Source organism: Mizuhopecten yessoensis, unplaced genomic scaffold, assembly GCF_002113885.1.
Source record: "Mizuhopecten yessoensis strain PY_sf001 unplaced genomic scaffold, ASM211388v2 scaffold11173, whole genome shotgun sequence".
NCBI classification, from domain to species: Eukaryota; Metazoa; Mollusca; class Bivalvia; order Pectinida; family Pectinidae; genus Mizuhopecten; species Mizuhopecten yessoensis.
The window spans coordinates 968743-1040831 of NW_018408916.1; the positions used below are offsets into that span (position 1 = coordinate 968743).

General features: G+C 34.8%; 4 protein-coding genes across 7 annotated transcripts in view; 2 read left to right on the forward strand and 2 right to left on the reverse strand.

Annotated features, from left to right (window-relative positions):
* Positions 1–8325: 8325 nt before the first annotated feature.
* LOC110467399 lies at positions 8326–10472 on the reverse strand. Its single transcript, XM_021524538.1, has 2 exons — positions 9065–10472; positions 8326–8932 (listed from the first exon to the last, which is right to left on the reverse strand). The coding sequence occupies exons 1-2, from the start codon at positions 10223–10225 to the stop codon at positions 8870–8872; spliced, it is 1224 nt and encodes a 407-aa protein (XP_021380213.1). The 5' UTR covers positions 10226–10472; the 3' UTR covers positions 8326–8869.
* A 2090-nt stretch (positions 10473–12562) lies between these two features.
* Positions 12563–17944, forward strand: LOC110467396 (tripartite motif-containing protein 45-like). Its single transcript, XM_021524533.1, has 2 exons — positions 12563–12651; positions 15561–17944. Exon 2 carries the CDS (start codon positions 15591–15593, stop codon positions 17568–17570), a length of 1980 nt encoding a protein of 659 aa, XP_021380208.1. The 5' UTR covers positions 12563–12651; positions 15561–15590; the 3' UTR covers positions 17571–17944.
* A 10923-nt stretch (positions 17945–28867) lies between these two features.
* LOC110467482 lies at positions 28868–49468 on the reverse strand. Its single transcript, XM_021524687.1, has 11 exons — positions 49405–49468; positions 41695–42036; positions 38775–39238; positions 37497–37681; positions 37112–37251; positions 36686–36900; positions 36248–36383; positions 35187–35408; positions 34551–34799; positions 32830–32961; positions 28868–31649 (listed from the first exon to the last, which is right to left on the reverse strand). Exons 2-11 carry the CDS (start codon positions 42031–42033, stop codon positions 31605–31607), a joined length of 2127 nt encoding a protein of 708 aa, XP_021380362.1. The 5' UTR covers positions 42034–42036; positions 49405–49468; the 3' UTR covers positions 28868–31604.
* A 12455-nt stretch (positions 49469–61923) lies between these two features.
* LOC110467415 overlaps positions 61924–72089 on the forward strand; it is a 21805-nt gene continuing 11639 nt past the window's right edge. For 2 of the 4 annotated variants that reach the window (XM_021524571.1, XM_021524572.1), the window contains exons 1-6: positions 61924–62043; positions 65454–65489; positions 66196–66342; positions 67428–67513; positions 68937–69048; positions 69402–69521. In XM_021524571.1, the coding sequence (XP_021380246.1) occupies positions 65471–65489; positions 66196–66342; positions 67428–67513; positions 68937–69048; positions 69402–69521 (484 nt within the window). In that variant the 5' untranslated portion in view covers positions 61924–62043; positions 65454–65470. Of the gene's footprint in view, positions 62044–62119; positions 62257–65453; positions 65490–66195; positions 66343–67427; positions 67514–68936; positions 69049–69401; positions 69522–71498; positions 71532–72089 lie in introns of those variants that run through there. The other 2 variants (XM_021524569.1, XM_021524570.1) reach the window with 2 other exon arrangements.

Consider the following 72089-nt stretch of genomic DNA (forward strand, 5'->3'; position numbering starts at 1 on the left):
TTTATAGGAACTTAAATTATACTCTATCTAGTTTAATGGAGTATTTATATATTTCCAATTCATATTTATAACCTTCGGTGAACCGTGAAGTCGGGCTCGGAGGAAAATAAGTTACAAATACTAATTTAAGGGGTATTTGAATACATTTCGATAACTTGTGTGAGCCACGTAATGCGGAGTCACAAGAAAGTAATTGTGTTTAAGGTTTAGATAACTCTATATGTTATAACCTGTGTTGAACCGTGAAGTCGGTCTCACGGGAAACTAAAGAAACTTGTAAGGCATAGATAAATCTATCAATCATAACCTGTGGTGAGTCGTGAATTCGAACTCACAGGAAAACAATGGACATGTAAGGCTTATTTTAACTAACCGTTAAGCTCCCCGAGCGTATATTTCTTGATTGATAAGTAATTCCTAGTGTTTATGATAGCTATATTGTTCAAGTAGGATTTTTCATGATAGCATAGTACGACTCGACTCATATGCTTTGGTGACGGGATTATGTAAATGTATTTTGTATACGAAGATGTAAATTGTATGTAATGGAATTCTGTATACTGATATGTATATGGTAGTAACTGAATAAACACCATCCTCGTACTTGATATCAACTATCGAACTCTTAATTTCTGGTACCGAATAACGGCTTTCCATACAAGAAGGCACAATTTTATTACAACAGTCATATACAATACAAAGACATTACTCTACATGTAGCAATGCCCTTCATTGCTTTTATGTTGCAATCCTCGATTTTGACACGACATACAATATATTTTTGTAGAAAGTGCACATGCTATTAGTGCACTGACATTGTCTTTTCGCGCCTCCTTCTGGGTATTCTGAATATATCAGTCTTCACGCATATCAACGTTCCCGTGCTTCTTTCCTTGATTTTTTTCTCTTGTGCCTGTCACTTGCTCTCGTCTGCATCAGTAGAACATGAGGTTTTCCCTCTTTAACAACTCGCTTCCTTTCAGACATTGTTCTATGCAACAACGCTACCATGGATGAAACTTGACCAATTGTTCTGTCTTCGGTATACTGGCCGTTATCAACGTCTGGTTAGTCACGTAGTATACTGACTATGTATTGTTTATGTTTGGATCTTATAGGTCCACATAAATGAACAAAGATTCCACTGTGTCATAACAGAAACTTTTTGTCTGGCCTATACTTACTTATCACGACGGATACAAGAAACTTCATTGAATAGATGTACATGCAGTTTCTTGAAATTTTGTTCTTCTTGTATATGATATATTAAGCGGTTTTCATTACGTCTGCTGGAACAAAATGTATTGTAAACAGTGTCTTACCGCATGAGTAAGCACACCACTGTGTACACTTTTGTCTGTGTGTACAAATGAGATAAATAGCATAACGTACGATGTATTTAAGTATAATGTCACGACTACACGGGTACCTAGTGACATTGCCCGTACTAAGACAAAATAACGTTTAAATAGCAATACAGGATTTAAAAAGATCCATCTCAAACCCTTACAGATGATGTTGACACAGAAAGATCATATAGCATTGACACAAAAAGATCATATAGCGTTGACACAGAAAGATCATATAGCGTTGACACAGAAAGATCATATAGCGTTGACACAGAAAGATCATATAGCGTTGACACAGAAAGATCATATAGCGTTGACACAGAAAGATCATATAGCGTTGACACAGAAAGATCATATAGCGTTGACACAGAAAGATCATATAGCGTTGACACAGAAAGATCATATAGCGTTGACACAGAAAGATCATATAGCGTTGACACAGAAAGATCATATAGCGTTGACACAGAAAGATCATATAGCGTTGACACAAAAGGATCATATAGCGTTGACACAGAAAGATCATATAGCGTTGACACAGAAAGATCATATAGCGTTGACACAGAAAGATCTTGTAGCGTTGACACAGAAAGATCATATAGCGTTGACACAGAAAGATCATATAGCGTTGACACAGAAAGATCATATAGCGTTGACACAGAAAGATCATATAGCGTTGACACAGAAAGATCATATAGCGTTGACACAGAAAGATCATATAGCGTTGACACAGAAAGATCATATAGCGTTGACACAGAAAGATCATATAGCGTTGACACAGAAAGATCATATAGCGTTGACACAGAAAGATCATATAGCGTTGACACAGAAAGATCATATAGCGTTGACACAAAAGGATCATATAGCGTTGACACAGAAAGATCATATAGCGTTGACACAGAAAGATCATATAGCGTTGACACAGAAAGATCTTGTAGCGTTGACACAAAAAGATCATATAGCGTTGACACAAAAAGATCATATAGCGTTGACACAAAAGGATCATTAATTAATATTTTATTTCAATAGCTATTTTCACCTGCAACAAAGGGTTTACCAACCTTTACACTACACATAATACCTAGTGTTATAATTGACCTTTAATAATCACATACCATGCAATATGATTGGCATAATTATCAATAAACAAATCATTGTAATGTCTTTGATTGATTATCATTATGAACACACTAGTCTATTAACCCTCGAAAAATCCCTCCTTAATCCATTATGGCGGATTACAAAGATATAGAAGGTAAACAGTGGTCTATAGATACTGCGTCCTATACTACTTCTATAAATTTACCAAATAATTTGCCATTATTGATATAGGAGGAGTTATGTCGTAATAATATCTGTCGATACCAGCGGTATGTGTATGTATTGTAGGCCGCAGCTATAATTAAAATAGCAATGTTTGTAAAATTATAAACTTATAAATTAAACTATGATCGTAAAAGTTGGTACGTTTATCCCAAAATTGCTCCATTCGACTTCTGGTAAAAATCCAACCATCATATTTGATTCATTACATCACTTATAACAATTAAATGATACCAATGCTCGTTCATGTTTATAGATTTTCGGCATTGTCTTTCATTTTCTTGTTACCTCAAAATGTATCTGTCAACCTTTCAAACATGAATATTTTATATTAAATTTTCGATTTAAGAGACGTTTATCATCGCCTTCATCTGACTAAACTCTGGTCTCTTTCCAATAATATATCAAAAGAAATTCAGAACTTTATCGATTGCTATTATGACTATTTCCGTTAGATCCTAGTACATTGGCATACTGAGAAAACGTAACATGTAAGCATTGAGTAAATAAACGGTTTTGGATTACCTAGTCTAAAGTAAGACGGATATCCATTTCATAAAAATCAATGCGATGTTGTGACAGTGATAATAGCTCTACAAAATGTCATTGTACCGAAGGGTGTGTGACTTCTTTAACGTAAATCGTCAATTTTACAAACATGTAAGGATGATGTATTTTGTTTTTAGTATAAATCTTAAACGAAACAACACATCTTGATTTTTTTCCCGGACACACCGCACCCGTCACTACGGTCTTCTAATTAGTGTATTGGTTCACATTCCAACGGTAGCCGTGACAACAACAGGCTGTGGAGAGGTGTAAACACACCTTGTTACGTCACAGAGCACAACTATATTCATACATTGATGGAACGTTAAGTACAATTAAATATCTTCCGTACTGACATTTTATAACGTAACACTAATTACACCAAATTAACATTTAAATAGAGTGTATTCACTAAGAAAACATTCATTTTAATCGTAGAATATGTTGTAGCGTCTGTGGTAATGTTAGATTTAAGGAAACCGAAAGAGGATGTACAGGACGTCAACAGTTTAGTCTTTATGCAAAATAAAGATCGAATCATAACGGCGTCATTTTCCAATGGATACGCATAGCGGAAGTTATAGGAAAATTGGGCAAACCCTCGTTCTATAAATAAATCGCTATGTTATACATGTAGTTGACCAAGAAAGGTATGTGTACATGTAGGTGATGAACATGAAACGCCACGACTGTCTTATCTTCATTGTCTCTATTATGTTCGGTTAACAAATCATGATGTTGTGTTGACATGTCATTATTTTGGGTTGGCATGTCATAATGTTGAGTTAACAAAGGATTATTTTGCTTTGATAAATCTAGTGACTCAACAAGTTTGGTTTATTATGTTTGATCCGCATAGTTGAAACTGTAAATAATGTCACATGTTTTTCTATGTGTCGGGTGTATCCGTTGTAAAATACAGAAATCAACCTGTTTCGTGGTGGACGTACACTAGCACAACGACATAATATATGCTATAATTATAACGAGATATGACTAGTATCATTTAATCTGTTATAAATAATATTATATTCAATTGGAAATAATTAGTTGACTTGATATTGACGAGTCCTATGCCACCTGGCGAATATCTCCCTATGTGTGTATGCTTGCGTGTGTGCTGGAATTAGTGCCACCTCACTTGAATGCTACAGCACAGATACCGCAACATCCACCCCAGACCAATTTATACTCCACCTGGGTTGTACGAGTTGTGTGGGCAGGAAAAACAATACTTTCTCTGAATATCCATGCGTACGACGACTTATAGGGGATCGAACCCCGGCCGCCTGCGTGGAAGGCCGGGGTGTTCACCACTCGACCAATCCGCCCATAGTCATTCATACGTTTTTCTATCATTTGCGTCGGTCGTTATTTTCGTGCACTGATAGACTGCTATGATAGTGACTCATTGAATGTTCCAGAAAGATGCTGCTATTGAGTAATGCAAGTAAAAGAGAAAAATCATTACCTAAATTGCATCAGTTAATCTCTTTTATTTAACTATTGTTAACAATACTTTTATTTATTCTTTTTCGTATTTTTCTGGACCTTGTGTTTCGTGAGTAGCTGTGAAGACATGAATACATATTACATGTACGCAAATGTGATGATGAAATTTTGCCGAACCGTAAAGAAAACAGATTCTAAACTTTTCTTTGTTAATGAGGTAATAAATCAAGTCGAGCACGCTGTAAATTAATATTTACCGCGTGCTCGACTTGGTTTATTACCTCATCAACAAAGAAAAGTTAAAAGATAATCCTCAAGTGCGTACAGTCCGGACATCATGCATGTCCATACAGTTAGAACATCATACATGTACCTACAGTCCGGACATCATACATGTACATACAGTTAGGACATCATACATGTACAAAAAGTCTGAACATCATACATGTACACACAGTTACGACATCATACATGTACATACAGTTCGAACATCATACATGTACATACAGTTAGGCCATCATACATGTACAGACAATCCGAACATTATACAGGTACATACAGTTAGGACATCCTACATGTACATACAGTCCTAAGATCATACATGTCCATACAGCCCGAACATCATACATATTGAATGACAAAAACTGATAATTATTGTCCAACAAGTCCTTAACTGTCTTCACCCCATTCCGTTCATATTCCATATATTGTTTGTAACTAGGAACTGGTATGTAATTCAAAAGATCATCACCAAGAAAACTTGATACTTCATTATTGTCATCTTTATATTCCATCCATGCTAAAATAACATCTTTCCAGAAAACATTAGTTACATTTTTCGATATTTCCTCCAGTTTTGATTTTTTCAGATTCCATAATCTCTCCCCTCCAAATTTACTAAAATTAGATTTTGCTAAACTTTGCCAGTCCCCATTTCCATCATATATCCGGATAACTTACGGTTTGTTTATTACAAGTGGCTTGTTTCGTTTAAGAAAATTTATTAAAAAAAAAAGAAAAAAAAAAAAAAAAAAAAAATAATGCCCAGACTTTTTGTACATATATGATGTCCTAACTGTTTGTACATGTATGACGTCCTAACTGTATGTACCTGTATAATGTTCGGACTGTATGTACAAGTATGGTGTCCTAACTGTATGCACATGTATGATGTTCGGATTGTATGTACATTTATGATGTCCTAACTGTATTTACATGTATGATGTCCTCACTGTATGTACATGTTTGATATTCGGACTGTATGTTTCTGTATGATGTTCGGACTTTATGTACATGTATAATGTTCTGATTGTATGTACATGTATCAGGTCGTACCTGTGTGTACATGTATGATTGGACAATAATTATCAGTTTTTGTCATTCAATATGTATGATGTTCGGACTTTATGTACATGTATAATGTTCGGATTGTCTGTACATGTATGATGCTCAGACTTTTTGTACATGTATGATGGCCTAACTGTATGTACATGGATGATGTCGTAACTGTGTGTACTTGTATGATGTCCAGACAAAATTAGTATATGATATAATGCATGAATTAGAAGAAAAAAATATGTCTGGTTTGTTGCTACTTGTTGATTTTGAAAAAGCCTTTGACTCGATAGAATGGAGTTTTATTCATAGGTCTTTAAAATCTTTCAATTTTGGTGAATCTTTGCTTAAATGGATACATATTTTCTATCATAATGCAAAAAGCAGAATAATTAATAATGGGTATTTTTCATCATTTTTGGACGTAAAACGTGGATGTAGACAAGGGGATCCCATCTCCCCATATCTATTCCTGATAGGTGTTGAAATGTTGGCTATACAATGGAAAAAAAATAAAAGTATCAAAGGTGTACAAACATACATGTACATACAATCAGAACATTATACATGTACATACAGTCCTAACGTCATACATGTCCATAGAGTCCGAACATCATACAGAAACATACAGTCCGAATATCAAACATGTACATACATGTACAACATACAGCCGAATATCATACAATTACATACAATCCGACCATCATACATGTACACACAGGTACGACATCATACATCTACATACAGTTCGAACATCCTACATGTACATACAGTCCTAACGTCATACATGTCCATACAGTCCGAACGTCATACATGTACAAAAAGTCTGAAAATCATACATGTACACACAGGTACGACATCATACATGGACATACAGTTCGAACATCCTACATGTACATACAGTCCTAGCATCATACATGTCCATACAGCCCGAACATCATACATATTGAATGACAAAAACTGATAATTATTGTCCAACAAGTCCTTAACTGTCTTCACCCCATTCCGTTCATATTCCATATATTGTTTGTAACTAGGAACTGGTATGTAATTCAAAAGATCATCACCAAGAAAACTTGATACTTCATTATTGTCATCTTTATATTATTTCCATGCTAAAATAACATCTTTCCAGAAAACATTAGTTACATTTTTCGATATTTCCTCCATTACCGCGTGCTCGACTTGGTTTAATACCTCATCAACAAAGAAAAGTTACAAGATAATCCTCAAGTGCGTACAGTCCGGACATCATACATTATAAACACATCCCATACATACATACAACGACCAGAAAATAAACATCCTACAACAACATATACAGTTAGGACATCATAAATGTACAAAAAGTCTGAGCATCATACATGTACACACAGGTACGACATCATACATGTACCTACAGTCCGGACCTCATACATGTACATAAAGTCCGAACATCATATATGTGCGTACTGTCCGAACATCACACATGTACATACAGTCCTAAGATCATACATGTCCATACAGTCCGAACATCATACATGTACATACAATCCGAACATTATACATGTACATACAGTCCGAACATCATATATGTGCATACTGTCCGAACATCATACATGTACATACAGTTAGGACATCATACATGTACAAAAAGTCTGGATATCATACATGTACATACAGTTAGGACACCATACTTGTACATACAGTCCGAACATCATACAGAAACATACAGTCCGAATATCAAACATGTACATACATGTACAACATACAGCCGAATATCATACAATTACATACAATCCGAACATCATACATGTACATTCAGTCCGAACATCATACATGTACATACAATCCGAACATCATACATGTACATACAGTTAGGACATCATACATGTACAAAAAGTCTGGACATCATTTTTTTAATTTTTTTTTTTTTTTACGTTCAAATTGTTTTATTCCCCCAGCATTTTTGGGAGGGATGCCAGGGTTGGGGTGCCCCGGAATCATCCCTCTTACATAATATAGCCTCATGCAAAAGGCCTCTTTCTCTTCATTCTCTCTTTCTTTTTCATTCATTCTTTCATACTCAAATTCAAAATCATTCATTCTTTCATACGTATATTTTATTCATTACAATAACGATAATATTTATTTTGATTAAATTGATATATTAAATTACATCAACCATTCCTTCTTTATATATTCAAATATTGAACGTATTTTTATATTTATAAATTCATTTACATGCCAAACATTCTGCTTTATTGATTTGGGATTGCCATATTGTCCTAAAATTTAAACAAGATAAAACCGAATTCATGTACTTTAAATGGTGTTGTTTTTCATGTGTAATTTGGATTAGTTTAAGAAGGAATGTCTGGGGAAATAAAAAAGAGTACAAATACTAATGTACCTAGCAATTTAGACCTATATACATAAACACAAAAACATAAACAGTGTACAATTATGTGAAATTTAACTACAAATTATGTATTCATAAATACATCATACACACACTCGAAATGACAAATATATTACTTGAGTCATACATATATACCACACATAATTGTACACACATACACTCGTACCCATACACACACATCTTCGCATGCCTGATAGCATATAGATATTGCAAACATTCTTTATATTAAGACATTAATATATGGATACATCCATCCTTTCTATTACAGTAAATAATTATATATTTACCATCTACACATACACATAAACCAATAATCATACTTATCAACATCAAACATACACAAGACAGATATAATACATACATGTACGCCTGTTATTTACTTAAATACCAAAAATCTTCCTTCATGCTTTAATTAATTCTTTAAGTTTACCCGGATATGCAATTGATATTAAAAGCTTTTTTCTTAGATATTAAGGGGAGACCACTTTTGGTTAAACTTGTTCATTGTGTTATTCAAAGAAGACATCTTTTTTTCAATCTGTTGTTGTTGAATAATGCGTCTTTTTCCACCATTGAAAGACGGTTCAATATTTTTGAATCGACATGTATAGATATAATATTTAATAATCAGTATGAGATAGTTTATGATAGGTGGACCCTTTTCACAAAAAAATAACACATCCTTGATATTCATATGATCAATAATGATAATATTGTTATTCAAGTCATTCACCCAAGCCATTAAATCATTCCATATATTATTTATTTTCACACAGTTAAAAAATAAGTGTTCAATTGATTCTGGTGCATCTCTACAAAAAGTACATAGATCCTCATCCTTAACATTAATTTGGTAAAGAAAACTGTTTGTTGTTAATATTCTATGAAGAATCTTAAATTGTAGATTTTGAAGTTTTGTGTCAATTGTCACCAGAAAGCTTGTTAAATAAATTTTCTCCCAACCTATATCATCATTTAAATTTGTATTTAACTTTCTATTCCATTTTTCCTGCCTTTCAACTGGATAATGTTTGTAGTTAGCAACAATCGCTTTATAAACATATCTAAGATCTTTTGCTTGAAGAAGTCTTCTTAAAAGATTACTGTTTTCTGATTGATTGTTGATCAATGGTTGTTGTCGTATTATGTTTAAGTTTTCCCTTGGAATGTGGTCTATTACTGCGAAATATTGTAAAAAATTCATTTTCTCACATTTAGTCTTAATATCATTGAATGACAAAAACTGATAATTATTGTCCAACAAGTCCTTAACTGTCTTCACCCCATTCCGTTCATATTCAATAAATTGTTTGTAACTAGGAACTGGTATGTAATTCAAAAGATCATCACCAAGAAAACTTGATACTTCATTATTATCATCTTTATATTCTTTCCATGCTAAAATAACATCTTTCCAGAAAACATTAGTTACATTTTTCGATATTTCCTCCAGTTTTGATTTTTTCAGATTCCATAATCTCTCCCCTCCAAATTTACTAAAATTAGATTTTGCTAAACTTTGCCAGTCCCCATTTCCATCATATAGCCTTTTCACCCACTTAATTTTCAGGTATTTCATAAAACTTTCAATGTGTATCATCTTTAAACCTCCTTCTCCATATTCAAGAATCATTGTATCCCGTTTGATTTTGTCAGGTTTGTACCCCCATATAAATCTATAAAAAACTGTGTTAATTTCGCTTATCCATTTTTTACCTGGATTTGGCAGTGAATACAGTAGATGTGTTATAAGTGGTAGTGCCAGTGTTTTAACAACTGTGATCTTTCCTAAAAGAGTAAGATTTCTTTTAGACCACATTCCAAGCAATTTTCTTATTTTTGATAGCTTTTCTTTAAAATTCAATTCAATGATTTCAGATAACTCCAAAGAAAAATTAATTCCAAGAAGTTTGAAGTTTTTTGAAGACCAATCAAATTTATGTTCAGGGCATAAAATCTCTTCTGAGTATTTCTTGTTTCCGATCCATATCAATCGACACTTATCTATGTTAAGTTTAAGTCCAGATACTGAAGAAAATATACTGAAGTCATTTATAGTACTTGACAATGACTTTGAAGACCCATCTAGGAATAAAAAGGCATCATCTGCATATTGACCAAGCAAATATTCTCTATTGTTTATTTGTACACCTTTGATACTTTTATTTTTTTTCCATTGTATAGCCAACATTTCAACACCTATCAGGAATAGATATGGGGAGATGGGATCCCCTTGTCTACATCCACGTTTTACGTCCAAAAATGATGAAAAATACCCATTATTAATTATTCTGCTTTTTGCATTATGATAGAAAATATGTATCCATTTAATCAAAGATTCACCAAAATTGAAAGATTTTAAAGACCTATGAATAAAACTCCATTCTATCGAGTCAAAGGCTTTTTCAAAATCAACAAGTAGCAACAAACCAGACATATTTTTTTCTTTTAATTCATGCATTATATCATATACTAATTTTGTCTGGACATCATACATGTACATACAGTTAGGACATCATACATGTACAAAAAGTCTGGACATCATACATGTACACACAGTTAGGACATCATACATGTACATACAGTCCGAACATCATACATGTTCATACAATCCGAACATCATACATGTACATTCAATCCGAACATCATACATGTACATACAGTCAGAACATCATACATGTACATACAGTCCGAACATCATACATGTGCATACTGTCCGAACATCATACATGTACATACAGTTAGGACATCATACATGTACAAAAAGTCTGGATATCATAAATGTACATACAGCCGAACATCATACAATTACATACAATCCGAACATCATACATGTACATACAGTCCGAACATCATATATGTACAACATACAGGTCGAACATCATACATGAACAAAAAGTCTGGATATCATAAATGTACATACAGTCCTAACATCATACATGTCCATACAGTCCGAACATTATACATGTACATACAGTTAGGACATCATACATGAACATTCAGTCATAACATCAGGCATGTACCTTCAGTCATAACAGCATGCATGTGCATACTGCCCTAACATCATACATTTGTACATGTACATACAGTTAGGACCTCATACATGTACAAAACGTCTGGATATCATAAATGTACATACAGTCCTAACGTCATATATGTCCATAAAGTCCGAACATCATATATCTACAACATACAGTTCGAACATCATACATGTACATACAGTCCGAACATCATATCTTATGTATTACATCTCTGATAATGACTATTAGCTGCCACTAGATAAATAACGACATAACACATTTTTATGATATGTATACGATTTTCTACTCCATATTTGATAAAGTTTGATTTCGTAATACACGCTAATGTTTGAAAAACTTATAATAGATACTGTACACTAAAAAGAATTAACTCCAGTTGAAAGATAACATGATTTTCACACTGTGAACCATATAATTTGTGTTATCTTTCTTTTTGTTACAATTGTTCTTTTTTTTTAATACTAGTTCATGTTCACATGTTTCAAGCAATATCATGGTGGGCGATATTTCAGAACTACAAAAAAAGCTCTGCCATTTATCCTTATAAAAATACATTTCTTGATCATCTTCATTTTCTTATTGCCGCTCTATCTTAAAAAACAAAACAAACAAAAATGATCAAATATCAGCTTTTGAAACGTTGATATTTTGTATGAATTTATTAATTTGAGACGTTGGAATTGTCCGTCTGATTTTACTCTGGTTTAGTATCACATTGATATACCAAAAGAAATTGTGTTATCGGTTTATATCATACATGTAGTGATTTCCGTTATATCTCAGTACCTGTACTTACTGATAAACTGTAAAGCATAGAGTAAATGAACAGTTTTGGATTACCTAGTCTGAAGTTAAACGGATATCAGTTTCATTCAGTTCAATGCGATGATGTGTAGTTGATAAAAGCTCTGAAAATGTCATTGTACGGAGGGGATGTGTCTTTAAACGTAAATTGTCAATAAAATACATCTGTAAGGATGATGTGTTAATTTGTTCTCTAGTAAATATCTTAAACGAAACAAGCCACTTGTAATAAACAAACCGTAAGTTATCCGGATATATCGTACCCGGCATTACAATGTACGGACGTGTTATTAGTGAATTGAGTCATATTCCAAAGGGCGCCGCCATAACGACGGAGAGGTGTCCCACATACACACCTCGTCAATCGTCATTACAACCATATCTATTCATTGATGCAGCGGTAAGTACAGTCATGCATACTCCGTACTTATATTTGAATAATAGTAACACCATTTACACCAAATGAACATATAAATAGAGTGTGTTTACTCAGATTACGATCATTGTAATCGTAGAATATGCTGTAACGGCTGTAGTAATGTTAGACGGACGGAAACCGAAAGAGGAAGTACATCACGTCATCAGTTTATTAGAGTAGGAATGGCATTCTCTGTACAGTTATATCACCGTCGGATACCATAATATGATGGTTTTACGTATCCAACGGCGTCATTTTCTGATTACATGTAGAGCGGAAGTAATAGGAAAGTTTGGGCAAACCCTCGTTCTATAAATAAACTGCTATATGGTATACGTGTGTGTATATATAGGTATGCATGTGTCTGCGTGGATACACGCGTGAGTATGAAGGGTCGTCAGGGCTTGAACTCTTCCATTTGAAACGCATTGTCACAGGATATCACTGAAATCGTTGTTAAATGATATGAACTTATCGGAACTCAATTGTTCCAACACAATCATGTTTATTTTGAATATATTTGTATTATACTATGTGATATACAGCTATATATAGTTTACAAAGCTAAAAAAGCAAATATAACATATATATATATGTCGTCATAAGTTGAATTCGCGTTGAAATTTACAAGTCTTCACATATTCGTAATAAACGGTTTGTCGGGCGGTAAATATAAAGATTTTAAGAAGCAATTTAGACACACAAAAAGTTTGAAACATACATTTTAAGAAATTTAAAGGAAAATAAAAACCAAGACAGCATTTTCCTTAACAAGACTGAAGGAGGACAGGAATCCTTGTAAAATACTCTGAGTAATATTCTCAGGATTTCTTAAAATGATTACTTTGATGATCCATGAATTTCCGTGACTTTTTATAACATCACACACACACATATATATACTGACCGGCAAAATCAAGTATACACTTTATAAAAGGCACCAGATAATTTTATTTCATCATGATAAAGTCGATTTTAAATCGTATATGTAAAATTTAATTATTTTTGACACCTTTTACACCGAATCAGGACTGCCGTCAACTACCAAAAAGGCAAACGGTCTTACAGAACGACGTAGGGGTCATTTCAATTTTTTACGTGGTTTTGACGTCACAACTGTATACTGTCAAAATACCCTTGTGACCTCAATATTTTGTGTGTCCGCCATTGACTGCCACACAGCGTTTTCTCATGGTCAACACTAAATGTCGTTTTGATTCGACGCTATTCATCGATTACAGATGCAACGATCCTGGCGTGGCGCCGTTTCACGTCGCCGTTCTACTCCAAGGGGTTGGTTGATATGTCCTACTTGTCAACAACACTTCAAAATGCACTTAATCGTCAATCTCGTACAATTCATCACACGCGTCACATGACGTTTTGATGCCCCGGCTTGTAGTACCCCAATCGCACGATTTCTATCCGTTATTGAAAGTCTTGCCATATTGCCGACACACTCAAACATGACGGCCTTTACCAGGGAAGCTTACGGAGGGCACGGTGCACAATTTGCATGCGCATAACTTCAGTGTGTCGCGCTCAGGGTATAAAATGTATGGAAGCCAATAACTTAACATCAAACACATTTAATGCGATTTGTGGATTTTTTTTAACCTTGCAATGATACGATTTCACAAATATAGCAATGATTTTCCAATCAACGTTATATTTGGCAACAATATATTTATTTTAAAAGTGTATACTTAATTTTGCCGTTCAGTATAAATACCTTGTACGTAAGATTTCTCGACTAAGTACAAATTTCATGATAATCTAAAAATGCTATCCACTCCTTCTATTGGTGAATATGTCAGTTTGCACAGATTTGTTTGAGGGATATATAATTAAACGAAGATTATCTCGGAAATATGTCCGAATACTGATGGAAAATATTAGAAATAACAAGACATGTATGCCTTTTTTAAGTCTGAACAGTTAGGTTCATGTATATCGTACAACGGGAGGTAACTCGTAACACCTTGCACTTCCATGTTTCGATATGTAGCATTCGTGTGCATATGTGTTCACAATGATTACGCCATCTACACAAATATCGGGTGGAATATTGGATACATATTTGATATTGTTGTTATTCTTATGACAGCTACCGATCGGACACTCGCTCTGAGAAATAAAATGCATACGCTATTTTAACGTAGCTTGAGATGTACGTAAAAAATGTACGATCATAGTTCTTTCATATATAAAGTTTGTTTTTGTAGAACCAATCCAAATAGAGCCGAGCATTTCGTCTGCACTGTATAAGTCAAATTATACGATGAGTCACAAAACGTAATAGGTATAAACTGCAAATGAGTGCACTATATAAGGCGAATGTCTTGACTGTATTAATTATGCGTAATCGTTCGACGTATTCGAAGAGTTTGAGCCATTTTGATTCAGAAAGATGTTTTATACATCAGTTACATTTCGGCTGAAATTCACTATACCAGGCAAATGTAACGGATACACATTGAGTTTATAATAATATTCAAGATACGTGTAACCTACAAGCATTTCGCATCACTTAAAATTTGTTTTGAACGTATAACAATGCTCTTTTAAACTATTCACGGCCCTTTCCGTCTTTTGTTATCAGAAAAAATGGATTACATAACTACCTTTTGTTTCTCAGCATTTCTCTCACATCAGCAGAATACAGGATGTACAAAATGTAAACGCTTACGAGTCAAATTGTCAGTGTTTTATGCATAACATGTCGTTGCATCTCTACAGGTGTCTACAACCAAATGTGTGAATGTAATCACATGAACAATGTGTTATTTCTATCTAATTTATGAAAAACATTGAGTCGCAAGTACGTAAATAAGTTTTTTACGTACCAGAAAAGTCATGCTGATAATGTTTCGTTATTCTCATACTTGCAGATACGGAACTAGCGTTTGAGTACGTATAAAATGGCGGAAGGTGGTCCCCATCCAGACCCTCACTCTGAAGACCGCACACTACCAGACCTGTCGGACTCCCATCTTCTCGAATGTCCGATCTGTCTGGAGCAGTTACGTCAGCCGAAGTCTCTGCCGTGTCGTCATTCTCTTTGTGAGGAATGTTTGAGTAGCTACATCGTCAATGAGGTGTTAGGGACGAGTGATACGGCGACTTCCTTTATCTGTCCGGTATGTAGGCCCCTAACTCACCCCGTGGACAAAACAGAGGACAAAGAGAAATGGGCCAAGCAGTTCCCGACCGACAGTGTTGCCTTAGAGATGATACAACTGAGAAACAGGACGACAGAGCCACATTACTGCGTGCCTTGCCAAAGGAGGGAGGGAACCAAGATACCTGCACAATTCTGGTGTAAAACTAACGAGTCATTTTTCTGTGAGTCTTGTAAAGTAGATTTGCATGATAATATCCACGTTGGCTGTGATATCGTAGATATGACGGCTTTCGAGAATTTGCAACTGAGGCAAAATACGTCTTACAAAAGATGCGACAATCACAAGAAGAAGATCTCTTTTTATTGCGAGGATCATAAGTCCTTGGGTTGCAGTAAATGTATAATTGTTGATCACAGGAATTGTGACAACGTGTCAACAACAGAGGATTACTGTGAGAAACTGAATAGTAGCTCCCAACTAGAGGAAAGAAAGACATTTCTACAGCAAGGAGCAGACGACATGGAATCCATGATAAAGGACTTTTATCTACGACAACAGAACATTGCAGACGACAAAGATGCGGTACTGAAAAGCATCGACGACTTGCAGGAACGTATGGTAAAACGTATCAGAGAGATGAAGAAGGAAATCACAGATGACGTAATCACGGCGTACAAACAGGAAAGAGAAAATCTGAAGGTATCCACTCAGAAGTGTGAACGACTGCAGGTCGCTATACAGAATACATTAGCGTCGTCCACTACAGCTCTACAGAGGAACGATCATATGGACACGATCCGGCTTTACCAGAAAGGTGAGGCGGAACTCGAGGCTTGTAAGGATCTAGTGAAAGAAATGCAGATGTCGCTTTCAACTGTCAGTATTAAACATGAAATAGATTCGGACGTGACAAGTCTGTACTTTGGTAAAATCGTTGTCCAAAAGCAACGAAGGCATTGCCCAGGTGTCGCAGCTCTCGGCAAACCTTTATCCCAATGTAAAGTGAAGGAAATAAGAAAGGTGAACATAAAATGTCCGTCTGATCAATTAGATTGTATTTCCCGTGGTGTTGTATACTTTCCTGACGGCAGAATTGTGGTGGGAGATATAAACAATAAAAGGATCAAGTTAATCAACGACGCGGGGGATGTTGTGGACGAGTTGAAATTCGATGGATATCCGTGGGATCTGTGTATGGTGGATAACACCACTGTGGCGGCCGCTATAGAAAGCGCTGGAGGTATACAGGTAGTGACTGTCACACCCTCCAAACTTACACTGTCGTCTGTACTAAACAAAACTAAAAAATATTACGGTATAACGTACAGAGATGATGAGTTTATCGTGACTACAGGATCCGAAGTCTGCAGTGTTAAGAGAGACGGGACGACCAAGACGTTATATCGATATACTGGCTATGTATACGCGTTGTCACATGATTCCAAGGACGGACAGCTCTTCATCGCCCATTATACCGCCAGTACTGGCAGTACGGTGATTGGTAGGTTGTCTACTGACAACAAGTACACGGACGTGTTGAAGGTTGGTGTAGTGAAGTATGCGTGTGGAGTGGACGTCGACATGGAAGGTAACGTCTATGTATGTGGTTTTATCTCCAACAACGTGGTACAGATGTCCGGGGACGGGACTAACGTCCGGGAACTGTTAAGGGCAGCGGACGGTATCACACAACCACTAGCAATATCTGTTTGTGGTGATAAACTGGTGGTGACATACAAATCAAGTCAGAGCATCCAAGTGTTTCAACTTGTATGACTTGCAGAGTCAATCGTACACAAGATCGACATTTGACATACTAGTGTATTCTTGATATATCATTAACAGAACTGTTCTTGTTTATTTAACAAAGTACATATTATCAACATATAAATCGGTAATTTCCTGCTTTTTGTTATAGTTTTTTCTTTTCTTTTATTATTACCTATTATAATAATTGCATTACATGAAATAAATAGTTTAAGTTATATCCTTATAAAACGGTAAAATATGTAGATAACTATGTGTAGATCACTGATATTTGTGCTGTTGCTTGTTTAATTATATAGCATGTTCAATCGCACGAAACATATTTTTATTTAAGTTACATGTACTGCATTGTCAGACATTTTCTCATACATAAATGAGTTAGTGTTGTTATAATGATAATAAATAAGTCGAGGTTCTTATATACCGCTTTATCACAACCTAGTTCGTAGGTCGTCTCAAAGCGGTTCACAAATTATTACCTGTGTTTAAAGAGCCTTTGCAACCAGCCAATATCTTTCTCAACTCCCTGGGGAGCATACCGCCGGTGCTGCCATTTCTGCGCTCACAGCTAACATTCAACAATTCTAGCACTGCCCAACCACGTACTCATTTACAGTTGAGTAGACTGAGTAACAAGCGAAGTAAAGTATCTTGCTCAAAGTTACAACACAGTGCCGTGCCGTGACTCGAACCTGCAACCCTTCGGTCACGAGCCCGGCGTCCTACTACTAGACTACCATGCCTCATTCAACCCATGCATCCTACATTTGAAATAATAAACAATTATATTTAATGAAACACACATATTTAAATGACTTTCTTTGGTTTAGTATTACCTACCGAATTTATTTGGTTTGATACATAAAATAGCCACCGTGATTGCAGCACATGTGGCCCCCATCGTTTGACGCCTCATTGGGTACATCGATACATTGACTGTAATGACAATAACATAGCTGTACAAATATATAGGCAGTATTGATTTTACTAAGCTTTTGTCCTGTTTGATAAATCTTTTCATGATATTGTACCTAATGTTTTGGTTCATTCCAAAAAAAACAAAAAAACACTGTACGTCGCAAAAGTGACACTGGATATCAGCTATGTATATTTTTTTTGTCTACGAATCGGGAGGGAGACAGCTCGTGACTGATTTAAATGTGAACATTTCCCCAACAGTTTGACAAGTATAAAGGTTGAGGTTTTCCTCTATATTTACAATGTGTTTTATATTTTTCAACCGGAACAACAATGCACATAGCCGTTATAAAAGGCATTGCACATAACCTGGTCGCTTTATGAAAATGTTATGTGTTCTATTGTTGGATTCAGGACTCGTATACTAGTACTGTATTATATTTATATGCTTTATCAATGTCGTCAAATAACAAACACCGGTCGCCAGTTAACATGTTATCGACTGTAGAGTGCAGTTGTGCATTGTATATGCAGGTATTACCTGTGATCGACTAATGTATGCAGTGAGGCATTGTCTAGCGCGTTAATTCACTGACAGGTAGGTGCCGCGGGCGTTTCCTGGCTAGTAGACACGTATAACAATAGACAATCACACGTAATTAGTCCTACCTGGAGTAATTTTAAATACAAACATGACAAAAACTGATGTAGGGACATTTTTTATTTGAATTTATTTGTTTCCATCTGTTCAGTATAAGCGAGTGCTCTCAAAATTTTGCCGGGCGATGAGCCCGTTTGTAATGACCTACGGCGAACACTTTTACGCTAATGCCATTTTCTGTGTTTATTACCGTGAATAATTTAATAATGATAATTGTTCAAGTCCGGAGCTGTCAAGACTATTGCTATAATACTTCTTCACAGTAATTGTAAAAAATCAATATCTACATGTAATTTCACATTATGAAATATTCACTGAAATATAATATATATCTGATAAACAAACGTCCGGGAATACCCTTTGTAATGTTGCTGTGCAGGAATGATTAATATATGACATTAAATAGAGACATATGACCTCCTTTAAATACAAACCTTAAGCCGAATATATATATATAGTTTTTGCTTCATATTTTACTGCTTCAAAGTACCCCTTAATACATCGCATTATCATATAGTGTACACACACAGTGTGGCAATGTACTATGGTTTCATTTGATGTGATGTAACAGACTTGTATTTCCATTGTTTTTTTCTACGTACATTGTATATACCACAGGAAATGAATTACGAAAGCCGCCTGAGGTCATATACTGTAACAATGTGGAGTATTTTAAATTTCTCGTTAAAACGAGTTTTGAAGGTCGTTTTTACGAGAACAAATCGTTATTACGAGAAATAAAAGTCGTTATTACTAATTCGTTATTACGAGAAAATATTTCCCACTGTTAAATGACCCCAAGCAGTTTTCGTAAAGAATGAATTGCAATGATGAACAAAATGGTATATAACCCTCGTACTACTGCTACGAATTATAACTACGCATTGGAAACTTGGTTTAGTTTCGACCTGACTATAGTTTCGATAAATAATTCATGAAACGATAACACTTAAGGAATAACAAAATACACAAAATATAATAAACATCATTGCTTTGAGTATATAAATTAATCGAGGCTAGACTGGGTTCGAACCCAGGACTTCACATGTAAATACTATCAATCTAACGATTGAACTATCTTGTCTACTGAAGTGTCCAGGTATATGGTTTGAAATTCAAATTCTACTTATATTTTCATAAAGCACTGAATCCGTTGAATAAAAAAACATATGAAAATTGGAAAAAAATACATTGGGTGTTCATTATTTCTGCAACGGTATGAGGTGTAGTTACTGCGGTATGTTTTTATAAATATTCCACATAACTAAATAGCAAACCATTTAAACACAAAAAGTTTCTCTTTTTTATCCTTATATTTTTATATATACGAACATGATCAGGTGTGAAACGCAACTCCTTGTTCACTTTTTTACACTATATCAATGAAATATTTCTTTCCTACTCAGCCCAAAACTATTCATTCCTTAAAACAATTTACATGCTCATTTTATTCATTTTAATTGTTTGAACTGAAACATTTAATTTAACTATGAATTACAGTCATATAACTGATGAACACGTTCTGAACTGTGATCAGAATAGGTGTTTACACGTTCTGAACTGTGATCAGAATAGTTGTTTACAAGTTCTGAACTATGATCAGAATAGTTGTTTACACGTTCTGAACTGTGATCAGAATAGTTGTTTACACGTTTGGAGACAGTGACAACATTATTGGTGTTTTTTTTATTAAATTATGTTAATTAAATTAAGTTTTAAATGCAAAAACAAAAATCTGGAAATGCGTGAGCAATTTAATTGGATATCGAATTGATTGAGAAACAATAATCTCAAAAATCGTGTACTCTTTGTTCCCGATTTTCATCGATTTCATATTTCGGTTTTGTGGAGGTAAAGTGGTAGAGACCATGTAATTTATACTTTATTGTGTATAAATCCCTTTATCGTGCATGGTTTAAACGTATTAGCAATGTTAATGCCATTTTCACTGTTTATTTAAAGTAATTCTGTAGAATTTTCGTTACCATAGCAACCACACGGAGGCTTCTGATTGGTCGAAATTTAGATATTTTTCGATTTTGATGAAAATTGGTATATAGGGATATTAGGAAACTGCGAAGTTAACCGCATACATTTCGTTTTCATAACAACCACAAAGTAACCACACGAAGGCTTCTGATTGGTGGAAATTCAGATATTGTTCGATTTTGATGAAAATTGGTGTATATGGATATTAGGAGACTGCGAAGTCAACCGCTTACGTTTCGTTTTCATAGCAACCATTTAGCAACCGCACGAAGGCTTCTGATTGGTGGAAATTCAGATATTGTTCGATTTTGATGGACATTGGTATATAGGGGTATAAGGGGACTGCGAATTCAACCGCATTGGTTTCGTTGCCATAGCAACCACATGGAGGTTTCTGAATGGTCGAAATTTAGATATTTTTTTACTTTTATGAAAATTGGTATATAGGGGTATTAGGGGACTGCGAATAAAACTGCATAAGTTTCGTTACCATAGCAACCACACGGAGGCTTCTGAATGGTCGCAATTTAGATATTGTTCGATTTCGATGAAAATTGGTATATAGGTGTATTAGGGGACTGCAAATTCAATAGCATACGTTTCGTTGCCATAGCAACCACACAGATAATTCTGATTGGTTGCAATTTAGAAATTGCTCAATTTCACTCAAATTTAGTATGTACATTCTAGGCGTACTATGGCAATGTGATCTTTTTCTTATACATCATTGCGACTATGGGGGCAGTTTGGGGGACATCTGTAATGGTCCCCCATTACAATTAGTACTTGTTCATGTGTGTTTCATACTCCTCTTAAACATTAAACATGTAATCCCTTCATTATGATAAAAACATGTTAAGTATGTGGTTGTCGGACTATTTCTGCATGTTAACATACATTTAATAATCCTTGTGTGTGTGTATGTTTGTGTATGTATATATCTGTCTGTCTGTGTGTGTGGGTGTGTGTGTGTATCTGTCCTCCTTGTCTGCCTGCCTGCCTGCCTGCCTGCCTGCCAGCTGTCTGCCTGTCTGTCTGTCTGTCAGGGTAAATGTTTATCTGTTTGTCTGTCTGTCTGTCAGTGAAAATGTTTATCTGTGTGTCTGTCTATATACTATTCTATCTACTAGTACGTATATGAGCGTGTTAATGTATTATTTATTTATACTACCGGTATTGAGAAACGCATACACAACCCATATAAATGGGCAATCTTTCATACAGTTAATAATGTAACTCAGTGTGTATTTACCTTCGAATCACCATATTGACTACAGCGAGTCGATAATCAGACAGTGAGGAAAGGTAGATCTATTATACATGTATTCAAAGGTTTAAAAAACAGGAATGTATAAAGAGTGAAACAGTTGTATTATAACAAAACAGATTTCAGCATAACGGACGGTTTATGACAAAAAGGGTTTGTAATGAATCGAATCCCAACGGTGTACTTCGGTTTGTTTTTGTCGCATATCTTTTTTCTAATTCATGTTTTCTTTGTATGTTTAAAGACTTTTGTTACTAACTTTTTGATTCTCCTTTTTATAATCAGATATTTATTTGATGATATTTAAGACATTCTTTTTTTTAATAATTTCTCACTTTTTCATTCTACTCAATTATAGTCCGCCTTCCTCGCCGTCGCTGTTGATTCATTTTGAAAGGATTTTTTTTTATGATTTCCTGTACCTTGATTTCGTATAATAAATATATCAATCATGATGCGTGAATATGACATTGCAAGTTATCATTAACATTTAATGACTGGATTTATTTCATATACCAGTTTGTTTTCTCGTTGAGCAGTCAAACATAGAGAAGGCATATGCAAACAACAAAGTTGTCAGTAAGCATAAGCGCTTTCATCTTTGCATCATCTGAAGAGTGAACATGAAAGCTTACCGACAACTTCGCTGTTTGTTTATGTTCTCTTATTATATATATATATATATATATATATATATATATATATATATATATATTCTTTGAAATCTGATTTGCGTTATTTTTCCATTGCTAATAGTATTTATAACTACAGGTCAATTATCTCCTACATTTGTACCATGTACGTCTATACAGACAACAAAGGTTGTTATTTTAACCGGCTATTCATGTTCGCATCATACAATATAGAGAAATATTTATTAACATTCGCTTAGTAGTCTATTTTTATTTTTTGATCATTTTATTCTAACATGTTCATTTTTACAGGCGTACAATATTTCAAATATATAATTTCATATGAGTTGTATTTCTTTCATCATACATTACTCATTCATTCTTCTTTGCACATTTCTATATTCTAATACAAATTAATTTACTTACTATCCGTTTATGTTTAGTTGGTATCATTGTCTGAGCTGACCCATAATTATGTAATAAATGACAGTTTAAAGGATATAATTATGCGAAATTCCTCTTGAAAATTAACGTTTCTTTTTAACATCTGCAAATCAATTTCTTTATGTTATATTATTTGCTTACCATAGTGAATCTATATCAATAATGTACCCGTGAGTAACTCATAAAGCTTTATGTTTTTTGTATCCATTATATTATGTAATATCTTGGTGGTCTACGTTTTCCATATGAACGTGTTGTATTCTGTGGTCACTTTTTGCACCATATACCCTTTTCTGTGTCTGCAAATAGTTGAGAATTTTTTGCGAACATGCTTATTTTGACATCAATCGTATTACCGGTAACATGGAAAAGTAAAAACCAGATATGCTTTTTTTACGTTTACATTTGCCTAATTGGAAAGCATTTATGATAGAGATAAGAAAAGCGAGGTGTCAGCCCTGTCTTACCGAACATTATAGATTAAAAATAATTGATAGAAAACCATTTGCTAGAAGTTTACTGTATGAGTTGATCATATAGATAATTTTAATACATTCAATGAGCTTACCCCACCCCCAAATTGTTTAAGACACATGTGAACTCATTACCACTCCACTCGATCAAACTCTTGTCGAGGAAAAGGACCCCTCCACAAACATTTTCTTGATTTAAGTAAAGCAATCGGACGCTAGATCTTAGTATCCTCACGCTCTCCTTGTTTATAATATTCTGTTCTGTTAATTCCTTTGATTGGAAAAATGTAATATTACTACTGTAAGTTCATTTTAAATAGGTAACACAATATTTGTTATGATTGTGAGATTGTTATCTCAAAATCATGTCAGCACCTAGAAGTTTCTTATATTTAATTTCATCAATCGCAGATTGTATTTTGTCCTCTGAAGGTATTTTGTCACCGTTTTCTTAATCAACATTACCAAAACTTAAATCAATATGTTCTAATAGATTATTTGCTTAGACTTTCATAGAAGTAGGGAAAACGCTCGTAACTAGTTTTTTCGACATATAAAACTTATCAATCCTTTAATTTTTCTTTTCCTCTTTGAAATGTTAAAGATATTTACACGGATTCCTTCTCCTCCAAATATCTTCAATTTCTAATTACGAATGATATCTTCAGGCTGGTTCTGCTTTCCCAACCTCATCCTGATCCGTTTAGTTATCTCTATCTCTATATATTACGTACACAGATATAATCCCCGAACCCCCACTTATAAGTATATTTCCAATATGCTTTCCCCGTAATAAGTTCTAGCTCATACATATGTAAAAAAATGTCTTGCACCTTGCACCATTATGTGCATATATATTAACTTCTGTTTTGTTATAATCGTCATTTTTAAATGTTATGAAACGACCATATATTAACACCTCCGTAGGTTTTATTTGTAAACCTTTGCGAACAAATATTTTCTCGTCCCTTGATGTTGATGTACCTTTTGACCAGTAGCTTTCGCTATTCCAATATTATCACCACCGCGGGTTTCTTGACAACAAATTATGTCAGCCTTTTACTTTTCTAAACCAATAAAAGAGATTCAACCTTTTTTCTAGGGAATTCAAACCATTTACATAGATTGTTAATAATTTTAAATTGGTTGCCATATCAAGGGGTAAAGTAAAACCAATCACAAAAACGATCACACTTAATACAATAAAGTTTCACTAATATCATAATTTAGATAACATTTATGCCAATGACAAATATTGTTAGTGATTGTAACCTACTTACCAGGAAGTTAGATGTTATGTTCGCTAAGTAGTCTTACGATTTATCTCTCTTTAGCCGCGTAGTTACATGTATATATAGAGAGTATCTCCGATCTTCATCAATTCATACAACTTTATCCCATATCCATGTGATACTTCATAGCATATCCAAATAAAACACGTCAGTTTAGGATCCCTGACCCACTGCATTGACGTTTTTCCTTTACACAGTAACATCCCCTTAACTTCTCTTTTTGACATAACTGTAGCACGTTTAGACTAGTAAAGTTCTGTTGACCAGATAGCTCAAAAGGTTACAGCGGTAATATAGCAATTTGAAATCCAGGGTTCGAAACTCGCTCTGGCCCTCCTGTAAATTGTATATTTTTGACATTTGTTGATTATATTTTGTTTATTTCAACTTTACAATTTGTTTTCAAAATAATTATGAAAGGTTTTCCTTTCAAAAATGATTTTTCCATGCTATAGTCATGCGAGAAAACAGTTTCCAGTACAAAGTTTCAGGTTTTGACAGTGGTACAGGGATACACGTGGTTTAAAGAGACTTTTCAATGTAACAATGATTATTCATATTTGCTTTCCCTGTTATGTGTGAACAATGTTTATATAACTATTGTAATTTGTGTTATGAACCATAGTCATATCTGAATAACATAGTTTGGGTACTATTATTCCAATAATAATATGAGTGTATAGATACTGAAATGAAACCGAGAATGAAGAGTAAGTAAAAACAAAATACTTTCAATTGTAAATAATGCAAATTACCAATACACTATTTACTGAGGATGTACTTTAAAGTTCAATGAAACAATCTCGATCTTTTTATTGGAAAAATGATATGGGCCATGACCCTGAGCAACGGTAGTATTGTGTTTCCTGATTGTTCGTTCATTAATGTTAAACAGTTGATTGTGTGTAATTGGTGTTAATAGTTTGTTTGTTTGTTTGTTTATGTTTAACGGCCCATCGACGGCTGTGGTCATTTAAGGACCATGGTGATTTATTTATTTAATTTTTTTTTTAACAAACATGTGAGTAGCGAAGATAAAATCAGATAAAATGGTTCATTTTAAAAGCATTCGCATTGTATGTGTAGATAATAAAAAATTAAAAAGGGGGTTAAAATAATAAAAGAGATAACGAATAGATGATATGGAATATGTGATATATATACAACGTCAAAAAGGGTAAGGTGGGTCAAAAGACATCAGAGTCTATAAAATAGACCGATGTCTTTCAAATTGTTAAATAATGCCTTCGAGTCCACGGAACTGAAAAGAGTTTTCATATCCGGGACTCGAAAGTAGTTATCACGAATGTGTTTAAAATCGGAACATTCTATTAAAAATTGTTCCACTGTAAATGGAGTGTCACATGCGTGGCATGAAGGTAGATCTCCTCGCTTTAAAAGGTATGAATGAGTAGGATATGTGTGCCCAGTACGGAGGTGAGCGAGGACAACTTCCTCTCTACGATCTTTCCGACTGGGAAAAGATGTTTTAAGTTTCGGTTGTATCTTAAAAAGTTTGTTGGTGGTCTCGAGAACCCAGCGTTGCTGCCATTCATTTTGAATGGATGTACGAATAGTAGGTTTAAAATCTGTGTATGGTAGTTTGATATTTGTTTGTTCGAGATTCAATGCATTTTTTGCTTTCCTGTCAGCAAATTCGTCTTTCTCTCTAGCACTGTCAAATCTATCCACTCCACAAACAAACTCTTTGTATGCATATGGACATGGGAAAGGAAAAATCAATCACCCTAGAATAAGAATGGGACTAAGTGCTTTAAACAAGCATAGATACTCTTACAATTTAACTAATAACAAATTCTGTGACTTCTGCGCGAACACCTCCGAAGAGGAAATTCATTTCTTTTTACTATGTCCAAAATATAACCGAATCCGTTCCAATATGCTCCGTGCTGTTTGTCGTATATTCGCTCCAAACATCAATTCCAACCTTATTGTAGAGCTCATGCCAAATGTTCTTGTCAAAATAATTTTATGTGGATTAGAAACTCTAAACGAAATTGAGAACAAAACATTATTTGACCATTTTGTTGAATATATCGTAAATTCAAACAGACTCTCTCTCTGTAATGTGTGTATGTGTGAGTGCAAGTGTGTGCGACATTTGTACGTCTTTTGTGTAATTGTACATATTGTATGTTTGATATATGTTGAGGAGAGCATTTAGTAGCCTTCGGGCTGTTTGTAATCCTCGTAAAATAAATAAAGAATTAAATTAAATTCGTTGCCTTTAATTCCGACATGGCTCGGGATCCATAGTAAAGTTATTTTAGACTTTTTGTTAAGATACGAGATATTCGAAGAGCAAGGTTTTGTACGAGTGCGTTTTTAGGATCTCGGAAATGTAAACTCTGTAGGACAGATAGAGAGTCTGAACAAATAATTGCCTTTTTAATTCGGTGTTCATCGATTTGGTCGAGGGCCAAACCAATGGCGCATGCTTCAGCAGAAAATACGGAGGCGCCGTCTGGTAGTCGGACTGAAGTGCACGTATAAGCAGTACAGCAGGCTGCTGCCACTTTCTCACCTTCTTTGGAACCATCGGTGTAAAGTTGTGTATGAGAAGGGTAATTCGAAATGCATTCCCGAAAGGAGGATTTGTGTTCTTCGGGCATAACATTTGGTTTCCCTCGCTCATGTTATGTAAAGTTAAAATCAGGGGTTTGAATGGTCCACGGAAGAACATCAGATATGTTAAATTCAGCTATGTCCGTCTTAAAATACCACAGAACACTCAATATAAGAGTAAGAGTATTGTATTAAACAGGGTCAGGGACTTGGAAAATGGCAGATGTCATACCTGTTACATTAGAATCAATCCTAAATACATCAATTTTGGCCAACTATGCACACTTAAGACGAGTACTGTACCGTCTCTATTGTCAATATTGTAGTTCCTTTCCAATGACAATATAGCATAAAATTACCAATAACAGGTACACTTCAGGAACACCGTGCTGTGGGTATCCCTTTTATTGTACACAATTCGCAGGGTTATTCCCTACCAAATTTGCTTAACAATGCTATTTGATTCTTGTAAGATTCTTGTCATGAATAGGCAATATTTTCATTAAATATAAACAGTGTAACTTTATGAAATTGTAAAGATACCAAAATTCTTGATTAGCACATTGAAATATCATTCTTAAGGTAATAGGTTTGTGTCACCATTCCTCAGGAGAATTTCTTCAAATTTTGTATTTATATTGCTTTGAAGTAAAGAAAATTTACTGCCACAAAAAATATAGGTTGTCAGAATTTTAAGGATTTTAAATGGAAATTTATGTAAAAAGGAGTGAATTTTGAAGAAAAAAATGAAGCACCAAATTTTTGCAAAATAATGTCAATAAAAATGATACAGACATAGATTAGTATTGCATTAATGTATAACAATTTAATAAATGCTGATATTATGTAAAATATATTATCTATAAACGATTAAAAATTGACATTTTATATTAAAACCATATACACATAGTAATTGCATGTAAGAGTTATCTTTCTTGAAAAACTTCACACTAGTGAAATAGGTAGCCGGTTTCCTGAAGTACAGAAAAATGGGCACATGTGACTCATTGATACAAAACAAATGACTCAATGCCTGGATTGCTTTGAAATACTTTAATATTGAGAGACGCACAGTTCTGTCAATAATAAACATACAATATTCATCAGTTTAAGATTAAACATTAGGATATGCGTAAATTGTGATACTGTCTCCCTACATTGGATTTTCAACTATGGATGTATTTCCTATTTCCGTTTATCAATACACTCATTCGACCTTAAACGAAAAGTTTGTTACGTATTCTATCTTTTCAATATATATATAAACGTAAAGATATAGTAGATGGTATTTTTTGGAATTTGACTTTAGATCCGCTTTGATTTTCGTTTGTATATCTAACTTCAAGTGTACTTTGATTGGTGAAGGGATGCTAAAAAGAAGTTTATACCGAAGCTAAATGAATGCTTATGTTCAATTGTTTTTACTGTCAGGCATATCCAATTATTTTTTTATATATATATTGTCAATTAATATCAATAGGGTTTTATTTTGTTTTGGAAAGGTAGTACCTGACTTTCAAATTGTTGTACATTTGTTGTACATCTGTATTAACATTTGACTCGTAGTTGTATCGAAAGCAATATCTAAAAAAAAGAGCTTACAAAGTCCGCTTGATAAGTTACTACAATTACTTTATTTACCTTGAGTGTCAGTAAAATAATAAGTCATGGTTATTCAAGTTCAATTATCACATATTTTGTTAGCAAAATCTCTTATATTTGGTTACAAGGTTAATTAATAGAGTAAACGACGAACTTAAAAAAATATGAGAAGAAAATTACAATTAAGTGCAACGCCTATTTTGAATATTGCTGTGTGGGATTTTTTGTTCAAAACTGTGTCATTCATGACGCCCCGATCTTCTTTAATAGTAAACGTGATTGCTTTGAATAAGCACAACTAAAAATGAGTTATCTGCTATAAATTCTAACTGATTCAAATGCCGTGAATTGGCAAAACATTAAAAACAACAATAAAACTAATATTGCATAATAATCCCAACAAAATGTTTAATTATTCAAACAAAAATAAAAGAAAATCGTTACACGTTTTGTAAAATCAATAAATCCTAAAAGGAAAGGAACAAAATCGTTAATTTACTGCATTGACGGTCTCCGTTCTAAACCAACCAAAGAATATAATAACCTGTTATGTAATGGCATATCATCTAATCTATGTGTGAAAATAAACGGCTCTACGTAAAAAATGTATGTACATGCATATGAACACTTTTCTTCTTAGAAATAGAGGTTTGTTTTTATGATTGAATGTATGTCTCACCTTATTAGTCAATTTTCTTCCCTCCTTCCATTGCAAAAACAAAAATCGCTGATTAAGTCAAATAACCGTTTGACTACAATGTTCTTAAAGGATAAGGGGCGTTAAGGGTCATTTCCGGCCTCATCGGAAATTTAAATTTAGTTTTTATATTCGTAATTTGGAGTAAATGAAGTACGCAAATATGAAATTTCAAATTCATTCAACAACTGGTCTAGGAGTTATGGCATTACATAGAGAGAGATTAACTCGCATGTTCGTAATAAAATACGTGGATATCGTCTTTTGTGCGCTATTTTGTTGAAGAACTAAAAACTATTCAATTTTGAAAGCCTCCGCATTTTTGCATAAAACATATAAATATGTATCTTACTTAAACATTGTCATACCAGTCTTCATTCGTAGAAAGGAACATTTGTTTGTCACATGCGGAGGCTTTCATTTCTGCATGCCATATTTTGTCTCTTTCTGCATAGCAAAACAATTTTGTTGCTATGGTAAGGCATACACGCATGCGCATTGGAAAAAATCTGCGCCAAAAAAGATAGTCTCAATTAATCAATATGATGTTTATAATAAAAAAATGTTAAATAAATTCAAGTTGAAAAGTATGATGCCCCAAGTCCTTTGTTATTAGAGGAACTGTCCACTAATAACCTATAAAAATCATTTGATATAAGGATAAATGCAAATGGAACGTTATGACGTGGAAAATCACATTAACCTAATATTTTAAAAGTTACAACTGAAAAGTTTGCACTTGAGATCAAGTTCACAGCGACATTATGACAGTGTACTGCAAATCATCTCTCTGAGTGATGCAGATATACTGCAAGGTTCATTGAGATATCTTTGATGATTTAAATGTTACGGAAAAGATTGCATTTATTTGACCTTTGACAATGCGGTCAAGGTCACAGTGGCATAACGACAGTGAATTGCACATTGTCTGTAGGTGATACATGTATAGTGCGAGCTCCATAAATGTATCTTTAACAACAGTTTTAAAGTTACGGCCTGGACAGGAAATTATTAGAAGAACAGGAAGACGAGCCAGTACTTAAATAATGTCTCCATTCATTCAAAGGGGAGACATAATTAAAACGTGTTTAACACAATTCGGTTACCTGAGTCTCAAGCAAAACTGGCTAGATTAGTGAAAAATCTTTTAAAAAGCCAACCTGTTCCCTAACACCTGGTAGACAATTAGTTGATACTTGATTTACAAGACTGGATTATATAAAGACAAACTGTATAGTTAAAGATAAAGCCTTTCATTTCACTTTAGATTGCGACGCCACAACAAAATATGCAAGTGTAAAATGTAAGACCCATGCAGTTCAGTTCTTCCTTTTTGATGTTAAAGGAATATTTTCATAATGTCAGTTAATGTTCCGTTTTCCTCAGGTAAATAAAACTAAGAATTAACCTCAACAAAAGTACATAACTGTTCATCAAATTTGTGTCAATATCCAACAACTTCATTTGTAGGAAGGACACTGCTCATCGATGTGTGTGACCGTTGAGTTTTCCTTCAGACTGGTCGATCTGTAATATAAATGATTTAATTAATCATTTCGCATATAAATAATAACCATATAGTAAAGTCAATATATATTATACATTGAAGGCTCTCAAGTCGAAATCAACAACAAAAACCGATTAAAATGTGCACCCCTTCAGTAATTTGTGTATCCATTTATTAATTTATAAGTAAATAATCGTTAATTTGTCTGCGAAGTTTAGCTAAAAATGGAGAAGCCTCGATAACACAGCCTAGTCCGTTTAAGGGAAAGAAACTTGTTTGCGAAAATAACTGATAAGGGGCACTATTGTCTTCATAAAATACCACTTTTTCCGTTTAAGACATTTGACTTGATATGGGAGTAACTTGACTAGTGATGGCTGGAGTGGATAGCTAGACAGCCGGATAAGTGGTGGTCTGGATAACGAGACAATCAGATAAGTGATACTTGGAGAGGGATGCAACCGGATAAATGGTGTGTTGCAGGGTCACAACCGGATTAGTTGTGTCTTGATCAGCAAAGATCGGCTGTATATTGGACATTATATCTAAACCGCCGAAAGGAATATTTAGTTATCTCTCTTTCACATCGTTTAAGCTATGCCATTGTGAGTTGTGATATGTTTGAAAATAGACTTGAGAAGATGCACGAAGAAAGATGGTATTGGAAATATTATTCAATTTTTCAAATGTGTGGGAAAGCACATCGACAAATGACATTGATTCAAACTTTTTTTTATCTATTATTGTATTTCAAATATTATATGCATCCTCTTGTTAATACTTTTAAAGAAATAAGTCAATAGAAATAGAAAGAAGTCAACAGAAAATCGGCTTTTATTTTTTATGAGAAGAAAAATGAACAAATGAAATCGATTCTAGTTTATTTAGCAAATACAAATCTGTATAAATAAATCGTTTGAATTATTGAATCATAAGAAATTAAAAAGAAAATAAAAACAGATTTGGAACAGATTCAATATATTCCACATAGACATAGTCTGTTGATATTTGATGTATCATTTTATGCTTTACAATTGTACACTTTGTCTGTGATGTTGTAATATGTCTTTAATTATGTACTGTTATTTTCTGTGAAACTTGTTAGTGGGTTTCGATGCCTATTGGATTGCAAAAGTATAATTGAATCAATAGATAAACTCAAATGAGCTATAAACAGAAGTCTGCATGTTCTGTCCATACCTCTTCAATGCACTCAATGACCACATTGCGGAAGTGCTGGACCAGCATCGGTATCGTGTGGTCAGCCGCCGTCCAAGGGTTAGTAACTGTATTCCTTAGAAAGGTAAGCACGTCGCTTGAGTCGGTCGATATCTATAGAAGAATGTGAGGCGACAGTTCCGTTATTGTCACCTAAGTTGTTTTTATCCAGAAATAAGTTTCTGACCTTCATTTATAAATATGTCATATGCATAACACAGTAACAGTCGTCTTACTACACTCTACTATCTTTATGTGATTTCACTTAAATGTATTCTAATATTCCAAATGATTTCTGTTTAATCAGTTACCGTGAATATATCAAAGTATATACATTCGTTGAATACAATAAAATAACTTGACAAAAAGGTAATGAATTAATGATAGCAATATATATATAATGCAATAGTTATGAAAATATATTACACAATTCAACACAATTCAACAAAGTCTGTTTAAACATGACTATTCTTTTATCTATTCTGTTTTGTTTACGTGTCGCGATTGGCACACCCACCGTTTTATTCATTTCCTACCGTATGGACCTTTGTTACATAAATGTTGTTAAATACATGAATCAATGTTAAACTTTCTTTTAAATGAATAAGGACTGAATAGACACTGCCGCATCCAGGCCGAGACTGAAGTAATAAATGGGCAAATGGAAGCACGCTATAGAAATTATACCGTATTTTTGAACTGATAAAACGATAAAACACGATATTTAATATGTCAATAACGTTCATTCATAACATTCAAAAGGACATTTACGCAACAGGGCGTTCCTTACGAATGATTTTAACAATTGGAAAAAGGCTTTTTGAAATTCACAATGCAGGAATTTAAAAACCTTTCTATGACAAAAAACTGTTTTCTTGATTCATCAAAAGGTTTGACGAAGAAACCCGTTACATTAATAAGTGTTTGTAAGCCTTTTATGGACGTGCGATTAAAGATTAAGATTATTCAATATAAATAACGGAAAATAGCACGGTTATGAAAATATCCAGTGTATATTTGGAAATATTGATACCAAAATGTCGTTTGAAAATATGTCGAAGACGTTAGCTTAGTTTGTTTGCGTGTTTGATTTTGTTTAACGTCTTATTAACAGCTAAGGTCAATTGTGGACGGCCTCCCCTGTGTCCAAGATGCATGCGTGTAGTGTATGTGTGTGTAGTTTGGGAGGCTGCGATATGTTCGTGTTTGTCTCCTTGTGATAGCGCGGAACTGATGCTGACTTTATAGTGCTACCTCACTGAAACATACTGCCGAAGACACCCAGCAGGACGCCCCACCCGGTCACATTTTACTGACAACGGGCGAACCAGTCGTCCCACTCCTAATTTTCTGAGCGTTAAGCAGGAGTATAAACTACCATTTTCAAAGACTTTGGTATGTCTCGGCCAGGGGACAGAACCCAAAGCCTTCCTCACAGGGGCGAACGCTCAACAAATGGTCAAAAGTGAGGCATTGTCAGGGGAGACATTAGGAAGAAGAAAGTTATTTAGAAAGGAGAGAAGAGATAAGGTCCCAAATTTAATCGCCTCTTACGATCATGCAATAGGGGGCAGCAAAGTTTCCCAATTTCAAACCTCGTTATATTCATATCTGAACATGTGTTTTGATTATCATCACGAAAAATAAATAGAAAGAGGAATCTAAAATACATGGAAAAGATAGTTATAGCCTATTACACTTACCCCGAGGCGTTCTTTGAAGGTATTCAAGACTTTGAAGCATTCTTTTTGGGCAAGTCTTGATTTTGTGAGGAACAGCGGTACATCACCAACTTTCTTTGCTTTGGGGTTCGACTGAGATAACCTGTCAAAGACGGCCATGTTGAGACGGTTACACTTATCGGCACAGGTGTTGCCTTTCTTGTTGACGGCAAAAGCATTGATAGCTGCATCAGGACCGATTTCAGACAGAAAATGCATCACTTCGTTATCCTGGCATGAAGATAAAAAATAGTTTTCATATTGAATTTGTAAGATTGTGTTTTATTGTAAATACTACAACGGACTTTTCAATACATCAATTACTTTTAAGAGGGTTGTTGGTAAGCGGACTGATACATAATTTCTCTCATGTTCATGAGTGCATTTATATATAGATTTATATTGTTCTTATTCATGTTTCAAATATTACTTAATTCATTTCTTCTCTACGTCTGCATTTTTGATAAAACAGTGTTTTGCAAGTCATAAGCAGTCTCGCTAAAGTCTAGTATTTAAATAACATATTTTAATTGTAGAGAAATACATTGAATCAAGGAGAACGGACAATGATGCCATGGCGACTTACTTTACATACAAATGACGTTCTTCATTACTTACCAGCACAAGATCAACATACGGTGTATCGAGGATCTTCGCTCGTATAAAACGCTTCGCCGATTCCTCGTCATGGTCGAAGTTGTCCGGAATTGGAGTCAATGGAACGCATACAAAGTTGTCATCAGTATTGGCGGCTGTCAGCCAGGCACAGTACATCAGTTTAGCGCCGAGCATTGCCTGTCCCAGGATTCGACCGTAGCCTGAACTGTTCAGCCCAATGACCTAGTAATGTATGGCCAAAGCCGGTTATAAGATAAACATGTACGAGAGGAATATGTAACTTTATCAGAGCATCGTCTTGTTTGTTCTTGGTTTGCTAAATCGTAACAGCCAAATATGAAACATCAACCGATTAATGAACACCAAAATTAGCACTCGCCAGAACTCGGTAGATTCCGCACCTATCATATTGTGATGAAGGGTACCGGAATATGCCGAGTTAGTCAGTTTTATTTTTGACAATTCGATATGTTAGTATTCTCCCTATGCGCGATATATAATGCAAACTCAAATATAAGCATCTACGGACCCTATGCTTAACTGTAAAGTGGTATGGAAAATTGTCTCCCTTTCTTTTATCCATCTCACAACGCAGGTATTTCGAAAGTATCCACCGGAGTTATGTCATCAGAATTACGATAATACAAGATGTACTTATTACTTTTATATCACGTGGAGTGTTCCTTTTTGCTAAACAGCTAAACACCATATGCTGAAAAAGGCCAATCGCTTAATTGTAACAATACTATTTGTAATTGCAACAACATCCACTGATGATCTACCACTTAAAACATATTTTATAGAATTATCACACTTAAACATTCAAAGCTCATATCATGCAGCTTTCGTATCCCCGATTAATATTTTCTGACAACAAGCCTACCGTTTATGCATTTAAGGAATACACCACCATGACAGAAAAGGAAAAGATAAACTAGTCTTTTGTTGCTATGGGGGAGCAGATAATTTCTTCAATGTCCTAAATAAGAAAGACACCGACAGATACCAAGTGTTCTACATGTTTTCAATATTAGTCGCCTTACAATTAACAAATACAGTACCTTATGAGCAAGGTATACACCGGCCGGCCCCGCTCCAGGCTTTGACGCCTCGATTCCAGCGCAATTGAAGACCGTGGCTGTGTCCATGAACACCATGTCGGTGGCAAAGGAGATGAACGCTTTCATGTGTCCGTTTCTATATGGAAAAAAAACATAAACATCGATTTCTTTCAACCATGCTTAGAACAATACTACCAATACTAGTATTAATCTCGAATATCATGTTATCTTTTGTCCATTACAATCCCAACATTGAAGCCGGGGGTGAAACACACAAACCTGATTTTAATGTTTGTTGATCGATTCCTATAGTGACCGTTCTTTATATGTAATCGTTTTACAGGACCAAATATAGAAAAGTACAGAAAAAAATAATTTGAACAAAAAGATATGAAAATATGAATATTTTTGAAAATTTTAACCCTGCCTTTGTCTTACCTATAACACAGACCTCCGGCCGGATAAGGACAGTATCCTGACTTGTGAGGGTCGATTGTCATAGTGTCAACATCCTTTAGGCGGATCAGCTGGTCACGTGTGTAGTCGCTTATAGGAAAGTGAGGTAGGGTCTGGTCATCCCCGTGAGGTTTCCGTACGAGTGTTGCAAAGTAGCCTCCCCAGGCCCCATCTGCCAGTATGTAGAAGTTCAGGCCCTAAAACAGCATTATTGTGGGGAATGAAAATGATTAATCAAATTTAACACATTCAAACAAGTGCCGCAGATATTTGACATCGCCTTAATTGATACAAAATGTATCTGGCTCAAAGGTCCTTCATGACCTAACTTTAGTCTCAGCGCCGCTCCATAAAATAAGCTGACTTTATCATCAAAAAGGTATAAACAAAAGTATTCTTGTTCCTTGCCTTGGTTCTGTACTCTGCTCTCAGGTCCAGGATATCAGCAACAGGATCGATCGCTCCGTGTTCTGTTGTACCGATCACACATATCACTGCAATGACTGGTATCTTCTTAGCCAACTTTTCATCTAGAAGTTTCCGGAATGCTGAGTAGAATCAAACGAATATAAGTCACTGAATTACCTGGATCTATAAACCAAAAAATGTGTAGAAGGTACTAGGAAAGTTAAGTAACGATTAAATGTGCAATCTGTAGGGTTTAAGAGAGACCCGTACAAACAAGAACTTGTGTCGTAAGCTTCATGTAGATATGTAGATATATTAACTTTTGTCAATGTTTTCTATATTTCACTTATCGATTTGTTTATCTTCATCATGCATCTTGACCTACCTATAACATCCAAGCGAGCGTATCGATCGAAGGGAACGCATACGAGATTTCGGCCTCCGATGCCCACAAGCGTCGCAGCCTTCCCCCAAGAGAAGTGGTTGGCCGCCGATGCTATAATAATAGGTGCGGTCCTTAAACCGTGCAACAGATAAAACTGGACGAAACCGTTGTGGGCTAGACTGGACCTAGTAATAAAAACAATGTATTATATTTTATACCAGCGAAAGTTGTGGATAAAAAGTGAAAATATACGAAATGTTGTGCTTTCACAAGTGATGATATCAATTGTATATTTACCAAATAAAAATGTAACTTTCTATTATCTGCTGCGTATTTTCTGTTGTGCTGACTGTTTTGTACATATATAGCGCATATTTCAGTTTTATACAAATGTGATTGAATACATTTATACGAGCAAATCCTAACAGAAAAGAGCAGAAAACGGCAGAACTAACCCATTCAAAATAGCGCATAGCCATTGGAATCTGCTAATAATTCCCGCATTTTTTTGTTGCAGTAATTCATCAGTCAAATTAATGGCTTCTCGTTAAATACCATGTATATTTCACTCGTATCGCAGAATATACAAATAATTTCACTCGTAAAAACTATGGGTATTTGTGATTCAACGGAAACCCTTGATTTGTCTTATAATTAATGGGTCTTAAAATGGGTAAGTACATGATTTCCCTGTAAGATGTCTGTCGTTAATCTACCTGGTCCGGCCCAATATTGTCTAAAGGTAAAGGGTATCGCTGCATTGAAGTGACCGAGAGACCCTATCCCTCCCCCTTTCTCTACTTTTGCGGAGAACAAAACCGAGAATTGTTAGATATAAAAGCTGGTATTTACCAGGATATTACTCCTGGTCCCTGAAAACGAGGCTGTCGCCCCCCTAATTCCCCCCTCATTGATCCGAGCATCTGTTTTGGTACCAAATGAGAAACTGTTAAGTGAGGAGATATGACTGTGTAAGCTCTAGACATAGGCAGGTCTCAGTGTCAATGTTATTTGACATCAATCCCCTATACTCCCAGCAATAAACCCACCTTCAGGGCATGCAAGCCACAGTTTCCCCAGTATCAGGGTTCAGACATGTAATATAAACCTATAGAACAGTCAATTTGGACACCTACAAATTTATGATTGATAAAATAAAATTGATAAAATACAGGTTTGGCAGTACAAGCATTCATAATTTAGAATGAACCAACGATTGACATTCTTGGACATATCTGCCAAGTTCCTATCGATAGTGACAATTAAGAATATTCTTACTTGTTAATAACATCTTTGAGATCAGAAGCGTCTTTTTGTGTCAGTCGCTGAATTTCCTGAGGTAAAGCTACGATGTCATCAAGATCAAGATTCAGTAAGTCCCACGTTGATGTGACTGTTATCTTCTGTTTTCTACCCAGCCTTGGAATATACACGTTCAGTTCCTTAGCACTGACAAGCAGCCGTTCATCCTTAATGGCTCTCTGTACTGCCAACGGGAAGAACTTGATATTCCTGGATGCCCACAATGCCTCTATATTGGCGGTGGACCCACCATTAGTGATGTGTCCCCACGGGTTGTGTGTTGCTTCAAATCCGATCATTTCACAGAGTTGCTTGCCGACCTCTATTTCCAGTTGTGTTGTTACTGGACTGAGCTCACTTGTCGCATTATTAGCATTGGTCATCCATGCGGAAAGGTAACCTAATTTGGCCGCCATCGTCGCTTCAGACACCATGTGACCCTGTTTATTACATGTGAAATATTCCATCATTGTCGAATTCGAGTAAAAATTCTAATTTTTCTTTCAAGCAGAAAATTCATAAGATAATGATTAAGGACTTTCCACCCTTCGTAATACACATGTTTTTCTTGTCGTATTTTCGTGTCGTCATTTCCGTATTGCGTATCGGGCATTCCATTACCGTAGTGTAAATTATAGTAACACCGGGTAAACAATAGTGCACGTGCGTGACGATGATATGTCAACACCCGATATCGAGACTTAACTTGGAAATGTGTAATCACACGTACTTCAGAAATAAAGTTTATGATACAAAGACATTAATTAACTCACGGGAAAACACTGACATGCGATCAGACGACTTCAAGAATGTCGTATATGAGGCGCATGGAATGCAGACTGATGTGTTTTGTTTACCAACCTCACCTGTACGTATCATATGCTAACATTAATTCACAAGCTCTTGGTCGCTACGACTTTTGTTGTCGAGCGAGTTACGCTCTGTCAGATAAATTGGTTCACAAATGCTATTACAATAACTCTGTGAAATTAGTGGTTTGTAAAATATCAAGATCCCTATCAAATGCTAGTGCATGTGCGTGCACGTAATAACGGCATACCATGCGATAGCCTATGGTTACATATGTACCTGACATGTTGATATGTACCATGCGTAAGCGGGCTATGGAATGATGTCCAAAGTGTACATGATTGAGAGTAATTTTGTTCCATAAAAGAACAGTAAATTGACAATTAAATATAGTAATTTAATTTATTTCCGTCGTTTTTGGAATAGTAAAGAAAATAAGCGTCATTGTATAAATTCTATCCCTCTGCAAAACGTTCCGGTTTTTTTCAAGGTAGACAACTCTCGTCAGGATCAAAATTATCGTAAAATGTAAAATAAATTAATCATAAAGACTTTGTGTGTATTTGGTTCAATTTTTCAGTCTTTTTGTATGAAACTATGTGTCCTGTTTGCTTTTAGCTTGTATTTAGTAACTGTTATCATACAATTTCAATAAAAAACGCTTTTTGTAACAAGTTGTAGATATTTTATGATAAATGAAATATTTGTAGGGTTGATTAGCAATGTTTCTTTTCATTATTTTATTGTTGCAATAGTTTTGAACAATGCCACATGCTCAAAAAAAGTGAAAGTGTTGAATTTGAAAAAAAATCAATTTTTCGGTCTTTTTTGTATAGAACCCAGTTTATCGGAATGCTTAGATTTTCATAAAATCATCTCTACATAGTGATATAACCATTATGTGAAAATTTCATTGAGTTCTACTGGCTAATTGCGAAAGGGTGGAGCCTCCTTAATATATGAAACATAGCTGAGCTAAATCCAACAGTTATGTTCTTGGACTGCTTAAGTTTTATTACTTTTTTCCCCAATTATCAACCGTTTTATTAATTCTCTATAACAAGGTTGATCAATCTGTAGCACTTACATTTCAGTTATTCTGTCAGAACGCAGTTATATCGATAATAAAACCACTGCTACACAGTACATGTGTTGTTTTCATTTATTAATGACAATTCTCCTAAAAATGATATATTATATATCCATGTTAATAATTATTGCAAATAGTTTTCTCTGCCGTTTAATAACGCCAACCAATGCCCATTAAAGATGTTAACTGTTTTTTAAGCATTTGTATTTTAGCGCTTCATGTTTACTTGCATATTTTGAATTAGATTAAGTAAGCTTATACAAGATTCTTGTTTACTTCATACAATGATTTATTATTATTTAAAATTAAAATATTTCATGTTTTTCCTAAAAACTTAAAACGCCCATTAATCTTAGCTTATATAATTGACAACATAATTTAGTATGGTTTTGTAGTAAATGTAGTGATACAACGTGATGGTTAAATACATTTCTCTCACAACCACTGTAGATTTCCTTATTCTCGACTAACTGGGTATACCTGCTGGGAGTTGGTAAACATTTATGGTTACCCACTAGCGGGTAACACCCTGGACGCTATTTCATTGGTCACTATTCTAAGTATGACGTCATCCTCTATTATGACGTCAAAGTTGATGTCAATTGTCTTCCTAATCGAAAACATAAATAATGTAGACACAAGAGACACATATGGTTTCCTAGATGTACCATCTGAGCGTTGCTAGAGATCCATACTCGTGATGGCTGGTTTTCATGTCTATTTGACTTTCGTTAGTTGCTTTTCAAATTGTAAAAGACACTTAGTAAACCTCGTGTATTTATACAATTTGAAAATTAACTAACTCGAGTTAGATAAACATAATAACCGACCATCACTCGTTGGGGAACCTCTATTAATGTATTTAAGTTTGATTCTTTCTAAATAATTAAAATTCATAATATTTACTTGAAAAGATCTAAATATCTAATAATTTATATTACTTCAGTATATATTTGAACCTATTTGTCTGTTTGAGTTGGATGATATGATCCCTACCTGGTATCGCACACTGGCGTACGGAATGGATTCCGTGAGTACGTCATTCAGGCACTGAAGTTCCATTTTCAGTTTAGCCATTTCTGTCTTGTAACTTGTTGATGATTTCACTTCGGGAGTGATCAACTTAGGGTCATTTGGAAAGTAGTTCTTCGGTTTGACATTTTGTCGAATAGATTCTATGGCTAGCTCACAGAACTCGTCGGTATTTTCAGCTGACGGTCCAATAAACCAAGCCCCGAGTTTTCCCCATTGGGTATCACACACTTCCTCGTCCATCTCTCTACCATTAGTGCCATTTTCACTTCCGACTGTAGAGATACCGTTCATTCTATTCATTATCTGGCGGAAAGGAAACGACATAAAAAGGTACCAAACATACTTTCAAGTCTAGAATTCATTGCTTTGTCTACAAATGATAAAACTGTTCCGTATGTAAATCATGGGTTTTTTTCTCTCTGTAATTCTGTGGTAGATCTGAGGGTAAGTAATTTAGAAATTGCTTTCGTTAAACAGTGAAAAAGCATGCAACAAAGCTTTTAATGTGATGACATCTGTGCAATCTTGAGATCAACAATATACAAAAAATATATATACAGAAAATGGAAAAAAGTCTGGAAAGTATTAAAATCAAAATCTCAGAATGTCTTGATTTCAATACACAAAATATGTATTGGCCAAACTATGCTATAGTTATATCCAAAAAAACGAAAATATTGGGAAATCACTGAAATTAAATCAAAACAATGAAAACAGGTGACCCCTCACATGTTTGAGAAAAATATACGATTTCACCATCAATTATTTTCAATATAGCTCTTGAAGGCGAATGGGTATTAAAATGTAAAAAAAAACATCCTTTCGTTAAGATAAATATATGTGAAGTGCAAAGTTAGGGGAATTTCCAATTTAATCAATTTTATCTGATTGATATAAATCTTGTCAATTTGCGGAGAGGTTCATTGAGAAGGAGTTAAACTTCAGTGTTGCCAGATCCCCATAACGCCATTGTAGGAAATGTAAGAAAATATCAGTACTTTTTTTTCTTTCTCAATTTAGTTTTCTGTAGTTTGTTTACAACAGTTTAAACGATTTTCACGTGAATAGATTACATAACCCAGAATGTTTTGCTAGCATTTATATAATTCGTTTTACTCCAAAAGGTTGTTCAGCGCTGAAAGAGTCCTTTTATGCACAACCAAACTACCTCAAACATTTACAATTTTAAAGTCTTTTCAATGGCATGTGATACAGTCCTGGGGAATAGGATATGCGCAGTTGTATTTGTAAATAAGTCTGCTCGATGAAATTTCAAACTGTTATATAACCGTTGTATCTATACATCTACAAAAACGCGTGCATTTGCATTACTAAATTGCATACATTCTAATAAAAAAAAAAAATCTAGTTACATCAAAAGTTCGAGGAATACATGATATTCGACAAATCCGAGGTCGACCGACGTCATCATTCTTTTATCAGATAGGACAACAGACAGTACGAGCACTGCAAATATTGTGGATAGTAGATGAAAGAAGAAAAAAAAACTTAAATCGCAATGACAGAATTTATTAAGATTTTAAATAGCTGAAGAATGAAAACATTTAGCCACCGGCATTAAGGAAGTAAAGATAATTAAAAAGCTGCATGTGTAACGTACTTGTCGTTTTGACATAGTCCGCCATATCGCGGTCGGGGCCAAACGAACTGTTCGACTAATGAGGGGTATTCGAGTAAACCGAGTTCGAGGACGTGGGTTATTTTTACTCAACGTGTTAGCTTTGCCGACCCAGTCAAATTTTAGTAGCTTGCCACTTGAAAAATGTTCTGACCAAGAGGACTGCCTTTTAATCAAGCAAGAATCAGCGTTATCACAAGTAATGCTCAAATAACGTATTGACATTACGTTTATGCAATTAGCATGATAGTAATTTACAAACATGAAAAATTCTCAACCATCCTTAAAAAGTAAATATGTTACCTCGATTCGGCTACGCTGTAAGCGTGTGTTACCAAAGGCTTAAAATATGTACGAGTTGGCAATATATAATCGAAGTCGATTCGGCTACCCTGTAAGCGTGTGTTACCAAAGGTTTAAAATATGTACGAGTCGGCAATATGTAATCGAAGTCGATTCGGCTACGCTATATGCGTGCGTAAACTTAGTTGTTACACAGGTACGATTTGACGTTTGACTTTAAACTGTTTTGTTGACGTAAGTCAGCAGTCTATAAATGAAATGATTGATAGTTTTTTGCATGAATTTAACATCCTCATAGATCCTTTCGTCGGTGTTGTTAAATTTGACTATCTAACTAGTTAGTCAACTGCTCTCTCAAATCTTGCAATTCACACACTATACTCTAAAAGTATAAAAAGTTTTTAATCATGAAACAAATTTGAAAACAAATCAGCATTATTTGATTACAAGCATGGGACAGTATAAGGCTACCGTACCTAAATACATGTAGTTAAAAGAGAGTAATTGAGCGTAGCAGGTGGTATGCTCGAGTATTTACAAAATGTCATTTTATAAACTGTTTACTAAATGAAAACATGGATATCCAAATATTTTAAGAATTACATGTAAGTAAACCTAATGTACTGGGTTTGCGATGTGAGAGGATTATTTAGAGGTGAATCCAAACAGCTTCACTCTTCAACTTCCCATTTTATTCCCGGAAACAGGAAGCCAACAACAACATAAAAAAAAGATACGGAGACGGAATTCCATTATACACAAAACGGCCAATTCCGGGTATTCCATTGATGGTTATAATATAAAATATACCATGTATATAACAACAGTTATCATTAATATTGACTCTGATGATTCTAATTTGATACCATACTTATAGTAATATTGATTCAAATAATAGAAACTAGCATAATGGAAGAGAAGGACATTCTTTTAAAAAATCGTAAGTTAAAAAAGTTGAATCTAACAGTCTTAATGGTTTTGAAATATTTTATCTTCGGCCATTATTTGTGCCGGTTCATAAAATACTTAATATAACTAAGATAACATCCGGAGTACTAGCTTTATGAGTTCGTTTGCAATTCATTTACATCTATTTTAAATATTCATTTGTTAAATATTTGTGAAAATTTGGGTTTTGACCAGGGCTAAGTATAATTGGTGTTATTTTTTATCAATGGATAATAATTAAAACATTATCAAAAAACAAAGCATGCATTGATATTTTTTCTGAAGATTTCAGGAAGGCATTCCAACATGTTGAATGAGTGAGCCTGTGGTTAAAGCTTATCAATACTGAAATTCGTGATAATTTTGAAGACTTGTTAAATATCTTAACAGCTGTGTAAAATACCGTTTAATGTTAAAAGAGTGAGTTTTCACACTTTTTTCACAAACAGCTATCTCCTTTACTTTTTTTAAACAAAGTGCTTCAAAATATGTTTGACGGCCTTCACATATATTTTATTTACTAATAAATATATATATATATATTAGTAAATGATATTTTTGGGTGTTTTCGTAACGGGTACATAATTTCAAACCATGAATTTTAAATGTATGATGTTAAACCAAATGATGTCGTAGATGAATTTTAATAAATAGCCCAAGTATTGTCAAATGTATTTATCTGATCAAGATAGTTATTAAAACATTGTTTGCATTATCTCATAAATGTGAAGAAAAAAACACACAATTAAATGTTAAGGCAATTTAAATCTTTTAATTTTTTCGTCAGCAGTATTTTATGCTATGCAGCTGAGGTTTGGGGTCTATTTAAGATTTATATGATTTAGAAGGTTCATTTGAATTCTTGAAAAAGATTACCAGGAGAACAACATTCAACCTCTAATGCTATTGGGTAGATACCGAACTTGATAGATATCAACTAGAACGTATGATATTCCTGCGAATTTTCAAAAGCTTGTTCAACAATTTATTCACAAATAATTGTATATGGCAAGTATACCGTGAACTGCACATGTTAATAATGGTTATTATGTGATTAATCAAAAGAAAAGTAATAGGACCTTTTATAAAAATACGGAAGTGAAAATTAATACGCACATGATCGTTTCAATAAGGTTGTCGTCAAGGAGTCATTTGTGCACAAATTGCACTTTTGTAATGATTTGTTATAAAGGTCTTTACAAGATTGTCATTTGGAAGTTATTGATGACTTCAATTAATTTGAATTTTAAATTTTAGAAAGGATCAAAGGAATTTTTGTTGTTGTTATTTTACAGTATAAACAATGTTTTACATACGATGTAGACAATTGTATATTGCGATTTGTTTTCTGGCCTCAACACATTGAAAAAGCAATTGATTTATTCCAATAATTCATTCCCCCTCTGTTACATTTAACTTCAGATAAATGTATAAAACCTACAAAATATATCAATAATAATGCCATTATATCAAATAAGAAGCGTGACAAAATGTTACTGGAATCAAATCATTATTTGTTAACCTTCACTAGAGGACACGTAACAGTATATAACAACAAAGTTATAACACGGTTAAAACGATTGGCACCTGGCCAGAATACATAACCTATGATGTATTGCAAGAAATGATATAATCAGTTTGCCTCGAATAGATCGTTCACCACTGAAAGAGCTTTCTGACGCACAACGAAACAACCTCATAAAATATATCATTTAAAATACCTTTCAATGACATTTATCATCACACTGACAAACAGGATATGCTCAGCTGCACTTAACAAATTTCAAGACGATGCACTGTCAGATAGTGACATGACCGTGTTTTTTTATCCATACATCTACGTAAAGTGCATGTATATATACATGCATGGGTATGCAAGTATATCTACATATATAAGCGGTATGCAAGCGGTATTATTTGATTGAGAAACAGAATTCATGGTGACTTGCACCTTTTCACAAAATATATATGATTTAAATATGTGTTCTTTAGATGATAAAACATATTTCACGTCCCATCTTTTGAAGTGAGTTTTAGTATTATATTTTACAATGTTACCTTCTTGCTCCACTTTTGGAAATATACAGACTCAGGATTGCGATGAGGGCATCTTTTTGGCTATCATTGTATCGAGTGCAGAAAAAGCATGAACATCTCAGGCCCAGCAACGTTTTTTTCTAAATTAATTAGTGTTTACCCGATCAACGAGAGATAAAAGGTAAGTATTACATTTGTAAACATGAGACTAGCTACCTATGATGTAATAAAATGATCGACTACTTGGTTATTGAATTTTGAAACCTTTTCATGTTCCACCGACTACCAAACTAGCTTAACTTCAATTGAAAATTTATGAAACAAATTCAGAATTGCCATTTAGGCGAGGCTCTTTCATATTACAAACGTAGCTTCAGGGCGAGTTTTGTTTATTCATTTATTTATTTTTCATCCAATGTTAAAACGAATTAAATTTTAATTAATAGCGTCAGTTTTTCAGCATTGTCCTTTTGACTCCTTGTCTAAAGTTAGAGGTCACAATATTATGACGACATGTATATTGCCTAATTGTCTATGGGGTCATAATAGATAATATCAGAATATACTCAAAATATGATATATGGTTGATTAACTGCATTAAACGACAATCATGTGATCAATCAAAACAAGATGAATTGGTTCGTTTATAAAGATGCAAGTTACAATTTACATACAGATACATAAATAATGCATTAAATAACTTTGAACAGGGTTGCCTGCACTGAGACCTTTTGTATCAAATTGCACTTTGTAATGATTTATTATACAGGTCTCAATGAGATAGTCATTGCAACGCTATTTATGACTGTAATAGATTTAAATGTCGAATTTGGACAGGAAAAACATAATTTTCTCTCTCTATTACTGCGTTTAAATATATAGTTTGTAAAAAATCAAAAATTGGAACCCCAATATCAATGTATTCCTCTCATTATCATTTTTTGAAAATATGTAACTTTTTAAACAGCAGAAATTTCGTTTGGAATGTCACACCATAAATGCATAAGGAGACGTTCTCGTGACTCATTCGTTAAGTATCCTTTAATATTTTATCGTTTTTCAGCCTGTGTTTTCAGGGTTTATCGTTCGAACAATTTTTCTCATCCCGAGCTGTAATAAGGTCCTTTCGACAAACCCTGACAACACAAATTATATACAACTACCTTGTATATTTCTCCAAATTTAAAAAGTCAACTAGAAGCCATATCTTCCGACTGACTTCTAGAAACAAATAGATTTGCGCGGAGGAATACCATGAATCTTGAAACCATGTAGAAAGATATTTTAAAACAATTGTAGTGTCATTTGCTTCGCCGTTTCTACATTGACGCTTAAAAAGGCAATAATCTTAAAATGAGTTGTTGTTGACGGACTATTTTCTCATCCGGAACATGGATAAGTTTGTTACGGTTCGGGGCGACACTAGGCGTCAGTTATCGTTCTTTTGTTGGCGTTTTTTTTTTTTTTTTGGTTTTTTGGTTTTTCGGTTTTTAAAATACTTTCATGAATGGGAAAATCCATTCTCAAGTTAGACATTATCAAATATTCAGGTTAATCTCATTTAGAAGACAATATCAGATATTTTGTCCAGACACATTCAAACGACAATATTATACATACTGTCTAGACACATTCAGAAGACAGTAGCATATATTCTGGCTAGAATTATTCAGAAGACAAAAATATACATTTTGTCTAGATACATTCAATTATATTATATATTCTGGCTAGACACATTCAGTTAAATTATATGTTTGGCTAGACACATTCAGTTATATTATATGTTCTGGCTAGACACATTCAGTTATATTATGTATTCTGGCTAGACACATTCAGTTATATTATATATTCTGGCTAGACACATTCAGTTATATTATATATTCTGGCTAGACACATTCAGTTATATTATATGTTTGTCTAGATACATTTAATTATATTATATATTTTGGCTAGACACATTCAGTTATATTATATGTTTGGCTAGACACATTCAGTTATATTATATATGCTGGCTAGACACATTCAATTATATTATATATTCTGGCTAGACACATTCAGTTATATTATATATTCTGGCTAGACACATTCAGTTATATTATATTTTTGGCTAGACACATTCAATTATATTATATGTTTGGCAAGACACATTCAGTTATATTATATGTTTGGCTAGACACATTCAGTTATATTATATGTTTGTCTAGATACATTCAATTATATTATATATTCTGGCTAGACAAATTCAGTTATATTATATGTTTGTCTAGATACATTCAGTTATATTATATATTCTGGCTAGACACATTCAGTGATATTATATTTTTGGCTAGACACATTCAATTATATTATAAGTTTGGCAAGACACATTCAGTTATATTATATGTTTGGCTAGACACATTTAGTTATATTATATGTTTTGGCTAGACACATTCAGAAGACAATATCAAACATTCTGGCTAGACACATTCAGTTATATTATATATTCTGGCTAGACACATTCAGTTATATTATATGTTTGGCTAGACACATTTAGTTATATTATATGCTTTGGCTAAACACATCCAGAAGACATTATCAAACATTCTGGCTAAACACATTCAGTTATATTATATATTCTTGCTAGGAAAAATTATGTATTTTGTCCAGACACATTCAGTTATATTATATATTCTTGCTAAACACATTGAGTAATAGTACATATTCTGGCTAGACACATTCAGAAGACAAAGTTAGAAATAACCTACCTTAGTTTTTTTCTGTTTTCTTGAGTATGAAACAGTCTTCCGCGAAATTAATGTGATAAGTCCGTAGTTCTCGCAGGAACTACATTGTCGATTCATATATATATATATATATATATAGAAACGTGATCGTGGGAATACATTAACGAAACAATTAACTCAACTTATAGAATAAGTACCAAAACCTATATGATTGCTTTTACGTATTTTAATGGATGTACTGGTATTCTAACTATTGGTGCTGTTAAGTCAGGCCTCCCATAGAGCTTCGGTTTTGGGATATTCAACGGCTTTTAATCCATAACATAACACGCTAAATATGATTTTGTGATCAGGTCCGTTAAGCACATCCAATCGTTTTAAAGTATAACATACGTTGGTACATATCAAAAGCGATTGACAAAATCCAATTTCGCGAGACATTCATACGACATAGAACGCACAAAAGCATTAAGATTACTTGTCGAATTGAGATTCTAGTTTTCACTTTGCAGTTGTTTAATTTGAATGTACATATTCAACAGTTAACAATGTAGCAAAATTACAAAACATGTTATGTTTACATGTTTATTCTGACTCTATTATCTCGTTCACTCATTCGTGAATAATATTGACATATGTCTGGTTCATTTTGGTGTAGCCGTATTATAGTTCGCTGACATTCGATTACAGGGACATGACCTGTTACAGGTACCTAAATTAATTGTCCCCTCGATCTTTCGTAACAAAATAGCTCGGAATAAAGAAAAGCTTTTTCCTGTTCTACATATCATTGGTCTTGCTAAAGTCTTATATATTTAAAACAGAGCCATTAATTGATTTAACTAACTTCCGTACCTTGTCATCGTATCATCTACTTTCAATTATATAAAAATAAAACATTTCACAGATCCATGTTAAGAGAACTTAAATGGAAACGGATGATGCGACAGTATGTATTCCCAGCGCAATGGCATTTTGTTGGCGCAGAATACATTTACGTACCTCGGCCCCTAAAGTCTTTCGTCTTCAGAGATTGTTTTTCATGGATATTCATTTGATAAATGCAATTATTTGAATCGTTTTATATCTGTAAACGGTTATACATACATTATGTAATGGCTTTCACGCTGAATACCATGTATAGTTCTCGAGTATGTCTAAAAACTTCTGGGTTTTTTCACGATAGAAAACACTAGTGAAAAAAGTATTGTATCGTACAATATGAATGAATGTACAAGTACACAACGGGAAAATTGATCATGATTTTTTTACATTATTTTTAAATGGGTAATATTTCACCTCTCAGTAGCTTGACACATTAAGGTATTAGGTTTGTCGTATACTTAAATACTACATAATTACCATTTACGGTTTAGCCATGCATTAGCACAGATCCTGGTTTCATATTGTTTTAGATTGTCCAGTAATGTTTTGGAGATGTTTAAAACGAAAGCAGGCCATCAACGTCAACGCTTGTGTTAATTGTTCATGTAATCAGTATATTGAAGCACGATATTATAAAACAAATACAAACATAAACAAAACATATCAAGGTCTCTTGCTAAAATAATTTAACCAGAGAAAGCGAAAAATACCTGTTCGATTCGGACATTATATATTCACTCCGTGCTAACGAATTCGAACTCAAAAATAAAAAATCTGAAATTATGAAAATAATAATATAAAAATATGAAAAAGGAAAATATTAACATGGAGACTTTTGGTTAACTTTAACTATGTTGATTATTAAATTGGTTAGTTTTGAAACTTTCATTCTGTGTTCATTTCTATTCTCATTTTAGGTAGTGTTGATGCTTCATTGGAACAGGTGTAGTGGGAAGGTTTTCCCACCACATTCCTGTTCCATGGCTGACAGTAAACATACTTTGTAGTAGAGTATCCTGGTGATAATATCATTTAAATACTTTTACATTCTCGTATTATTCATTATAAAGTTGTTTATATATGATAAATTATATGGCTACATAGGGGATTGATCCCTAGATTTTTAGCCTAACGTTCTAACCTGCTAAGCTACAGTGTTTCTTGCTGATAACATCATTGCAAAAGCTTGACTGAGTTAGGATACTGTGCACATATCTTTTCCTACAATAGCAACCGTTACCTCTACATAGTGACGAGGCGCTTTGATAGCTGACTTCTACATCAGTCTAACAATAGCATGACGGGGAAGACCTTACATCATCGCCTGTTGTGGATATGTTCAGTCTTGCATGCTACCATACGATATTATCCCTCCACACATTCTTTCCTATTGTGTGTCACATAGTCCCTCCACATATTCTTTCCTTTTGTGTGTCACACAGTCCCTCCACACATTCCATATATATCTGGGTTTTCCCTCCACTTTTGCGTCATACATTCCATGCATATCTAGGTCAAAGATCACCCTCCACATCCCTCCACATCCCTCCACACCCCTCCACATCCCTCCACACCCCTCCACAAAAAGTGTGGAGTTTATACCGGTATAAGACATGTACTAATAGGGTCATGACACTTTTCATTGGTCAATTTTAAGACCAGACCAGGATTCAAACCCTGCAAAGATGTTCATTCCTGAGCTTGAATTCGAACTAAAACTTATATTGGGCAGCATCAGCTTTTTGGCCAAAGCTTGAGGCGTTATTGTGTTGTTATTTTTCGTTTTTTGTTTCTTTTTTTTATTGAATTACGGCGCTGAGCAAAAATTCTTGAGCTCAGACTCAAATATCAGCCTGAGGAGGCCTCAAGTTCGTTTATAATACCCAAGCTCCTTAACCTCATATCATTGTTATGTGCTCCCTAATAGCTACGTACCTAGTCAACGGAAGTAGCATGCCCCTGTGGCGCTTCAGTTATATATAAAAAACAAATATAGGGGGGGGCGTGGTGGTTGTGGGGGGATGTGATGAGGTTTTTCGGGGGCTTGGGCGAGGTTTATACACTGTATATATGAAAAACTACAGTGAAGTTCTAAAATATTTCGTCTGCGGTGGGCCATTGATCCTTAAAGGTGACAAACCGATGCTCTTACCTTGAGATGTATGGTATATTTTTAACATAATATGTGTCCTTCACTCACCTTTTCTCACGTTTTTCTAAAAATCCAGTGACATCCAAACAAAACAATGTATTGTTTCAGATCCTGTTCGACAAATGGCGTCACTAAAGTGTCAGATAAGTAAGACGGAGATAGCTTATGGTAAAAAAGAAGATCGTATGACATGTTCTCTGTGTTCATGCCTCATAACTACTCAGGTAAGAAGCATGCACTTCTATATAACTTTACTTCATTAAGGCCAGTCTTGCGTAATATCATAAGCTGTAAAGCTTATCACAGTGGAAGGAATGTATTTTCTGTCATTCTGTCAAATGTTATTGAAATGTTATTCATAAACGCACGAAAGCGTATCTCAAGGTTTGTTTTTTATGTCAAAAATGTTCTTTAATGTCAATGATAGCTGTTAAATGTACAATATTTTCTTTCAATATTATTCTACATTATACGTTAAACTTGTTTTTAATCCACTGTTTACCTCTGCTGTGAAAATTGATATGCATTCGGAAGTCCTCGAACCGTTTACAAAAACTCTCAGAAGTAAAACAAATCAACCAACAAACTCATGAAATCGCTTAACTCCGCGAAATCGTGAATGATGGTATGGCTTCGAATTTTATCCCCTTGGAGATAACACTGCTTCAGACAATATTTAGAAACCATATAGTAGCCATTTTTACATAATGTATATTATAAATGGATATTATTTACTTATAACATGGATTTTTCTCTTCATTTTTTTCTTTCTTTCACTAAGTGTACCGATCCATGAATCTCTGGACTTTTCAATCTTTGTCCCGGAACATCCTCGAAATGATGACTCACTGCCAATCAATATATGGGTCCCTCTCTTTCCTCTTCCGGTCTTTCTTTTCCCCGTCTACTCTACAGCCAACATGATGCGTGCGTGTTGCGTGTCACCCCGACCACACCCAAAGCATGTAACGTCTTTCAGTTTGAGCGTGCCGGTAACCTTCTGCATCCAACCTCCACAGGAAACAAACAAGTGCGTCACCATTGTTCCAACACTATTCCATGAGCTCTGCATACCTAGCTTTCTTCCTCTAATTAGCCTGACCATATCGCTCTTCCCGAGGCACAATCATCGCGATGACTATAATCTGTCTTGATTCGACAGACAACATCGCCACATCAGAACGTAATATTGTCTGCACCACGTCTAGGAAACAACTTTCTTCCCCAATACCACACTCATCTCTCATGTCTCCGTCTCTCTGAGAATGCTACTGCTGTGTCGCTCTTTACTCCTTCTTATCCGCCTTCACAAACCGGGCGGGAATCCAAACCAACTCCGAAAGGAAGGTGATGGTTTCGGTGGCAGTCCATGTTGGAAAATCCACTCCTTGAACATACATTGCAGGCCCAACTTGACGATCTCTGCACGTTGATGCATCAAACCACCTTCCTATGCACTTGATCGTGTTGTCCATAATTGATGGCATTTCCTCAACCTGTGACGTCAACTAAAATCGTGTGGCCTTCAATACCATACACCGCGATTTCCTTGCCTTTAACTTCTTTCTTACATATGAGACTACTTCTCCAAAGCAGACAAACCCCATATTTCTTCTGCGTGATAGTGTTCACGGTCAAGTCATCCATAATGTCTCTATCCGATTCCTGACTCTATCCTTGGCCCTCCGGTTTCCCGTTCTGTTACCTTGATAATAAAGAATAAATCACCATTACGAATAGAACGGCGGATATGGTATATCCCGTCACTATTCTTTTCCAAGATGTTGCGGCCTCCCAAACAGTAATTCGAAACTGGATGTCACAGAAGTAGTTTCGTACTATTTCCTGTATATGCCCTGGAATAAATCGGTGATGTAGGGCTACTCGCTACTCGCAACACCCAAGATCATACGAAGGACAGAAGCCTAGGGAAACTCCACTGGAAATGGAAAATAAACAGGAATGATAGAAATGAAAAAGATCCCAAATGATGCAATGGGGGTATCGATCAATGTTGGTCTCTTCAATATTCTGTTCGTAGAAAACACGGAAGAAAATCCCCGATGCTGCAGGAAGTGGGTCACATCAGACGCCTTTTACATGCAATGCGCTACAACAGGTCTGTTCTTGGTTTCTTCAATATCTCTCTAAACAGAAGACAATAAAGAAACTCTTATAGATCCTTCTTAACTCTTACGATTATGCAGTTGGTTACGGCAGGCCAATTCTCTCCTCGAACCTGCACGGGTTATCGTCCCGTATGCGTTTACGAGGTCTAACCGTACTACTGTCAGGTTCCCAATGCTAGACCTGACCCCTCTGATTAGTTGGCTTAGCACACTGGTATGCTTCACACAACCCGTAAAGCCTGGGATACATCGGATACTTCTTGTACCGATGTATCAATGTATCTGTTGGTTGTCATATATGTTGTCTGTCGGCTTTATCGACTTTTTTTTATATCGGTCTGTCGTCGATTAACGTCAGAACTCCAGCTCTCTATAATATGCGGGAACTCAGCGACCCGCACCCGGTTCGCACTTCAAACTGATATTTTAGAAACAAATCGTCACTTTCACACACATGTCGCACATGGATCGAAAGATCTATTCTTTATGCACAAGATAAACATATATTACATGCCTCAAACAACCAATACAATCACTAAAAACATATTTTCTCAAACTTACTCTGTTTTACTCTAGTTTTTTGATAGCCCCGCCTTCTAATGCCACGTGACTAAAATATCGCCGGCCTACGTCATAACGTTGGGAAATACCTTCGGTAACGCGAAATCTCGACAAGTCATGTGACATTGCTCATGACCTAATTTCCATTAAAAACATGAGTTGGTATAGAAAACGTTGGAAAATACTGTTCGTAATGATCTTTGAAACATGTTATTGATGCCACCTAGTTCATAAAGAATAGATCTTTCGATCCATGTGCGACATGTGTGTGAAAGTGACGATTTGTTTTTTTAAAATATCAGTTTGAAGTGAGGGCCGGAGTTCTGACGTTAATCGACGACAGACCGATAAAATGTCAGAATAATTCGGACTACAGGGCAATGTATACTGTCCATCATGCAAATGTTTTGTCCGCATAAGGAAAAATATTGATAAAAATTAAACACTTTCCGAAGCGTAGTTACTGTTTTTGGTTGAGGTACGGGGATCATTAAGAGATCTGAAGAAATATGGCCTGAGCAAGCTAGGCTTACCTGCCAGTACAGCAGATGGGGTCGGACTTTTAGGGGCGTAACCTCATATCCTTACGCGGAACTCTATCAAAAAATGACTTTTTAACGAAAACTTCTAAATCATACTCACAGCTTATATAAAAGTTTTATTTTTTACACAAACAATACACGTACCAAACGTGTCGCAACGTTCAAGACCGACTGGTCCCTTTGTCAAGCTATGACTGAGTGAGCTACCTGTACAACGGTGTGACGAATTTGTATATTTTTCATGTCACTCGACCCGAGACATGTCGCCTATCGATAGGGAGCGTATACACACTGCATCAGATAGGTTACAGGTAGGGTACTCACACCACCTAATATATCATCGCGGGAACACACAGAGCATGAGTAATAAAAAGGCTACATACATCATCCCGGGATACCTTGTAATGCGTGACGTAACATTAAATCACCAAGGCAATTCATAGGAAAACATAGTGAAATTTTCTAATGGGCTTTTATTATGCAATAAAGGATGCACAACATCACCTGTATCTGCAATCAACTGTAGTTTTCATAACACATTTGGCCTATGTTATCTGGCTATACGCCAGATAGCCAGAACTTACCCCCGTAATATTTTTAACGCTAACGACTTTATATTGGTTAGGGTCATATGAGTTCATTGCAGTGGTCTGTATTATTTTAATATGCGATTGTGGTTAAGATAAAGACCCCTCACTAGTGTGTACCTCATCTATGTTTTCCTCCTTTAAATCCCCGAACAATCAAACAAGACAAATGGACCCGGAGATAATCAAACAACGTCGAAAAAAACAGACATCTTCTTTGCAGTTTCTCAATAACTCGTAAACTTTAAAGTTACAACCGTGCCGCAATCTGTCGGGAAAAACTGTTGTAAAACTTGTAGTAATAAAATTCCATGAATATTATAAGTGTTTTGGGTTGGAAAGATTTAAAATTTCAATGACTTATGTTTATGTCAAGTATAAGCATGCGAGAGCCTTTTCCTGGCGGTTACTTATCTCACCACAAGCATGGTTGAGGACATGTTTACGGCATTATTATGCAAACGTAAATTCACGAGATGCCACGGGGGCAGAATCCAACGAATTGCGACTATATATTCGACTGGGTCAGAGGTAATGTTTACACATTAAACGTGCTGAGTGTTAAATCAGCCGATTTAGTTCTCACATGTCAAATAAAAGCATCGCAGCTCTAAGGGGTAAACAAACTCTTTTCTATTCCTTAAGAGCATTCCATCGGTATTCGAAGGTTTCGTCGATATATACTTTTGCTTTATTGTGCTGTTGATCGGGTTCCAGCTTTTACCTTTATCTCGCTGATTATATCTGCCTGCTTGGTCGACCGCTCTTTAGCATGAACAGCGCCATTACATCTACCGTGTCTGCGCATGCTTAACATTATGTGAAATGTCGAATTCTTTACGGCACGTAAGAAAGTAAAATTAAATTCCTTTTTATTTCATATCTTTGACACGTTTCACTTTCTGAGTTTGATATTAACGGAAAGTTAATAACTTTTGCTATGTAAGAAAGGTAATAAATGCAAGATTTCTCATGTTGACAAGAAAAATGCGAAGTTAAGCGGCACGGTACCTTTAAATAAGTAACAGACAAAAAGGGGGAAACACGCATGTAGACTGTTTTGTTCTGAAACGGGTATTTTTAAAAACGTAAATGTCCAATGGATATACCTGTATACATGTTTAGGCAGTGAAATGGGGATCCTTAATGTGTTTGTCGACAATAGGCGAGCCCTTGACATCCTTATAATATTAGTAAATGAAAACTGATACTGTTCCCGAAGAAAAGAAATGGCTCAAGAAAGGAGTCCCTCGCTGGAAATCATTGATCTGTAATTTTTACTTTCATTCTGTGTAAAATAATAATAAAAACACTCTTTAGGAAAAAATCTGACTTGATCACAAGAAATAAAATTAAGTATTTAGTTAAATCCAACATATATATACTCACACCCGTAGACCTTCGAACCAGACATGCACACCCTTACGCATACAAACACATCTCTGCTACAACGGACATCTACAAATATTCATTCATTCCACACTGTGACACAATAACACAATGGAATCTCCTTCCCATAGCAGCAGTACAATCCACCACACTCGAGGACTTTAAGACACACATACCCTATGCATCCTTTGAAGCCTTCATCACACGCTAGTTAACATACACCAACTTTTACCTTTTATCTTATACCCTGCACCAAAAAAAAACTTATCTCATCACTGTAAATAATCCCCTTTTTCACGCCTCTGTGCACAGGCTCCCAATGGCATAATCAACGTTATACTGATGGAGCCCCTGTACTCTGAAGAAGAAGAACTTAATAACAGCATATGGCAGATCAGCAATGCTCCATTTGATAAATGGACCACAGCCATGTCACGCATTAAGGATGCCCGTGCCACTACCTAGAACTGTAACTACGCTTTGGAATCCTCCTTCCCGGCATGACTATAGCTTTGATTAATCATTTCTGACAATAAAAACAGATCATGCAGGACTTAATAAATGGTCAAAAAGAAATGATCAAAACATGATTAACGACAGTGTTCCGAGTGTGATCATTTAACGGGGTTAGATCGGGACTCGAACCCTGGACCTCAGACTGTTATACTATCGCTCTAACCGACTGAGCTACCTGGTAAACAGATACGCCCTAGCCTTACTGTGACACGGTTACATCTTCACGGAGGTTAAGAGGTTAATCAGTGTTAAACAAGAATTTCCGAAGAAAATACACAGTACAGCGGGGCAGGGATCCTTAAGGAACCCCAAATTATTGCAGCATTTATACAGATTTTTGAAAGGCGTTTGACACGAATATTACGAAAACAAAGGCTGCCACATTAATTAACGGAACACAACATACAATTGTCAGACTGATAAAAGGTAGTTTTAGGAAGAATTTCTCGGAATGGATATTCATACATGTAGAACATTTGGGATTCCACAAGGGTCTGGCATAGATCCCATATTGATTGTCATCGACAATAATGATCTACTACTCAGTTGGTGGTTTTTTTTCGAAATCATATTTGTTTTCGGATGACACGAAAACATATGACCAGAACTTACCTGATGAAGGTCTACGACGGATGGAACAATGTTGCTATATGTGTGCATGGTTGTTGAAACTCCATCCGGAAAGATGTGTGCATTTGCACAAAGGAACGAATTTTACAAATGACAGGTATCTCGGAGGATCAATCGTTTAAAAAACAGGAGCAGAATCACACACACGCCGATCGTTCAACGGGAGATAACTCGTAATCTTGATAGCGTTATACTATAAGCGTTTACTCTTTGTGACGTCTGGAGTCCAATTATCGTTATTTTTTTTTTAATTTTAAGTTCTTCAACTTTACATTGGCATGTACACGTTATATTTCAATCACCCATTCCCCATTCTCGCACATTTTTTTTCTTCTCTTTGACATTTTTTAACATTCTCAATATTAGTAGAACATTTGATAAACCAATTAAGAATGACAATTATTTTCAGATACTAGTCCTAACTCTATATAAATTGAAACAACAACATATTGAATAATATTATCTGCATGTAGATGAGGAACATACGGAAGAGCATAAGGGCCGTGTCGAAAAATGTATGGCTTTTTAATTTCCATAACTTTCGTTAAATAAATAGTATACTGGTTCCGTTCGCGATAACAAAACGGGGTTACCTAAAAAAAACACTGCTCAAGCTTACATATGTCCCAAAATCTCGTACTGTGACCTATGAAAACTGGTGCTTTGTGAAGCTTTCGGTTACTGAAATAGCTTACCATCTGCTATTAGGAAGTGAAATATCCTGGCCCAATTCAAGAAGGACATCAAAACTCACCTCTTCACGTCTGCATTTTAGGCTCTTTGCACAGACGTCATGTACATGTAGATACCACCCTTTATTTATTCGTTTATGTGCACATTGAGATGATTATCTTCTTGCTTAATGTTTAATGGTGATTGTAGGCCTTTCTTAAACAATTATAACTAATACTATGATCCAGATGTTGTAAAGCGCGTTATAGTTATTTGAAATTATATATAGGGCGCTATACAAATGTTGTATCTTATTATTATTTTTACATTATTATTTTAACCGGAAAAAAAAGAATAAATTACACTCTACAATTTTAAATCATTCATTACATTCTAGTTCATTAAAATCACTATGCAACCTGGAGATAATTATCAAAATATTCGTTTCTGTTATTCACTAAAAAAAATATAAATTCCGTAGCCGAAGCCAAATTGACAAAGGGTTGTGGGTGGTTGATGGAAAGTGGCCGGTCTGCCAGGGTGAAGCACCGGGTTTGTGGTGTGGGAGTTCTCCCGTCCCAAAGAAGCTGTGAATTTCTTAGTCTGGCATGCAGGAACATAAATACTTTGGAGATATTTTTTCAGCTACTGACTTTAGGGCAATTATTAAAGTCACTCCCTTTCTTTAATATATTTGTTACCACTTTCAATTCCAACATGGAGTAATAACATATCTTGGTTTTATTGGTAATTTAGTGTCCAAACTGACCGTCCCGTTTCCAGGTCAAGTAATATGTGTATGCGATTATACCTGGTGTCTGGTGCCTGTTATCGCGCCTGAAGGTGGAAAAATATTTCGTTCACACCTGAGATGAACGGAGTGTTAGTTGGTATCCATGCACTATATAGATACGGTGTATCTTATCATTGCCCGAAGTTAAAGTAATACACTATCAAAAGGGTCTTTACGGCTAAGGTTAGATACCTGTCACTCATTCTTATGGTACGCCGCTAGAAGGTGTATCTGCATTATATAATGTCTCTGTTTGAATCCTTTGTTAGCGTATAATAGACGACATTTTCGACACGCCAGGGGTTACAAAATTATCGGGGGGGGGGGGGGGGGGGGGGGGGGGTGTGTCTTGAAGCCCAATTAATCTCATATAATAATATAAGCTGCAGTTTTCAAAATTAAAATTGTCGAAATTGTCATTTGTAAATTTGTAAATTCCGTCAACAGATATTTATAACATAGATGATGACATAAATTTACAATCAGTGTTAAGGATCTATCACTGGCGCGCCGGGATATGTACCACACACACACACACACACACCCGTCCATGCACTAATTACCTATATGCACCCTTCACGGTTGGTTTAAGATCGTTGGTTTAAGATCGTAAGTGTGTGTCTGTTCTATAGCGTAATAACACCATCCTCCTCCCGCTTCCTTTGTCTTTACTAAGTATCTCATTTCACGTCAGAGTATAAAAAGTACCGCGTAGTTCTCAAACTAGTTAAACCTCCATTATCCGAAATATTGTGAACGTTATTATTATAAATACTTATAACATTGAACATGCTATTTAACTGTTCTCAAATTTATTTAAATTATAACATTGAATTGCGTTCTAAAATGTCCCAAATCCAACTAAAAGACTATATATCTACAACGGCGGATCCAGAGACCTATCTGGGAGGGTTTCCAAATGTCCAGGGGGGTCCAAGTGGGGAAGAAATGAGGAAAATGGTAAAAATTTATGATTTTTAAAGAACATTCTCAGGGGGGGGGGTCCTGAAGCCCAAAAAACCCCATTGGATCCGCCACTGATCTAGCTCATGTTTTCCGGTGGGTTATGCGGCCTGACAAACACGTACCCCACAACCACCACCACGATAGTATACATGGTGGAAGAGTATACACAGGTAGCACGTTATAAAATAAAGACGTCGAACCTTCCCAATCCCCTTTTCAAGGCGCATGGATCCATTTTTGAGACGGAAAGAATCATTAAATTGGGGCCCGTTAATTAGGTCCAAATATAGCTGTATATGTAACAAATACAGGTCCTGTACTTTTGTTAGCTACCACGGAATTAGATTAGATCTAAGTCCGTGCATATGATATAACAGAGACATGTCTCTGCATACATGTTTGAAAAGGATGAAGCAGAGACGTATAAAATTCTACGTTTCCAGACGAAGCAATCAATGTCTGTTGCATCACGAGCTTAGATCCAATTCCGTGGTTGCATCGATTGATTTTGATGGTTTTACGTCCGCTATTACGGCCTTTCAGCAGACGACAATGCAATACATATTATGCCATATGCACTGTACGTGTTTACATCACAGAATGGTACGATTTATAATATAAACCCAGCCGTAACCGACCTTCCTCCAAACCATGTAGGCACCTAGCTACTGATCACCATACAGGTGTGGAAATTGGTCGCCTTTGGGCATGCGCCGTAATGGAATGTAATATGGCGGCAAAGTAAGCGTAGCGTTCACTAAGATTGGAAGACCTGTTGATATTTTGGCTGGTGAGAGGAGAGGTGAAAACACAGATTATTATTCGAACAACAACACATGTAAGTGATGCAAAGCAAACCAAACTAAAACTGCTCATAGTTTCAATTTTGCTACACGATGAAAAATGTCAGTGGGGAAAATGAGGGCACGGCCTTGATGATTCACGAGCCGGGTTTCCGGGGAGTTCCGCCTGTTATAATTATAGGCCCAGTTACATTACCTGAGGTGTGCTTTTCATGTTTCTGTCGGGAAACTTATTTCAAAACATTTGGGTAAGCCTTAATTTGTTCTGAAATAATCTCCAAAGTGGATAATAATATTGAAAAGTTGAGCAGTTTGTAGATACACATACGTACATGTATGTGTAGCCTATGTGTAGAGACTCGGAGCTCCCTCGACCGTCCTTATTAACATGTACCGTATCAGTATTAATTAGTATTGCATGATGTACCTAGTATGAACTGGCGAGGAACACTATCTGACTTGAAAGGATGCATTTGTATTCCACACACATCATCTTGTGTCGGAGGAACAACATACAAATTATATACACATACACATTTTAGTTAGTCATTATAATGCTTGTAAAATGTGTATGTGTGTGTTGCTTTGCTTTTATTTTGTGTAAATTGTATGTGCTGCTTATAATACATTGTTTTATTTCTTGTAATTTCAATTCAAACCTGGTTTGTATGTCTTCTATTCAATCTGTGCTATTTATATATATTTGTATCTATTTATATGTGCTGTAATTACGTAATTTGTTGAAGACATTGTGTGATAAGTGTGTTAGTTGTTCCAGAATGTTTTAAGTTATTTAGGAATTTATAATTAACCATGATCATCAAGGAATGGGCACTGTAGCCACCTTGTTTTGACTGTTTGCCTAAAAATGGTACCTGAATGTATGTGCCAAAAGTTATTCTCCTGGAATTTTCATTTTGGAACCACACTACCAATCTTTTATATGTTTAACTATGTGAAGTCAAGTCAATTTTATTTAACGTTGATATGATTTCAAAGATAAACACAAGCTCGTTTGGTGAGCTTTTACAATCCACATAACAAATAAAACATACATAAAAACACGGTTTTATTAATTAAACAAGATATGTTCATGCTGTAAAAGATACAAATAGAGAGAAAGCATCCAATAAAACGTGTTTAATTTTAAATAAATAATAATAATAATAATATTAATGCAGTAAAAGAGGCAAGTTACATTTATCAAATTTTGAATTTAATTTATTATTTGATCACATTTGCTTATAATTTGATTTGAGATGAAGGAAAGATATAAAAGAACTTGAGAAAAGATAGTACAGTGGTACATGGTCCGCTCCAAGGGTTGGGGAGCCCCCTACCAGCATGGTATGCTCGACCTGCACCCCAGTAACTCAGGATTTGTTATTCTTATTTTTTTTTATAAAAGGTCATTTATTCAACATCATCACAGATAAATTTAGAAACATCACAGGCTGATAATATATCATAAACAATTTGAAAACTTAATGTGTGTGTTTTAACAGTGTCATAGATTTGCCTGCTTGTTATGTTTTATATAATGCTACCTCCGTTTTGTTTGTTATATAGTCGGTTGTTAAAAGCCTTCCATAGGCTTGTGTTGCCTTGTTTAACCATGTACCGAATTTTAAATAAAATTTACCTGACTTGACTGTCGGAGGAAAAACATTCTCCAACATTTCGGATAGGTACACACACATATATATATATATTCTCAGCTTAATTGCTGCCTTCGCGATCGGCTGTCTTTCGCCGAGGGGACTATTGGGTTTGAATATAAGAGCTATATTTTTCAATTATAGTATATCAGTTCTATCTCCTTGTAATATGATGTATACGTACATGTAACTGTTCTGTTTCACTGTGTCTTGATAAAGGAGTGGATCGCTCCAAAAATTTGACAACCTAAACTTGTCCACACTGTTGGAATTGCTTCTTTGCCCCATACACATATATATATATCTATATAGAATAAAAAAATATTTTTTTCAGATCGTCCGCTATCTATATATATATATATATATATATATATGCACATGGTGTATGTACAAAGATTCAGGTAAAGCAGTAAGAAGTTCTCAGAGTTAAGATATATTGGTTATAAAGAGCATCTGGAAACAAACATTTTAAAAACAGATTCAGTTTATGATTTGATAAACCAATCACGCATGTACACCAAACTGTGATCCAATTTCGACAGTTATATTAAAATCTTTCATGGGTGAATGAATCAGGTTTGTATATATATCCACTTACCTGCATTTTCCTGACACAAGGATTATATTGTAATCAATAGTGAGGAACGTTAAGTGGTATGACTTGTCAAATTATAAACAAGCTAGACAACTTTCATTTTTCATTTTTGTTCCCCAATGTAGCTGGCTAGATTAATCATGCACACTTAAACTGAAAATATCTCTTAATAATATAACAAAAATGTGTTTACTATGTGTATAATGTGAGGTGAGGACAAGATGGGAATTACAAGTAGGATGGAACTTTTCTATGATCTGATGTTTGAATTGCCTACAACATACAACAATGTTCTATTGCAACTTAATATATCAGTTATTCATGATCAGGGCCTAACCAAGTGAAACAATATTCAACTGAAACAAAGTATCTTTTTTGAAAGTTGAGGGGATATGTTAATTTGATGACTTTTTTATTGTTTTCTGTTTAACACTTAAAATACACAAAATTGTCTCCATAATTCAGCCACATGTTTTCAAAAATAAATTGTTGGATTGTGAGAGAGCTATATATATAGTTCAATAGATTTGTAAAGAAAAATGTCAATCTGTCCTGGACACTGGCTAGAAAGTGGGACAACTAGGTGTTAGCTGTATTACAATAAGGCCCCTTTGTTTCAGCCTTTGCAGAAAAAAATACATAGATTCCATTTCTGACTAAAATTAAGATATCATTGGAACTCAATTTTATTTGAGTAACTAGTTGATACTGTGATGCAGGAAAACTAATTTTAAAGAATCAAGGTTTCCTTTTTGATATTTTTTTCATAAATGTGAAGAAAGATTGTACAATGGAAATTTTAAAGGCACAATGTATTGGGAAAAGTTTAGCCTTCATACTGAAAAAAGCTTACCTGTTTTGATTTTTTCCTGAAAAATAATTTTCCCCCTGAAAGATTTTACAAAAAAAATCTACGTTGAACTGATCCATGATATTCTTTTATTTTATATAACCAGATCTGTGATTTTTTTTACATTAATTTCTGGACATTTTTTCTGCTTTTTTTGGCCAAATAGATGCCAAAATCACTTTATTTTCCAAAAGTCATGTCCTATTATGGATGACATTTCCCCAAATTGACTGCAGGCATAGAAATCTGTGAAAAAGGGTTAGAAAAGTCACTGCAGATTTATTGATGAGATTCCTATTTTCAGCTATTTCAATAATCATATTCATTTTTTGTTTTTTTCAGAGGAAAACTTTTTCAAGATGGCCGAAGAAAAAGAAGGTAGGCTTTTATAAAACCACTTTACGTGGACTATGCATTATGTTATGAAATTCTATCGTGCATGTTCTGTTTTAGAATTAATATTACCGTAGATATTGCACATCACACCAGTGTACTATTTACACAGTTTGTCGACATAATGTTGTAATTCATTCCTTAAACATTATTTAAGGCCAACTAGGGAAAGAAAGAGTTAAAAACAAGTGCACATGTACATATTCTTGAGAAACCATTCTCTTACCTAAACAAGTTATGCAAGAACAATATACTCAAACAAACTCACTTGTAACTTGCGTAAATTATGCAATTTAGTCAGAAAGTAAAGTATAAACATCCAAATTATTATTTTGCTTCAAACTAAGTTTGCCAAAATTTCCTCAAAATCATTAGAAAATGGAATTTGAAAGTTTTATTATCAAAATGAGGAATTAGACCTAGAACATTGAGCTCAGAATCTGAGTTTAAGCTGCGGGAGAAGAGTTTCAGGAATATGAATATTGGGTGCCAGCTGGCATGGGTGACCCAGTCCCAGTAGTTTGTCAAAGTATTTTGTTCAGCTGCCATGATTATAATGTCCTTTTAATGATTAACTTCAATGGTAATCACTTTTCATCAAAATAAAAATAAAAATGTATAAGAATTTAAGTATAGGATTTCATGATATGTGTGATTTCAAATAAACAAAATTGCTTGTTTACGTACACAGAAATCGTCATGACTCCATCAAAGAAGGGGAAAACAACACAAATCCGAATTGAGAAGAGAAGGAAGCTGGATTTGGGTCTGGATGACAGTGTTGAGCATGTCGGTGGAGGCAGGCACAGTGGACTTGTTGTCAACAAGCAGGCCGATAGTGAGTCTTATTGTTCTGGCTAGCTCTATATCCTGATGGAAGTCCCGGCCCCCATCCCCTGAATAACTGTTTGTCCAAAATTTGAAAACTTGTTGGTTTAGATATTGATGGCATAAGTAAATAATCAGTATGTTTATCGTCTGATTTGTGTAAGCTTAGTATGTATCTGTGCATGTAACATTTCTTTAAATTGATGCAGTAAAATAAGATATGATTACACATCTTTGTCTATGATATCCCAATCCACATCACAGCCGAGCTGAGGAACTGATCATTGCTATAATGTGTCGGTGTACCCCAAAATCCCCAATGACTTTTTTTATTCCCAAACCCACATTTTTCAAGAACTGTCCTGTATATAATAATAAAAATTATATAGATAATTTGAGGTTCTTATATGTACCTCTTTATCACAACCTAGTTTGTAGGTCGTCTCAAAGCGGTTCACAAATTATTATCCGTGGTTATAGGGCCTTTGCATCCAGCCAATATCTTTCTCAACTCTCTGGGGAGCATACAGTCGGTGCTGCCATTTCGGCGCTCACAGCTAGCATTTAACAATTCTAGCACCACCCAACCACGTACTCATTTTTAGCTGAGTAGACTGGAACAAGAGGAGTCTTGCTCAAAGATACAACACAGTGCCGTGCGGGGAGTCGAACTTGCAACCCTTCGGTCACGAGCCCGGCGTCCTACCACTAGACTACCGCGCCTCCAACTGTATAACTAATTAAGTACCTAGCTAGAGGTACAGAATCTTAAAAACCAATTGAATCTACTACATGATGTTTAACCTAAATTTTACAACAGCATGTTCCCACATGAATCGGGGAAAATATTGCCTTATTTTTATTGAAATTGGAAAGGTGTTCCTGATTTTTTCTTCATTTTGGGAAAAATAAAGTTATTTTTAGCCAACGGGAAGCAGCCTGTATTTGGCTGTTAAACTAGGCAAACAAAAAATCTTTGTACACCAAATAGAAAAGAACACTCGGTAACACTGATGTGTGTTTTCATATACATTGTATAGTTTATTTCGTGTCGGGGTGAAGGATGTTTACTGAATATAAGTTTTGTGTTTTTAGCTGATGACCTTGACCTTACCCGTCCACAGTTACAGATTGGGTTTAACTGTTTCCTTGTCGACCAGAAAACTGAGCACAGGATGGTGGTATGTGGATCCTTGAGGATTGTTTTAATAAAAACTGAATTTGTATCGGATATCGTATCGCGTATGTACAGTACTACCAAAATGCAAGATTCCACTTAAAATTGTGAAAAACAGCCCAAGGTGTAGTTCAACCATCCTGATGGCTGTAAATCCTAGTGGTTATTAGGAGACACAGTGGAGGGGAGTCTGTTATACAGTATATGTTACATACATTGTATATATAACATGTACAGTATATATTGTACATGTGGGAGTGTATACTTTTCACAATTCCAAATCCCTGTTCCTGGAGAGAGAGAAAAATTGAAAACAGTTTATAAAGCATTATTGCTTCTTTGTGCATGTGCAGTGTTCACACTAGTCTCAGTTTCAAAATAGGTGTCGCACTTTAATAGAATAGCCATCTGAATGCTTACATGCTATTATGTAGACCTGTACCAATTCTGGAAAAAATTGCCGGTTCAAGTTGATGAAAATATATATAGAAGGCTACTTTTGCGATAGTCCGAAATTATTCTGACGTTTTATCAACTTTTATATCGGTCTGTCATCGATTAACGTCAGAACTCCGGCCCTCTTGGATCGAAAGATCTATTCTTTATGCACACGATGAACATACATAACATGCCTCAAACAACCAATACAATCACTAAAAACATATTTTTTCAAACTTGGAAAATACTGTTCGTAATGATCTTTGAAACATGTTATTGATACCAGCTTGTGCATAAAGGATAGATGATCCATGTGCGACATGTGTGTGAAAGTGACGATTTGTTTCTAAAATATCGGTTTGAAAAGTGACCCTGGCGCGGGGTCGATTTTTTCCAGAGGCTTAAGTTCAAATTCTAGTCTGTTCCTCATGTCTTGTGACATTGCATTTCGTTGATCACTTTCACTATGTGATGGATATTCAGCTAAAACGCCATACGTCCTTTTACTTCTCTTGCAAACTTGTTCCAGGAAACTTAGTATCCCGATTATTTGATTGAGATTGGATTTTAATTATTGTCCCTGTTAATTTAATACAATAACCAGTAAAAAAGAAAGGGCTCAAATTAAACAGCATATTCCTTTATCAGTGTTCTTTGTCTATGTATAAATTGTATGCATGTTTTAACTTTTTGTAGATGGTGGATTTTTTCTCCAAATGCAAAATTATGTGGGATTCATTTGGGTTTTGCTACAACAACTGGTTAACTTACCTGGAAAAGTAAAAATGAACAAAATCTTGTGAATTTGGTAGATGGAATATCCTTGAATTGCCAAAAGTGAGTCCACAAAACAAAAGGAATTGAAGTTTTAATTACTATCCAATCCAAATGTTGTAGTGTGGTTTAAGGAATCACAGAAGCTGAAGTTTTGGTATATGTATGTATGTATTATCCAAGTAGCATTTTATAATTATAATTATTGGTTTTAGGAATCCAGACGACTGAAGTTTTGGTATGTGGATGGAACAGAGTACCTTGACCAGGTTACAACAGCGTATGAATTTTTCAAGGAATTGGTAAAGCCTGAAAATTTTCCCAGAGGTAAATTAACTGTTAGTGATTTGGTTAAGTTTCGCCACTTTTTAAACGTAATAATTCAGAAATGTGTTATTTTGGATTATTCACAAAATATTTTTTTTATCAATTATTTTCATAACTGATAGTCTCTAAAAATATTGATTGTATTAAAATTTGATTTTGTTTTTAGGCATCTTGAATTTGAGACTATTTTCTTTTATGAATTGCATAATTTGAATTTTATTTGTTTAAGTACAAGCAGGTAAATCAAAGTATAAATCTGTAAAGTTGCTGAAGTAAAAAAAGTGTTAAATTTGATTTGAGACCTGCATACAATTTTACAGTGGTCTAATTAATTAATGCAACTCTGATTTCAGATTATGTTGGTTTTATTAAGAAGTGTATGAAACAGATGCAGAAGCCAGAATACAAATTAGCAAAGATGGTAGACCTTGAAATCAAGCTTTTGGATGAGGAAGATGCACCATTAAGTCCTGGTGAGTTTTCTATGCTAATGATACCTGGCATGTTGATCGAAATCTGTCAACGATATATATTTGCAATATTTCAATTGTAAAATGACAACTTTAAGCTTATAATGTATGATTATAGCCAGTGTAGACTAAAGAATCAGCAGGCTTTCCCTCTGATGTAGTATCAACATTGACTGTTTAGTCTAATATGAAGGACCAGCAGGCTTTCCCAGTAGCATCAGCGTTGACTGTTGTAGTTTAATATGAAGAACCAGCAGACTTTCCCAGTAGCATCAGCGTTGACTGTTGTAGTCTTATATAGGAAACTTGCAGGCTTTCCTAGTAGCATCAGCGTTGACCGTTTAGTCTAATATAGGAAACTTGCAGGCTTTCCAAGTAGTGCTTACATTGTTTTAGTCTATGATAGGAAAACTGCAGGGTTTTGTGGTACTGTAGCTAGCGTCAATATTGACTGTTTTAAAAAAGGAACCTGCAAGTTCTCCCAGTAGTGTCAACGCTGAAAAGTATTACTTGAATGATAACTGCTAAGCCCTAAATTTCATAATGGATTTACTGTCAATTTAATTTGGTAGGAAAATAGTAAGGAAGTCTCCATATTGGTATCAAATATATTAAACCATGTTTTTCATTGATGTTTGTTGTAACTGTTATTTCTTTGTTGACTTAAACAAACTGGTGTTCATTAGCATATTTTGCAAAAGGTCGAAACTTTGTGTGTAATTTAGGAAAACAGATTCTTCATTGATACTTAAAATAATTGATTGCACAGTTTTGAAATATTTGCATTGAGTCCTCATGAAATCAAGTCTTTAAGTTCCTCATTTGCAATAACATGTATTTAGCAAGTTTTGTCAATAGAGGAAATTAATGATCACAAAGTTGCTGTCCATCCCATTTGATTTGGTTTCTCAATTCTTACATGACTTTATTCTGAATAAATAGTCACTGAGATTATTACAGGAAAAATCAAAGACAACTATTTGATTTAAATTGAATTGAAAGCATTCCTCTAAGAATTATCACAAAGGCTCATTGGTACCCAGTGATTGTCTTGTCAAAAATGGAGGATTATTTTTCCTAATGGGATTTTGATTGGATTTGATTGTGTTTTCTTGAGAAATTTCAACCTGGGTGATAAAAAAATCGACGAATTTTTAAAATATGTTTGGATATTTGTTTACAATATTAAAAGTTGAGAATACTAATTTAGTGGGATAGACTTGGAGTGATATTCAGTACAAACAGAGTTTATATAGTAAATGTAGTATAGTCTAACCTGCCTAATTAAACTGTCACCGGTAAGCATTGGTCAACCTTTAGTGACCGGGCCATCAAATCATCTCACTGTGTACTGTGTATGCATGATGATTAATGATGTTATAAACGTCAGCAAAAGTCTGCCACTGAAGAAACCCAGGAAGACAATCATGACAGATTCGTTGCCTATGACACTTGTTATGTAACATTTATGACACAAGTCTTTGATTTTTGAAGTTACAAGTATATCTTATTAGTAGGGCTGCAACGACACCTTAACATGACGAGACGATACGTGATCACAATACTGTGGTCACTATACATATAGTAACAGTAGAAGCAAAGCGAAAAGATATGGTTTTGCAAATTTTTAATGGAAATATTACAACAGGAAATAGACTTGGTCCAAAATTGGCATGACTTTAAAGTTTCACACAATTCAAGTCTTTCGACGTGCTTGTGGAGCTGAAGCTGTCAATCTCACTCCATATTGGGACGTCTATGAATAGGCTAAATTCAGAAACGACAAAATCTAGAAAATATTGTAGGTGTATCGTGACCTCCCAAAAAATATTGTGCATGGTTCCGTATTCAAAATATTGTCCTACTAAATTACTTAAATTCATAGGCAAGATGCTGATTTCTTAAATCTTAATGAAAGCATCTACTTAGATATATGTGAATGTCATCTATAGTTGATTGTGATTGTGTGCTTGTCATCAGAAGGAATTGTTTCCACCACTTTGTCGGAGAGAGGTAGGTCCTGGCATACGATGTTTATTGTGTGATATCCTTATTTGGTCATGAATCAGTTACCGTCGCTTGCTCACACTACTGAAGTCATGCCAGCACTTGTTTAATACCAGTTTGAGTTTTTCTCCTTTTAATTGTTTGGTTATTCTTGTTATATATGATTATGAGCTTCAGCACTTTCAATTCTTCTTCATATGGATTCATTGAAATGAGCTGTATATGATATTGACATGTAGATTCTGAGACTGTCCATCAACTATAATGTATGTTGTAATACAATGTTGTTTATTTAATAATGAAAATTCATAATGTCTGGTGAAACTGTTGTTGTTTTGTCTGGTATTTTGTTTTGTGAAACTTTAATCTGTTAAATTTATGTAAGTTAAATGTTAATTTCATTTATGTGTAGTATATATGATAGTTACCGGTATATATATATATATATATTGTCAACTTTCCATGGATGATTGATTTGAAACATTCAGGGTTATTCCATGTTCACACACATACCCCCCAATATATATATATGCATGAATGGCTCGCTGCTAGCTTTGAATTGCC

Coding starts and splice junctions, on each gene's coding strand:
- LOC110467399 (XM_021524538.1), bottom strand. CDS start 10,225: ATGTGGTCTAAAAGAAATCTTACTCTTTTAGGAAAGATCACAGTTGTT. Junction 8,933..9,064: donor TGTTATTTTTTTGTGAAAAG/GGTCCACCTATC, acceptor ATTGAAAAAAAG/ATGTCTTCTTTGAATAACAC.
- LOC110467396 (XM_021524533.1), top strand. CDS start 15,591: ATGGCGGAAGGTGGTCCCCATCCAGACCCTCACTCTGAAGACCGCACA.
- LOC110467482 (XM_021524687.1), bottom strand. CDS start 42,033: ATGAATAGAATGAACGGTATCTCTACAGTCGGAAGTGAAAATGGCACT. Junction 36,384..36,685: donor GCCGGAGGTCTGTGTTATAG/GTAAGACAAAGG, acceptor TTTTCCATATAG/AAACGGACACATGAAAGCGT. Junction 34,800..35,186: donor CGTATGTTGATCTTGTGCTG/GTAAGTAATGAA, acceptor TCTTCATGCCAG/GATAACGAAGTGATGCATTT.